This window comes from Phocoena sinus, chromosome 9 (assembly GCF_008692025.1).
Source record: "Phocoena sinus isolate mPhoSin1 chromosome 9, mPhoSin1.pri, whole genome shotgun sequence".
In the NCBI taxonomy this organism is placed as follows: domain Eukaryota; kingdom Metazoa; phylum Chordata; class Mammalia; order Artiodactyla; family Phocoenidae; genus Phocoena; species Phocoena sinus.
In genome coordinates this window covers 30,563,171-30,635,259 of record NC_045771.1, presented here as the reverse complement: position 1 = coordinate 30,635,259, position 72,089 = coordinate 30,563,171, and positions in this window count along the sequence as shown.

Below are 72,089 nucleotides of genomic sequence, written 5' to 3'. Positions count from 1 at the left end.
AATATATTTTTACGAATAAAGTTATACTGGAACACAGTCATCTCCACTTGTTTACATATTTTCTATACCTGCTTTCACACTAAAATGGAAAACTTGTGGCGCTGCAACAAAGAGCATATGACTGACAAAGTGAAAGTTATTTCTTTTTTGGTCATTAACAAAAAAGTTTGCTGACCTCTGATCTAGTATATCTCTCAGAGAGGCTAATAGGTTCAGAAATTTCTCAGTTTGTGTGTTTTGAAAGAAAGCTGATTTAATAGAGCCTTGAGAGAATTCTCTGGCTGTCCAGTGGCTAAGACTCTGCGCTTTCTCCGGCAAAGGGCCCAGTATGATCCCTGGTTGGGGAACTTCTGTCATTTAATTCTCTGGTTGTTTTCATATTTATATGCCATCCCCTTATCTTAAAAGTTTTTATTTGAGTTAATTCTCTCTGGGATGTCATGTAATTTATTCTTCATATGTGAGGTAATTTTTTCTTTTTCTATCACTTCTTAGAATTCTGAGTTCAATCAACTTTTATTTTGACTTCTCCCTATTTTTTGTTCGTTCTACTTTTTAGGTTTTGAAAATGTAATTCGAAGTGACTTACATATCCTTGTGTGAATGATTTTATTCTACTGCATAGCTGTTTTTCTTGTGGACAAGGGGAATATTTGAGGTGTGAAATTGTGTTTCCATGTTTTCTGAAATAGTTCCTTTGGACTTAATTTTCCCTTTATTAATTTTGTGATACTGATTTGTTTTATAAGATTCCTAGTTTACCAGCACCCTTTTCTGTCAGTTTAGCACAATCTAAGCACTTTAGTGATAATTTTTTTGTCTGTTTGACAAAAAAAGGGGGAGGATCGCCCACAACCACAGAAGGGTTGCATCTGATTTTGTGATTTACCTCTGTCCTGAAAGACCATAAAGTTTCCATTTTTTCTTCTTTTCCCTTGTCAAAAAGTGGTTATTCCTTTCATTTTTGTCTTTTTTTTTTTTTAATCTCTCAGACCTATGTGTTTGGAAGACAGTCCTTTTAAAAACATTCCTGTCCTCTAATATCACCTTTCGCTAGCAAACCTCTTCTGTTTTCACAGCAGTTCTCTAGGAATATGTGCCTATTCATATAAGTTAGTTTACAAAAAAGTTTCTGTTAATATGGACAAAATCGTTAGGATGCAATATAGTACAGGAAAGATAGTTTCTGAATCCATTTTTACCTCTTCAATGGTATTAGTCACGTATCACCTGTCTTTCTGTGTGCTTGCTTTAATAATCTGACATGCTACTGATTTTGTCAAGCAGGTCCTTTTTTTGAATATGTTCCTGCCATATTGTTTTCCCTCTTTTTACAGCAGTCCCACTACATTGTGTCTTTGGTAGCTAAGATGTTCTTTAAAAATGTATGTTTTTTTCTATAATTAAAGTGATAACACTGTCTAAAGCTATTTGTTTCTTTGAAGACAGTTCATCTTAATTAAAAAACAATCCTTGATGTGATGCTGAAGTATACTATCAACAAATGGAATCCTACCAAAATAAATACAATTAGAATAAATATTTGCAAAATACAATTTTCAGATAAGCCACATTTAGAAGAGAACAATGCATGACAATTACATATAATTAAAGACTTCAGACATTTTCTCTGTTTCAAATGACTCTATCTTTACACATATTATACACTTGTAAAATTTAAAACACTGAAAATGTATATTCATAATATTTCAAAAGGTGGCCACTTTTAATTAAATATGTCTGACTTAAATACAAAATATACCACTTTAATATAATCAAAATACATTGATATGTTTGTTTTATAATAAAACAAATCAAGTTAAATTAAAGTAGACCTAGGTAATAGATCTCCTAGTACATAGGCAATAAATGATACACTATTATATAATGAAGGAACAAACAAGAATTTACAATGGAAATTATAAAAAAATTTTGAATTAATTACTTTATACATATTCAAATACAACTTTTATAATTATAATAGTGTTCTGTTCCTTGATTTGGGCTCTTGTTATACGGGCATATTAAATTTGTGCAAACTCATTATGCATTATATTTATAATCTGTGTAGTGTTCTGTATATATATATGCAGATATATTTATATTTGAAAAAGAAGTTTCAAAACTAATAAATGTAGCCAAATATCAATTGCCTTCTCCAAGTTTTGAACATAATTTAACATTAAATCTTACAAATTATTGAGGAAAAGAATGCTCTAAAGCTAACCTGATCTTATTTTATTTAGTCCATTTTCATTTAATGTAATGATATTTGAGTTTACACATACTCTCCTACTCTGTTTTCTGTTAGTTTGTTTTTCTCACCTGTTTATGATTATCTCTTTTCTATTGCCTTCTTCTGGAATATTGAATTTACTATTATTATATTTTACTATTCAATTAGTGGCTATACTAAAGAATAAAATATGTATCCCTCACTACAATCCAATGTAACAATACTTTTACTGTTTGGTAGATAATACTTGGGACGTCACATAATCTATCTCCATTTATTAACTGACTGTTGTGTTGTTGTTGCACATATTTGTTCTACATTTACTTTATGCTCTAGATGACATTATTTTTACTGTTTTTAAATTCAATATTGATTTTATATACTTACATTTCTACTCGTTTATAGCTTTCTATTTCTTGCATTTCTCTGTTTCCACCTGTAATCATTTTCTTATGCTCCCAAAAAATCACTATAATACTTTTTAGTGCAGCAGAAAGTTGGTGGCCTGGTCTCTAGCACAGTCTTTCAGGACTTTCGTTGAGAAGGCATGCTAGAGAAGCAAGTTGATAAACTGCTTTGAATGTAGTTGATGTGATAAATTCAAGAGGAGATGTCCAATGACAGTCAGATATATGAGAGTCATGTCTAGTTGGTAGAAATAAATTTGGAAGTCATCAGACGTAAATAGTAAGTGAAGACAGTAAGTGAAGTGGTCAAGATGATTAGAGAGCATTGAGAGTAAGAATACTCAAAGACACAAAGTAGAACTCCGAGGAACTCCAAAATCTATTGTATATGCCAAGGGCATTAAGCATGCAAGTCTCTTGCAGAAGTAGAAGCCAGTGAAGAATAAAGAAAACCCATAGAATGTACTAGTATGGGAGACAGGAGAAGGCAGTGCTTTCAGAATGTGGGAGAAGTCAAAAGTGTAGAGTCAAGTGGTCCTGTAATCATATAATTTCAAAATATTTATGCATACCTTTCAAAAAAATAAAACTTCCTTCAAGCATTGACTTAAGATACTTTCATTTTCTCTGTATTTTCAAAACTGCCCCCAAGACAATTTTGGGGAATGAAATCAATTCTTACATACACATATTTTTTTTATCAAGAAGACAGTCTAGGTTGCAAACAAATAAACAAGCAAAAGCACAAAATGATTTTTGAACTTCCCCACAAGCGCTTAACTACAAGAAAAAATGTAAGCTGATTTCTGACATTTTGTAGCAGAATGAGAGGAGGCAGATTTACATTTATGTTCTCTAGACTTTTTATTGCCTTTACTAATTCTTTTTTTTTCTTTTCCCATTTTTTGTCCTCTCTGTGAGTTGAAATTCAATCTAAAGCAAAGTAAGAATGAATGAAGAATTGGACCCAGCTGAGTGCACCACCAACATACTCAGGGTTTTCAATGATCAATTTCTCACACTGTTTGAAGGAAGTGAAATAGTATTCATCTCACATAGGAAGTAAGCTGAAAAGGCACAGTTACACTTTTCAGTCTGCTTGTTTTTTAGTTGAAGTGTAAACTCACAAACTATAGTTACAGAGAGGAATACAAAATGCACAGAACAGAAACTGGATTGTTTTTTCTGTTAAATGCAGGATCTATCCACTAGGCATCTACCTAAAGTGTTTGACTTGCAGTTCAGAATGCCATCCATTTTACTTGATTGATATTCATAAAAGGTATTAGTGTCCTCAACAGATATTATATGGAGGAAAAGGGGATGGGAGGAGAGTGTGTCTGCCTCTTTGTTCATACATCAATTCTTTCTATAAAAACAAGCTAAACATAACATTAGCCTGAGTTCTGAGCTCTGGAAGACTTTAGCTAAAATAAAATAAGAAAGAAAATTTCATAGAAAAATTTTTGACTGAGTTCTGCAACCTCAAATATATTCTACCCAATTCTCCTATAAATATCTGGGGGGAAATGTAATAGTCCAATTATTATGAGCCTATCAACTTACGGAGATAACAAATACAAATAAAAAAAATACTCTCTCCTCAGTTCCATCTACATATACCAACTGATACTAGCAAAATAAAATGGTGTTTCTCTTTACTCATCAGAATATGACCTTTTCAACTAAAAAAAATAAACTTTGAATATGATCATTTTTTTTTAAAGAATTTTAATACTTTTAAAGAAAAACATAAATATTTCATGACTAAAAAGGAAACTTTTACTAAAGCACTTAGTTTGAAATACACTGAATTTAAACAACTACCTAAAATAAACAGATTGCAAGACAGTATGGTACTGGCACAAAAACAGAAATAATAGATCAGTGGAACAGGATACAAAGCCCAGAAATAAACCCATTACATATGGTTGCCTTATTTTTGACAAAGGAAGCAAGAATATACAATGGAGAAAAGAGAGCCCCTTCAATAAGTGGTGCTGGGAAAACTGGACAGCTACATTGAAAAGAATGAAATTAGAACACTTCCTAACACCAAACACAAAAAAACCCTCAAAATGGATTAAAGACCTAAATGTAAGGCCAGGCACTATCAAACTCTTAGAGGAAAACATAGGCAGAACACTCTATGACATAAATCACAGCAAGATCCTTTTTGACCCACCTCCTAGAGAAATGGAAATAAAAACAAAAATAAACAAGTGGGACCTAATGAAACTTCAAAGCTTTTGCACAGCAAAGGAAACCATAAACAAGACCAAAAGACAACCCTCAGAATGGGAGAAAATATTTGGAAATGAAGCAACTGACAAAGGATTAATCTCCAAAATTTACAAGCAGCTCATGCAGCTCCATATCCAAAAAACAAACAACCCAATCCAAAAATGGGCAGAAGACCTAAATAGACATTTCTCCAAAGAAGATATACAGATGGCCAACAAACACATGAAAGGGTGCTCAACATCATTAATCATTAGAGAAATGCAAATCAAAACTACAATCAGGAATCACATCAAAAAATCTAGAAACAATAAATGCTGGAGAGGGTGTGGAGAAAAGGGAACCCTCTTGCACTGTTGGTGGGAATGTAAATTGATACAGCCACTATGGAGAACAGTATGGAGGTTCCTTAAAAAACTAAAATCCCACTACTAGGCATATACCCTGAGAAAACCATAATTCAAAAAGAGTCATGTACCACAATGTTCATTGCAGCACTATTTACAATAGCCAGAACATGGAAGCAACCTAAGTGTCCATCGACAGATGAATGGATAAAGAAGATGTGGCACATATATACAATGGAATATTACTCAGCCATAAAAAGAAATGAAATTGAGTTATCTGTAGTGAGGTGGATGCACATAGAGTCTGTTATACAGAGTGAAATAAGTCAGAAAGAGAAAAACAAATACCATATGCTAACACACATATATGGAATCTAAAAAAAAAAAAGGTTCTGAAGAACCTAGGGGCAGGACAGGGATAAAGACAAAGATGTAGAGAATGAACTTGAGGACATGGGGAGGGGGAAGGGTAAGCTGGGACGAAGTGAAAGAGTGGCATTGACATATATGCACTACCAAATGTAAAATAGCTAGTGGGAAACAGCCGCATAGCACAGAGAGATCAGCTCCGTGCTTTGTGACCACCGAGAGGGGTGGGATAGGCAGGGTGGGAGGGAAATGTAAGTGGGAGGGGAAATGGGGATATATGTATACATAGAGCTGATTCACTTTGTTATACAGCAGAAGCTAACACAACATTGTAAAGCAATTGTACTCCAATAAAGATGTTAAAAAAATAAAATAAAATAGTAAAATAAACAGATCGTTTCTCTGACTATTCAAGTTGAGCAATTCAATTCATTTCAATTCAAATTATATACAAGTAATTGAACAAATATTCATTGATTTTCTTCAGTACATATATGGCATTGTGCCAGGTGGTAGGGAGATGTTAAATAAGACAAAGACTTAGTCTTGCCCTCAAGAAGTTTACAGTCTAATAGGAGAGGAATTTTAAAACACAGGTGACAGGAAAAGAGCAGAAAATGAAATAGGTCCAATAACAGTGTTGCACTGATAAACAGAGTCTATACATTCATTTAAGATAGATACTCAGTGCTGACATTACTTATTTGTATGGTCTGAGAGGACTCATGAACAAAGTTCCTTTGCATATTTCCAATATAAGAACCAAAAGCAGGGCTTCCCTGGTGGCACAGTGGTTGAGAGTCCGCCTGCCGATGCAGGGGACACAGGTTCGTGCCCCGGTCCGGGAAGATCCCACATGCCGCGGAGCAGCTGGGCCCGTGAGCCATGGCCGCTGAGCCTGCGCGTCCAGAGCCTGTGCTCCGCAAGGGGAGAGGCCACAACAGTGAGAGGCCCGAGTACCGCAAAAATAATAATAATAATAAATAAATAAAATAACCAAAAGCAAAGGATGTAAAATGTTCGGTGTTATTTCTTATGATGCTGACGTTGGAAAATTTAATTTAACGTAAATGCCAAATGGATCTGATAACACCCCATCCTTAAATCTCATCAAGATTCTAGGAATATCTCACCTGAGGGATAGTTTGATTCTCCAAAGTAAGCACTCTTACCTGGATCATTGCCTCACTCCAGGCCAAGATGGAGAAGGAATGATAGCCAATTATTTATCTTTATTATACCCAACTGGGAAATGTCCTCCCTCGACTAGGTGAATCATTTTATCTCCAGTATATGCAGAAGAAGGAGAGGGCAGGATATCAAGAGAATTCATGTAAAAATTCCTCCACAAGAAAAGAGGGGCAATGCCAATCTGAGCCCTGAATATCTCCCAGGTCTTTGATCTCTTAAACATTGAAATTTAGCCTAAAGTCTATGTTCTTCCTTCATGAAACTACTCACATAAAACCAGCTGCTATTCCTTTATGCTCCACGGGCTACTTGTTGTCAAAATTAACTTTATTCCCCAGAAGACGACAATCTACCCTATATCAAATACTGCATGTTGTCCTCATTAGAGACTGTCCAATGAAAATTAGGATACTTCAAAAATGTTTCTATGGAAATTTGAATATAAGTTCTACCCCATTGTGGTATGCCCAGGAAAATGAAAAATCTATGTTTAAAATTACTAAGAAACTAAAGTCCAGAATTCTTAAAGTTCAAGAATTCTCCATTTGTTAACATATAAAGAAATTCACTCTACCATTTTTCTTACAGCAAATACCTTCTTGTCAATGTGAACTCAAGTTCAGTTTATCATTTGCATACAACAGCACCAACAAAACAACAAATAATGCTTCCAGAGGCAGCCTACCTACAGATGGAGGACAAAATAATAAGTGTCTTGGACTACTTACTCTTAGTCAATTCTTTCCTTTCATTCTGAAAAATGAATCATCTAAGTAGAGCAATGCCCTTCCTGAGGAATTCTCCCCTTTGAACTCCTTTTGGAGTTTCCTAATCATGGTTGTGGTGAGGAATCAGTGACTAATCTCCAAATGGAATTTCCACCACCCTAGGGCAGTCTGTGACAAGTATGTCAATGACTCTTTGTAAGATCACAGCACTGTTGATATTCCAGGTCCAAGCTGAGAAGATAAATGTTATGGATAGAATTTTGTCCCCCTTATAATTCATATGTTGAGACACTAACATTCAGTGTGACTGTACTTGAGGGCAGGGTTTTTAAAGAGGTAATTAAGTTTATATGAGGTCATAAATGTGGAGCCCTAATCCAATATGACTGGTTCCCTTATGACAAGAGGGACAGACATCAAAGATGTATGCAAAGAGAAAATGTCCTGTGAGGACACAGTAAGAAGGTGGCCATCTGCAAGACAATGAGAGAGGCCTCAGGATAAACCAAACCTACCGACACCTTGATCTTTGACTTCCAGCATCCAGACTGTGAGAAAATAAATTTCTGTTTTTTAAGCCATCCAGTCTCTGGTACTTTGTTATGGCAGCACTAGCAAATTAATACAATAAATACTTGGCTGTCCTTGGAAAATCATTATGTTGCACGAAACATCAGAATCAGTAAACTCTTTCAAACACCAGCTATGTGAAGGGCAGGTTTTCAAGGACCTAGATCAAATCCAAAGTCTTGTGATTTTTAATTATTACTCTTTCATTGATAAAAAATTTATACATGTGAAATGTATAGATCTAAAATATTTAAATTAATAAGTTTTGCAAATATGTACAACGTGTAACCAGTACCTTTATCAGGCTATAGAATATTTTCATGAATAGAAACAGCTCTTTCTTGCCCCCTTGAAATCATTTTCTGCACCTTGTAGACTACCACCATACTGATTTTTTTAACCACGCAAGATTCATTTTGCCTGTTCTTTTTCCCATTTTATTTATTTATTTATTTATTGAGTATAGTTGATTTACAATGTTGTGTTTGTTTCATGTATACAGCAAAGTAATTTAGTTATACATATACATATATCTATTCTTTTTTAGATTCTTTTCCCACATAGGTTATTAAAGGATATTGAGTAGCGTTCCCTGTGCTATACAGTAGGTCCTGGCTGATTATCTATTTTATATATAGTAGTGTTAATCTCAGCTTCCTAATTTCTCCCTCTCCCCGCCCCCCACCTTTCGCCTTTGGTAACCATAAGTTTGATTTCTAAGTCTGTGAGTCTGCTTCTGTTTTGTAAATAAGGTGGCACAATTTTGGAGCACATTACTCATAGAAACATTACAAATTTTACATATTGATTTGAACTCATGTAACTTTTTTCAGGAGAGGGACACATATAACTTGGTGACTTACTTAACAGTCACAATATTTTAATATTTAGTTCTTTATTTGTTTCCTATGAGAGAGAAAATATCATTGATTATATAGTCAATATTAGGAGACTTTAGGCTTTAAGAAATTGACTAAGAGTCCCCTGGAGCAAATACATACAGCAAAAATACATGACCCCAAAATGCTCGATCTCTTATTTTGAGCATTGCATACAACAGAAACATGTTGTTACAAAGTACCTATATTAATTTTTTGTGTGTAATATAAAACTAGTCGATCATTTTTGGTGGATGTGAGTAATCTCTAATTGTTGGCAAGGATGAGCCACTACCCAAAGGTCTAACTACCAATTTAAAATAAAAATATGTCTAATCAGATCTAATTTAACTTATATCTAAACACTGATTATCACCAAGCATAAACAGTTATTTAAATTGTTCTGTAAACTGGATCAAGTTCTAGCCACCTGTTGTTTAACGGTTCAGACCACATTTTCACAAATAATTTATTTGATGTAAACAAGTCCATATGCCAGAGGCAGTTAGAGTTAACCTTATTGACTCCATCAACCATAATCATAATCCTCCAATTAAAGATAACCCAGGAACTTTAAGAAACAAGCCTGGTGTCTTATCTCTAAGATTACAAGCTACACAATTTCTAAAGTTTTTATACCCTGTTCTTGCAAAGATAAAGACTGTTTCAATGACATGTGGACAATTCACATGCTTTAATTATGCTTATTTAAAACATATACACACAAACAATAACAAAAGTATTTCTAACAAATATTATTCTAATCACAAACCAGTGCTGTTGATCAGATATAAAGATAAATGAAGCACTTTTGGAAGCCACTTACGCAGTGATCTTTCTAATTAGAATGCTAACTAAATACCTCTCAGATATAAATTTCTAATTAAGAAATCTGAGTATTCCTGGAATGCAACTTAAACTAATGAGTACGTAATACCACATTGCCTATGCTGAAATATTTTAAAGTACACTTCATACTGCAAAGCATTTAACATTCAGGAATCTAATTTTTGAGTCCGTATAGACTTGTTGGAAAAATACCTTCTGTCACATAAGCTATAAAACGAAGATACTGGAAGGGCAATCATTTAAAGGACTATGTTTGGAATATTTCATGAATGAAAGGCATGGGCCTTTACACCTGATTCCTGATGTTACAAAGAGATCACAGAACCTAAACCGTAGTTTAAGCAATATGTTAATGCTTAAAATTTGTGTAGCTTCCACCTATTTTGTTCAGAGATTATACCATGTAATTAGAAATATATTGAAGGCAATAGCTCATGAATGGAGGAAACACGGCAAAAATGACTAAATTATCCTCACTGATCAATTTGAGGGCAGAAGAAGGCAGTGGGAAATTTTGTACCTATTCAGTTCTTCATATGAGGAAACAACCACAAGCCGTGCTTAGACTGAGACTGGTCTGGAGTAGGTGACTAGAATCAATCTTTATCAAATGTCTATTACTCAGCCTAAAGAATGTGAAAATGTACCACAATCTAGGAGATGTTGCACAAATTTTCATTCATATTCAGAATTTCATGTTAGTTTTCTTAAATCCCCCCAAATCTTGCTAAACAGGGAAAATAGAACAATACAAAAGCTTCTCAGTAGAGTTCATTTAATTTGATACAAGTTTGTTTGAAGAAGTAGGAAGAAAAAGTCGTCATAGCAAATGCTATTGATTTAGCTTCTTACCCACTTAATTTATCTTACTGAGGTGTAACAAATTATTTATAGATTATTTAAACATTAATGAGGGTTTTCTTTTTTTTTCCTTTCTCCCAGAAAGAAAAGTAATGGTATTGGTTGCAGATAATAGTCTATTAATGAATTCTCAGGGTGACAAATTAAATGCTAACTAAATGCACAGGTTAATATAAGCATCCATACATTTCATAGGTTATAAAAGCAGCTTACTCTGTATGTATAAATGAATCACTTTGCTGTGCAGCAGAAATTAACATAACATTGTATACCTCAATAAAATATATTTAAAAAGCAGCTTACTATAGCTTAAATAGTGAACAAATTATCACATGATTGGGAGTGCCTCACTAATTTATTAAAATAAGATTCAATCATTACTTCCAAACTATACAAGTCTTGTTTTTTCAATTATTAGAATGATTCCTCATTATTTGAACAATCTATTCAGAAGGACACAGAGCTATTGGAGATCTTCAGATGCATTTTTGATATATATACTCTGTGATTTTTACCCTCAAAGTGGGCTTTGAGTTTATAATAGTTCCCATTTTTCTTTATATTCTCCTATTTGAGTAGTCCTATATCTGCCTTATTTTCTTTAAGGATCTATAACTGAAAGTCAGTTTCTTAGGAATCATGTAGGAGGTGGCCCATAAATACCTCGGAAGACAGCCAATGTATAGCCTACAATATATTGTTTGAATTGACTAAATCCACCAACTTCAACCCTGCTTCTTATATGAGAACATAAAATGCTAAGAAGCGTCTTTATTTCCAGTAGTAAGCAATTAACCAATTACTTAGAAATGGATCCAACACAAAAGTGTCATTTTGTTCTATTTATCATAAAACATAAATATAAAATTCAGATGTGGTCTAGCTCTTCAGTGAACATAAACCAACTCGCAACCTAGCGCACTCATCAATCACAAGACATTCAAACTAGTAATGCTAAATTCATAGTTCCTGTGTGAAGGCTAAGATATAATAAAGAACCTAGTCAGAAAACTTCTTAGATAAAAATAAATATCAACTTTGGGAAAGCCATATTCAAGAGGTGTGGAGAATAGACAACTTGGTTCTGTTCCTCTGGCATTCTTCAGATATTCAGAAAGATCTGCTACCTTCAAACAGCTGAAAATCTGCAGTGTACTTTCATAATTTTGAAGAATTCCCCATTTTTATTTTTTTACTTGTCTTTTTCTACTTTTAGCCCATCTTCAAATTAGCCTTGAAACTTTTGAACATGAATAGTGAGAGCACGGGGAAATCAAGCCATAGAGGAATTTTTCTTTCATTTTTTATTTAACCAAAGAAAACTTTATCTAGCCTTGGAGCATATGGAAACTTAATTAAGTCTCAGTCTCCATGTCTCTGAAGCTCAAAGAAAAATTTTTTTAAAAAATCACTTACATGATCTGCTTCAGAGCTTTGAGAGTCAGCTGTTACCTCCCAAAGTTTCAAGTCTCAGGTAAATGAATGTCACAGAGGAAAAAATAAAATATCTCACAAGAATGGATTCTCCATCATACGTAAACCATATGGAGTTTCTGAGATTATTTTCTGGGACATCAGCAAGATGGCAGAATGGGAAGCCTCAGGCCCTCCTTCCCCCCATGGAAACATTGATTCAATAACAATAAACAAAACAATTCCCTTTGTGAAAAATCCATATAATGGTTAAGAGGCTTCTGTACCCTGGGTGAGCATGAAATCAGGCATTTTGTAGCTGAGAGGAAGATCTGTGCCATTTACTTGCCATAGTCCCTCCCCTTGGCTAAGTGCTCCATAATACCCTGGAAGAAAACCCTCAGCTCCTGGCTTCTTGGAGCGGGAAAGGGAAAACTAGAGTATAAGTCCAATGTGAAGATTTTTGGGAGAGCTGCATGAGGGACTGGTTTCTGTCTTGCCTGAATTAACTCACTGACAGGAAAAGGTGTCAGAGTGAGGGCTGCTGAGAACAAAGGTGAAGGCTTAGGTTAGCATGCACTCACCTGCCTTAGTCTCTCCCTCCAATTCAGTGTGGAATGAGTGGGAGAAAACCCCCAACTCCTGGCTTCTCCCTGAGGAGCATGCTTCCAACAATCTGGCTTTGCTGAGAATTGCCTGGAGGACTAGTTTCTGTCTTGCCTGTCTTGGAGTGCTGACAGGACCCAGCATACACTAGGTGCCTGGAGACTGCTGAGGACAAGAGTGCTGGGCAGCTTGCTGCTGCACCAGAAGACCTGTGGTACAGATGATAGAAGCCAATACAGCTCTGCATGTCCATGTGCTGATAGAAATTGAAATAATGGAGCTGCAAGCCAAAGAGCACCAAGAATTTCTGAGAGCCAATAGATGCTGTGAGAGACAAGGGAGGACTCTTCTTTGGAGACTTCAGAGGGAATATGGCCCTGCTGACAACTTGATTTGGACTTTTAGCCTTCATAACTGTGATAGAATAAATTTCTCTTTTTTCAAGCCACTTAGTTTGTGGTCATCTGTGAAAGCAGCCGTAGGAAATTATACCCTGCCTAATGGATTAATTATAAAACAGTGTTGATGATATTTTGGAGGAAATTTTTTATACTGTTGAAATAACATTAGTATTTATCCTAACTAGATTGTTTTAAATTAAGATGCTAATTGAAATCACAATGAAACCACTGAGAGTTTAACTCAAAAATATATAGTAAAAAAAAAAAAGGGAGAATTAAAATGATACCATGAAAAATACCTTTTTAACACAAAAGCTGACAGTATTGGAAGAACAGAGGTAAAAAGGGATGTAGAAAAATAAGTAAAATGGCACATGGCAGAGACAGTTTCTATCTTATCAGGAATTACATTAAATGTAAATGGATTAAACACATCAATCAAGAGACAGAGATTAGCAGAATGGATAAATAAAATCTATATACAAATGGTCCCTGACTTACTATGGTTCAATTTATAATTTTTCAACATTACCGTGGTGTGAAAGTGATATGTATTCAGTAGAAACCTTACTTCAAATTTCAAATTTTGGTTTGTTCCCAGGTTAGTGACATGCAGTAAGATAACTCTCTTGCAATGCTGGGCAGTGATGGAGAGCCACAGCTTTCAGTGAGCCACATGATCACAAGGGCAAAAAACCAGTACACTTACAACAATTCTGTACCTGTACAACCATTCCATTTTTCATCTTAAATACAGTGTTTAATAAATTACATGAGCTATTCAATACTTTATTATAAAATAGGCTTTGTATTGGATGATTTTGCCCAATTGTAGGCTAATGTAAGTGTTCTGAGCACATTCAATGTAGGCTAGGCTAGGCTAGGCTATGATGTTCCATAGATTAGGTGCATTAAATGCATTTTCAACTTACAGCATTTTTGATTTGTGATGGGTTTATCAGAATGGAATGCCATCATGAATCAAGGAAGATCTGTATCTAGATATGTGTACATATGATGGAGGGAGAGAAAAAGAGACAGAGAAAATGTGAACACTAAGGTATCTGTAACTGATGAACCAAAAAACCTATAAGTGCTTTTCCTGTTTTTTTTAGTGTCTTTTATTTACCCCCTCATATTATTCATCAACCATTTTTGTAAAAGCTTATTTTCTTAGCTACATAATTTGTTTATTAAAGATTCTGTCTCAGTAAAATGTGTGTGCAAACACACTATATGTATGTTTACTTCAAAACTGCTCAACTGCTATCTCTGCTTATTATTCTGCTCCTGAATCTAATCTCAGGGAGGTGGTATAGGGTTTCTAATAATTTTGATGTATTAAAAAATCTTTTTTTAATTTTTATTAAGACTTTGTATTTTATGAATAAAAATGTTAATGGTGGGCTTCCCTGGTGGCGCAGTGGTTGAGAGTCCGCCTGCCGATGCAGGGGGCGCGGGTTCGTGCCCCGGTCCGGGAAGATCCCACATGCCGCGGCAGCAGCTGGGCCCGTGAGCCATGGCCGCTGAGCCTGCGCGTCCGGAGCCTGTGCTCCGCAACGGGAGAGGCCACAACAGTGAGAGGCCCGCATACCGCAAAAAAAAAAAAAAAAAAAAAATGTTAATGGTTCCAAAAATAGTAGACTTCCAGTATGCCTATGATTCTGCATTCCCAAATGTTAATATCATACATTAGCATGGTATAGTCATAAAAATCAGGAAATTAATATTAATAAATACTATTAATATATATGTGAGCTTTAAAAATTGTTTGCCAATTATTTGTACAGGCATACCTCATTTTATTTTGCTTTGCTTTATTGTGCTTCACAGATATTATGCTTTTTACAGATTGAAGGTGTGTGGCAATCCTGCATAGAGTAAGCTATCAGGGCCATTTTACAAACAGCATTTGCTCACTTCATGTCTCTGTGTCACATTTTGTTAATTCTCACAGTGTTTCAAATTTTTCATTATTATTATATTTGTTATGGTGCTCTGTGATCAGTGATCTTTGATGTTACTATGGTAATTATTTTGGGGTGCCACAAAGCACACCCATAGAAGAGATAGAATTATTGGGGGTCATCCTAGGATCTGTCTGTGATAACAAGTGAAATATTGAATTACCAGTCATTTTTAAAAACTTGATGTTCACAGGGTAGATTCAAGCTGTTGACATACATTTTCTAATCATCAGTATTTGAGAAAATGGTATTTGAAGAAGAGGTCACCAAAGTAATTAATACACATTGTAAAGAAGCCCAAAGAGTGACACTCCATTCACTCCAACATGGGGAAATGGAAAAATTGATGAAGGAACAATGTATGAAGCAAAAAGATGAAAGATATTCCCAGGGAAAGGGAGAGATCTACTGTGCCAGTGGTGCTTAAATTTAAATAGTTCACTCAAGATAGAGATATGAATCCTGGAGTTGATTGATTCCTTTGAAAGGGACTGGTGCAGATGAGTACTGCTAATAAATGCTCAATTGGAATGGATTTCTAAGAAACCATTAAGAGAGGAATTAGAGCAAATAAAAATAGATAACATTTTCAGAAAAGTTGGTTCTAATGGAGGAAATATACGGAGTGTAGTTGGAAAGGAAGTGGGATCAAGAGAAGGATTTTGTTTGTTTGTTTTTAAGATAGGAGGAGTTACAAGGTGTTTGTATACCATTACATATGATCCAGCAGAGAGGGAGATTTTTTTTTTTTTTTTTTTTCAGTACTCGGGCCTCTCACTGTTGTGGCCTCTCCTGTTGCGGAGCCCAGGCTCCGGACGCACAGGCCCAGAGGCCATGGCTCACGGGCCCAGCCACTTTGCAGCATGTGGGATCTTCCCAGACTGCGGCATGAGCCAGTGTCCCCTGCATCAGCAGGCAGACTCTCAACCACTGCACCACCAGGGAAGCCTAGGGAGATTTTGATGATTACTATGGTCTGAGTGTGTCTCCCCTCCAACCAAGTTCATATGTTGAAATCCTAACCCCCAAAGAGGATGGTATCAGGAGGTGGGGCCTTTGGGAGGTGCTGAGATCATGAGGATGGAGGCTTCCTGAACAGAATCAGTTTTTTTTATAAGAGAGGCTTCAGAGAGATTCCACCTCCCTTTCTAACATTTGAGGACACGGTGGAGAGTGAGCAGGCTTTAACCAGGAAGAGGGCCTTCACCAGAACATGACCGTGATGGTGCCTTGGTCTCAGACTTCTAGCCTCCAGAACTGTGAGCAATAAATTTCTGCTCTTTAAAATCTACCCACCCAGTCTGAGGTATTTTGCTATTGCAACCTGAGTAGGCAATGATGTAGGGAAAAAAGTGAAGAGTGAGAATGGAGTCATATCCTGAATAATGAAAAGAAGAAATGTAGTATCCAAGTAAGGTGGTGCCCTTAATTAGAAGGACAAAACAGTTACATGAGGGTTTTTTATTCATGTATTTTCTAAGCCTGACCACTAGTGGAGGTCAAATTGAAACAGAGGCAAAAAAAAAAAAAAATGTTTTTTGATATTCTAGCCATCCTACTGGGTATGAAGTGGTATTTCATTGTAATTTTTTTTGATGTACGCGGGCCTCTCACTGCTGTGGCCTCTCCCGTTGCGGAGCACAGGCTCCGGACGTGCAGGCTCAGCGGCCATGGCTCACGGGCCCAGCTGCTCCGCGGCATGTGGGATCTTCCTGGAACGGGGCTCGAACCTGTGTCCCCTGCATCGGCAGGCGGACTCTCAACCACTGCGCCACCAGGGCAGCCCTTCATTGTAATTTTGATTTGCATTTCCCTATTGACTAATGATGTTGAACATCCTTTCTTGTGCTTATTGGCCATTTGTATAACTTCTTTGGAGAAATCTGTACTTTAATTGCTTTTTAAATAAACAAACCAAAAATTATTATTTTATGTTTTTACACCGAGGGATAATTTATCATATAAGTTGACTAGATCATCTTTATTAATATTTCCTCTTATAATCATTTAAAGTTTCCTCTTTTATTATTCTGCTTTTTCTATACAGTAGATTTCTTTAAACAAAACACTGTGCCATGTTTGCTTAAACATTTATTTTAGACTGTTTTTAACCCACAGTTATATATTGCAATTATTTGCCTGTTTCCATGGCTAGACTTTGATCTTCCTGACACTGGGAAATGTAAGCAATTGATTGTTATATCAACCAATTTTAAATTAACATTTGTTGAACTTAACTTGTATTAGGATATGTTTCATATCATCTGAAATAATAGAATTGTCTTCCCCCATCTTAGGCAGAAAACTTGCTGGCCATTAGTCTCTCTCAAAGGCTAAGAACAGTGTCACACTATCTAAAAACTTTGAGCGATAACAATTAAATAAAACTCTTAATATTTACTGAGTTTAGTAAAAAAAAAAAAAAAAAAACAGAAAGGAGTAATGACCTTTGATAGGACCAGAAGGTGACTTTGATCGTCTCTTTAACTAGAATCCTCTTTCTCACATTCATTTTGTGAAGATCTCTGCTGGTGAACGTACAGGAAGGCTTCATGTACTGCTGAGAGATATATTTTATTAATGTTCACCTAATTCTGTGTCTATAAAAAAGTGTAAAATGAAAATGATAAGCAATGTGAAAATATAAAAAGGAGAGCCAAAATCAGGAAGAAAAATGAAGAAATAAAAGGATAGTAAAAATGAATGATCAAAAGAAAAATGTTTAACTAAGGTAGAGTAGAAATGAGCATAAGAAGAGAGAAAAATGAATCAATCTTAGGAAATCTGAATAAAGGTGAAAGAAAGTGAGTGGATGTAATAATTAGAATGATTAATAAAATTACACAGAAGACAGAAGTGAGAATTATAAGGATTGGAAGAGTTTTAAGTAAACAAGCAAACAAAAACTCCTCTAGTCAAACAATCTCCATTTTGTCCTCTTACCTAAAATTAATCCCAGTAGCAAATATTATTGAAAGTATGCAATGCATTCACTATCATTTTGAAGTATCTTCTTGGTAAAGATAGTACTTTGAGGTAAGGCAAATAAAACTATGTTTTTAGTGCTGGTTCTGCCATTGGTTAGTTGGATGACATTGACTAAGGCACAAAGTTGTATTCTTGTTTTTTTCAGGGACGAACTTTTTATTGCTGTAAATTTTTACTTATTTGTATATATTTATTTCTCATTCATTCACCCAATCCATCAGTTATTTTCTTATTTAAACAATTAAAGAATATACCACCAAAAACAAAAATTGAAAACATTACTGATAATTCACATCTACCTCTGTGCTCTCTCCCATCTCTCCCAGTGTCTCCTCCCTCCCTCTTAAAGATATCACTATCCTGGACTTTACATTGATCATGCCCTTGCTTTTTATTTGATATATAGTTTAATGAGATGAATAAGTAAATCTAAAAATGTATTGCTAAGCTTTGAATTCTTCCTTGTTCACAGGTGCAACAGTTCCCCAGGAGTCACTATCTTAATATTTTTTGCAAATATTTTCTTCATAATTAAGGTTTGTCTTTTCACTTTATTTGAGGTGAGTTTTATTTTTGTTTGTTTTTTTTGAAGTGACTTTTGCTGAACAGAAGTTCCTATTTTAATGTAGCTGATCTTGTTAATTTGATTAGAAATGGGGATAATGATACTAATAGTGCAACTGTGAAGTTTTCAAAAATTGAAATTACTAATGTGCCTACCATAGGGTCTGACACATAGCACTTATTCAATACATGATAGCTACCCATCCCCTTTCATAGTTTAAAATATTAATACTATTTTTGCTTATTACTCTGTACAGTAATTACAAATTACTTCAGTTTATTGTGAATATAAGTGGATTTCATAGCACAGCATTTCAATACATAGCACAAACTGCAAATACACATCCAATCATTAAATTATATTGTCATTAATCTGCTCCATGTTTTCAAATTATCAAGATGTGAAAATGAACCACACACACACGCGCGCGCACACACACACACACACACACACACATTAGCAAAGTGTGTTTTGTCAAAGATTGGTTTTTTTTGCAAGTTATAGTAAGCAACTCACATTAACTTAAAGAGAGAAGGAAGGGAGAGAACGAAGGAAGGGAGGAAGGGTGGAAGAGATGGCAGGTAGGAAAGGAAGAAGAAAGAAAAGTGGAGTGATGGAAAAAGAAGGAGGAGGAGTAGGGAGAGAAAGGAACAGAAAATTAGGCAATAGTTACCTGTATATATCTATATATCTATATAGATATCTATATAGGGATATAGATACAGATATTCGTTCTTCTCCAAGAACCAACCCCTTATAATTAATTGTCTCTAGCCTTCTTTCCAAATTTTCAGATAATCTTTTCATAATAGAGCTACCCATTACCAAATCAATTGATTACTCATTATAAGCATTGTTCTTCTGGGAGTCTACTGCTGTGAATAATGAGGAAACTCACTGATAAAGTGGGTCTTTTGTCTACTAAAGTACTTGTCTACTATACAGTTGCAAATGTTCATTTTTTACCTTTGTAGCACTCTTTAATTTCATAGATGATATCTGTTTTAGTTCCATAAATTTATTTAGGTTTGAAATATTTTATAATATAAACTAAAGTTAATTAAAACTCCTAAAGGTAACATTTAATCTGCATTGAAAAGATTCTCAAACTCTGAAGAGAAAGGAAATCTATTTTCAAGTTATAAATCTTTTCTCTATTAGAACCTTTTGCTTAATATTTGATGATTTATCCTTTTTGTATAATCTCATAATTCTCAGATGTTTCAAAGTGAGAAAATAACCTGCTTCTCATGGAAGAAACATGCAGTAAGGCCAAGAACTCTGGAGGAATGTGTGTTTGAGGCACTATCAAATATCGCAAGAATAATATCAGATAGGGAGAACTTTGTAAAACACAAAGCTTTCTGGATGATAAAATGAATCAAACTATATGGTGCTTTTTGAACTTTACCATAATTTGGAGAACATTAATGCTTGTGGCTTATAAAAAGTCAATCATTTATATAATGATATCCATTAGACCTCATGGATATCAAAGGCATTATTCATGTCTATTAATCAGCTGCTTTGGCTAAGCCTAGCTAATTTCTTTCCCCTGGGCCACCAGCATCATTAGTAACATATTACTCCCATCACTCAAAAAGCTTATGATGAACCTCTGCCATTGTTTGATATGTGTTACCTCCTTGGCATTATTAAAAGGTGCTGTTATATTATTTATATATGCAACCTAATTGTTTGTCAACTGAGAACATTAAGAAAATAAATCTGTCATATAAATGTATGAAGTGACAAATAACTCAGAACTGTTTTACAGGAATCAATTAGCCTGATTACTGCGAGGAAAGTATGTGACTTGGTAAAGGGTTTAACAAGGCCTATAATTCTTCTAGCTGCTGGACTAAGGAGTGTTTCACACTGATCCACATTAGAATTAAATTTGATCTTCTATGACTATTGATAGAAAGTGACTCAATGCTACTGCTTTAAATATTCAGTGTATTTACTATACTTCTTTACAATTGATGAATGCAGGCTTAATTAGAGGAATAAAAAGAAAGTTGAATAATGGTGACCTCCAGAAACATAAAGAAGAACTGATGGAGGCTCCATCTTTAATAAAATTAAAGATATGTGAAAGTTGAAGTCTTTAAAATTAAATGGCAGCATTCTGGGAATATAGCTTATGGGCCTATGTGGAAGTAACTAAGATTCTGTAAATAAATTTTTCAAATGAACACCTTAAAAATCATTACTATAAAAGTCATATTATAACCTTATCACTGCCACGCATGCATCAACTCATCAAAGAACAGATTGCAGTAATGATAATGACATGTATTACATTCTCACCCTGCTAAACATTTACTTGCATTATTTCATGTAATCTCAACAATTCTATTGCATAGGTTCCGTTATTATCCATGTTTTATAGATTAACAAGCTAAAGGTTAGAAAAGTCTAAGTTCACACAACTGTTGACAAAATAGGGATTCAAATCCAGGTCAGTCAGACTTCAGAGCCAAAGAATACTACGTTATTGTCGTCGCACACTTTGACCCAGTGATTACAATTCTGATAATATTATCAAAAGAAGTAATGAAAAATATTGAAACATCTTAATTTAACAATTTTAGAAACAATGCCACAATGTTAAGTTTTTAAGGACTAAGACTTGTTTAAAAATCTGACAGTGCAAAGAAAAGCGATAGGTAATTTTTAAAAAACAATATTACCTTCAAAAAACCTTTAAAAATTTAGTGCATACATTGTCTTTATTGAAGGATACACATTCATTAAATCAGTATTGCTCATGTTAATGTATATTTACAGGTAAAAATGCATTGTTACCTATCTCTTGAGCACCACAGCAGCTAAATATCATTTTCTCACATATATCTTAAAAATTGTTACTCTCTGTTAAAGATTTTTAAAGTTGGTTTTGCAATGTCTCAGAACAGGTATGCTCAAAACCTTGTGTAGCCAACACTAGAAAATGTTAGATACCACTCAGCAAATATTCATTTTTCATGCTCACCTGTGGTTGAAAGAAAATAAGTAAACATGTAGGGCGGGGTAGGTAGAAAGACAATGACCAGATTGCCACTGAATTCTGAAGCCACTGCTTTGCCTGAGATAACAGGAAGTAGGCACATCAAAGCCTTTTTTAAGCAATGAAGACTGTTCTGTAAAAGCAAAATTTGGGGTGCTGTGATTGAGGTTATAGTATAAAACCAGCACTCTAGAAGGGCTAAACTCAAATTGGGATGGTTAGGAGGAACAAAAATGTCTTTCTGACAGGACTTGCTTGGGGTTAAAAAGAAAAAGAGAAAGTCTAAATCTTCACAGTCTGGCCTTCCCCTATATCTTGGTTTAATTAAGAATGCTTCCGAGGCTTCCCTGGTGGCGCAGTGGTTGGGAGTCCGCCTGCCAATGAGGGGGACGTGGAGCGGCTGGGCCCGTGAGCCATGGCCGCTGAGCCTGCGCGTCTGGAGCCTGTGCTCCGCAACGGGAGCGGCTGCAGCAGTGAGAGGCCCGCGTACCGCAAAAAAAAAAAAAAAAAGAATGCATCCAGGTCCCAGAAGTCCTAAATGTTGTCAAATACAAAGCCTAAAAAAAAAAAAGTGATGACAAAAGTGATAAGGTAGATTAGAAATTTCTGTTAGAAATTAAAATTATTATCATTAAACTTTAAAGCACATTAGACACAACTTAAGAAATAATGAATGAGAGCATTTTCTTAAGTTGGTCCTGGAAGACATAGGGTAAGATGGAAACTTGCCTACAAGAAGTTTATGGGGGAGTAATTTGGGTACCAACACCTTTCAGAGGCAAGGGGACCATGGTGGAAGAGAGGAAGAGGTTTATCTGTGATACTGTTGTAACAGCAGCCTCACAGGATCCCGTACATTCTGACACTGGGATGGCCCTTGATGGAGCATCTGAGTCAGGGTGTCCAAGGTTGTGACATTAACAGGTCATTTTATGTAGGCTACTCCAGTTGGTATAACCCAGGGGAAGGCTGAGAATAATTCTTGGAGAAGGACTCAACTGTAAGCCATTTGTAGACAACACTTTCGTCAGCTGCAGGAATGAGTGTCTTATTACAGCAGCCACTATTGCCACCATGGTCCACTTCTCAGTGACTTCTGAAAAGGGAGGTGGGATACTCATTGTTTACTCTAGTAAATATGTGCACATTCATGTGTATATAGGTATACAGGTATAAAAATAAAATATACATACACACATATACACATACTACCTGCATTATTTGTTAATTTTTAAATTGAGGTATAGTTGATTTATAATGTTATATAAGTTTAAGGTATACAACATAGTGATTCACAATTTTTAAAGATTATACTCCATTTATAGTTATTATAATATATTGGCTATATTCCCTGTGCTGTATTCGTTGTAGCTTATTTATTTTATACATAATAGTTTGCACCTCTTAATCCCCTACCCCTATCTTGACCCTGCTCCCTTCCCTCTCCCCACTGGTAACCCTTAGCTTGTTCTTTATATATGTGAGTCTGTTTCTGTTTTATTATATTCATTCATTTGTTTTATTTTTTAGATTCCACATATAAGTGATATCATACAGTATTTTTCTTTCTCTGCCTGACATTTCACTAAGGGTAATACCCTCCAAGTCCATCCATGTTGTTGCAAATGACAAATTTTCATTCTTTTTTATGGCTGAGTAGTATTCCATTGTGTGTATGTATGTAGGTATGTGTGTTTACCTCTTTTTTTATCCATTTGTCTGTTGATGGACACTTAAGTTGCTTCCATATCTTGACTATTATAAATAATGCTGCTGTGAACACTGGGGGGCATGTACATTTTTGAATTAGTGTTTTTGTTTTCTTCAGATATATATCCAGGAATGGAATTCCTGGATTGTATGATAGTTCTATTGTTAGTTTTTTGAGTAAACTCCATAATGTTTTCAACAGTAGCTGTACCAATTTACATTTCTACTGACAGTGTACAGGGGTTCCCTTTTCTCCATATGCTCACCAACGTTTGTTATTTGTGGTCTTTTTGATGTTAGCCATTCTGACATGTCTGAGGTGATATCTCATTGTGGTTTTGATTTCCATTTCTCTGATTAACGATGTTGAACATCTTTTCATGGCCTGTTGGCCATCTGTATGTCTTCTTTGGAAAAATGTCTATTCAGGTCTACTACCCACTTTTTTTAATTAATTTTTATTGGAGTATAGTTGCTTTACAATATTGTGTTAGTTTCTGCTGTACAGCAAAGTGAATCAGTTATACGTATACATATATCCACTCTCTTTTAGATTTCCTTCCCATTTAGGACACCACAGATCATTGAGTAGAGTTCCCTGTGTTATATACTGATAGTAATTGGTTTGTTTGTTTGTTGTGGTGTTGAGTTGTATGAGCTGTTTTATATATATTGAATATTAACCCCTTATCAGTCATATCATTTGCAAATTTCTTCTCCCATTTACTGGGTTGTCTTTTCATTTTTTTGATGGTTTCCTTTACTGTGCAAAAGCTTTTAAGCTTAATTAGGTTCCATTTGTTTTGCTTTTGTTTCCTTTGCCTTAAGAGACAGGTCCAAAAATTATTGCTACAATTTGTGTTAAAAAGAGTATTCTGCTTACATTTTCTTCTAGAAGTTTTATGTTTTCTGGTCTTATATTTACATCTTTAATTCATTTTGCGTTTATTTTGTATATGGTGTTAGAGAATGTTCTAAGAGAGGGGTGTCTAGTGATACAAGCTTACCTCAGGAAACAAGGAAAATCTCAAATAAACAACCTAACCTTGCACCTAAAGTAACTACAAAAGGAAAAATAAGTAAAGCCCAAAGCTACATGCATTATTATATGCAAGTATATATGTACATATTTATGTATATTGATTAGGTGATAGTAACTAATTGACATAAGTTTCTCTTTGAAAAATTAACTAAGGTTAAATAATTCTCCTCAGCAAGTGTAGTCTCACTTGCTAAAGGAGATTGTACAGTACAAACTTCTAAATTTACACTATGTTACATAGAAAGAAAAGTTGACCTTTTGTGTTCCATTTTCTCTTAGTATAATGCCTGAGAGTTTGTAAATTCCGAATTCACCCTCAACATGAGAGTCACCTTCTTTTTAAAAGCTTTTGCGAGTAAGTACAGGAATTTCTCTTATTGGAAGTAAAAATAAGAATCTAGTCAGTTGGCATGTCTTTTGGTCTAGCAATTCATTCAGAGCCCAAACTGTAGGAGAAAGATCTCTGGTTAAAATTTATAACAAAAGGTGTTCATAAAAAGTTTTATTATGCTGATAGTAGGTTTCTATGAGGTGGACACACACACAAAACATACAATATGTGTGGAAACATACAATACTACACATAATTAAACAATTTGATACATTTTGACATATTTATACACACCTTTGATGCCATCATAATAATCAGAAAAAGTAACTCCAGACATTTCTTCCTGCCACTTTGTTGCTTAAGGGTTTATAGTATTTAATGTATTACTATCTACCTTCAAATGAAATTATACCACTCTATGCATGAGGGTCGCAACGGTATACTTTCTCCCCTCCAGACATGTGTATTACCATTGTCATGTGATTTTTTCTGATAAATATGGTTAAGGGTTTATAAATTTTGTTGAAAAAAATGTGTATTCTGTTATTGTTGTACTAAGTGTTCCATCATTGTCAGTTAGGACAAGTTGGTTGATTTCAGGATTTCTTTCCTGATTTTCCCTGCATGTCATTTATTTAAAAAAATTGAAATATCCTGCTATAATTTTGGATTTATCCACTTCTTCTTGCAGTCCTATCAGTGTTTGCTTCATGAGAAATAATATTATTGCTTCTCCACATAGTTTTCATACATTTATGTGCTAATGAGTACTCAGCTGACTACTAGGGGTTGGCGCTGCAGATATCCCTAGAGACTCTGCATGCAACTCTCCTGTACGTGTTCTTTCCTGCACATCCTAGCCACCTTTGTCACCCTGGACCCTCACTCCTGCCTCTTAAAGTCAGATTGTCTACTGGGCTCTGCCTGGGCTAACCCTGTTTGTGATGGAACCTGAAAAATCTCAGAAGGCAATTAGCTATGGCAATTATAGGACTTCTGCCATTTATTTCCATCTCTCAGGGATCACTGTCTTTCACTGCCTGATGTCCAGTGCCTTGCAAACCATTGTTTCATTTATTTTGTTTGTTTTATCGTGTTTCAGGAAGAAGGGCAAATCCAATACCTGTTAATAAATCTTGTTCGGAAGTGAAGGCAGGGTTCACTGTTCATACATCTCTGAGTCTCTGTCTTTCCTATGCTCTCTACCTATAAATTTGTGATAGAGTATCTAAAGCACTCTATCAAATTTACATATTTTTTCTATTTGAATCAAATGAGTTATTATTCTTTAGAATATCTTCTGAATTGCCAGTTTTCTTCATGGCTCAATATATGAAGAACTTTTTATTATTCACTCATTCAATACAAATTTATTTATTTATTTTTAAATTTATTTATTTATTTTTATTTTTGGCTGCTTTGATTCTTCATTGCTGCATGCAGGCTTTCTCTAGTTGCAGCGAGTGAAGGCTACTCTTCATTGAGGGGCGCAGGCTTCTCACTGTGGTGGCTTCTCTTGTTGCAGAGCACGGGCTCTAAGCATGCAGGCTTTAGTAGTTGTGGCACGTGGGCTCCGTCATTGTGGCTTGCAGGCTCTAGAGCACAGGCTCAGTAGTTGTAGCGCAGGGCTTAGTTGCTCTGCGGCATGTGGGATCTTCCCAGACCAGGGCTCGAACCCACGTCCCCTGCATTGGCAGGCAGGCGGATTCTTAACCACTGTGCCACCAGGGAAGCCCAGTACATATTTATTTAACACCTATCCTTCCTGGACAATGTTGTTATAAGGTGCTGGAAAAAGCAAGAAAAAAAATTTAATGAAAATCCCTGCTAAACTGAAGCTGATATTTAGGAATAGGAAAAGGGACAGAAAATAAACATAAAACTGAGTAAAATAATATGTCAGATGGTGACATGCAGTGGTAAAAGGGAAAAAACTGCTAGAGGGTATAAACATTTTTTATGACTTTAGATAGAAGGATCTGTAGAGGCCTTGCAGAGAAGTTGAAATTTGAAGAAAGACCTAAAGGATGTAAGGAAGTAAACACGAGGAAACCAGGGAGCATTCTCATGGGGAAGGCTTTGTGCTCCTGGGGAAGGCGTGTGCCTGGGATAACTGAAGCTGAACTATTAGGGATTGTCTCTAATCCTAATACTCACAGCAAAATTAAAACTGACCATTTTGTTGTTAAATTTAAAATTAATGTGTTGCCTTTTTAGAGGCATGTGTGTGTGTATGTGCGTGTGTGTGTGTGTGAATGGGGGAAAACATGTTTAAACTACTAACACAAACTTCCTGTCTATATTGTTTTATATTAATGTGCTCTTTACATACAAATATTTCATTTTATTTTAATAATCACTGTTTGAGGCAGGATTATTATTATTCCCATTTCTACATGGCAAAACTAGCACTCTGAAAGGTTAGGGGATTTAGGAGTCTCACACAGTTAACCAGTATCAGCTACAAGATTTCGACTCTAGTCTTCTGCCCTCAGAACCAGCGTTAGTTTCATCCTATGTGTTGTTTCACATTGTTTTGTAATCTTCCTGCGAAAGTGTATGTCAGAGGTACATTTCTGTATATAAAATATTTCTACAGCGAATGTGCCTACAGTATTACAAAGAAACGCTGATACAATGAAAAGTATATTGAAAGGTGAACGTAGCCCTGTAATTACTCCCACAATTAAGGCTTTGAATTGACAGCCTTTTTCTAAGAATTGAATTCCTCCAGTGTATGGAAATACTCGTCCTGATTACAAAAGAGTATTATTCCTTTTCTCTTAAAAATATGAAAGACTCATTATTACTTTTCTTCATTTTCTTCTGCCTTTTATATCATTCTGCTATTGATTAGCTAAGTACCATTTGTTGTCCTCCTTTTTCAATGTTTACGTTTGAATGGGCGAATGTATTTGTGTTCCACTTAACTTCAGTAGCTCATTAAAATTCATATATATGTGCGTGTACGATTTCTTTATACATATGTTGCTTAATGTATATTAAAATGTTCTAGGTAAAAATAGACCTCTTTCCCCTCTATTCCTCTTCCCGGGGTGTTAGACGTTTCAAAGACTCAGTAGATTATTTATTGCTAGTCATTACCTTGAATTATTGTTTACCTTAAAGCATTGATGATTACAAATTCTAAAGAAATTTTGGTAACCCTAATGTAATAATACAGCAACCCTTTTCCAGTTTCTTAGTTAGATTTCTTCTTTCTTTGCTAATGTCCAATTAAATTATTTTTACTCTCTCACTATTTTATTGTACTCATATTTTGACCTTTGATGGAGCTCACCTCTTATAAAGATGCCCTAGACGAAGAGACGCCAATTTCTTGATTCTTTTTTATCCTTTTGCCTACTTAACCTTCGTTTTAATTTAAAAAATCATTTATACCAAAAGTATAATGGATATATTGTTAGATATATGTCTTTATTTTTAAATAGCCTTTTCTAATGCTTTCACTGCTTTTAAGGCCTTCGTTTTCTTCTTCTTTCACTCCCCAGTTTATAGCATCAGAAATTTGAATGTAAATTTAAGGTACTTCAGATGGAATTTTATAAAGTAAGTTAGTAAGCCTGAATTGTCCTAGAATGAGGCATTTGCCTTATGACATCAACCATACTTGAAAGTTAAAAAGTTATTTTTGTTAATATCCTGAGGTTGATGGTGATGAGGCTAAAAAACTTCATTAAAGAAATATACAAAGCCAGAAAGATGTATTAATTTATAATGAGAAACACAGTCAAGCAGCTTAGTTGACTGGTCCAGCACATTCTTTCCTCATAGGCAGGCTACATGGAAAACTAAATGATGAGAGTTTTGCTTGATTTATATCGACTCATAACATTGTAATTATATGTAGGACATATATTAAATGTGCCATTATAAACTCCTTGTTATACACATTGTTAAGCACTCTTTTTCCTCCTGCAAACATATACACATACAATTTGATGTACACATATCCATACATATACACATACACATACAATTTGAAATAAATAAATAAATTTCTTTTGTTTAAAAGTCAGTGGCATTTTGTGATAGCAGCTCACACTGACTAAGACATTTCCCAATTTTTAAATTCAATGCACAATTATTTTTCCTTCGTCCCAAGATCATGGGGAGTAGCCACCTTATGGTCAAGTCCTCATGACTGCAACAATTTTGTTTTTGTTTTTAGATTTCCATTATATCTCAAATATTATTTTTTATCTACCTTTTTCTTTGTTTATTTAATTTATTTAAATTGAGTTTGTTAATATAGATATTGTTAATATAAAGGTATTGTAATATCAGCAGTTAAACTGATTTCATAACATTAACTTAATACAAACCATGTACATCTAAACTCTAACTCAATGACATTTCACCTTCTTAATTGTGATTATTAATTTATCCTAATATTTAGTATTTTAATATAAGAGAATTTCATAGTGTCCTTTCTCCTTCTACATTTTAAAATCTATTTAAGGGAAATTTATTTTTCAACCTATTATTCTGGGGATTAATGACTATAATTTGGCACAAGGGAGGATTCTCTGGCAGTGGTCATGTTCTCTTTCTTTATCGGGTGGATTGCTATGTAGGGGGTATTCTTTCAATCTTTGTAAATATTCACCAAGCTTTACAATTAAGATTTGTACATTTTATGCATATAAGTGATTCTTTAATACAAATTTATTTAAATACATTTTAAGGGTTATCTGTAATTTATAAAATGAAATATTTGCTTGCTTGAATTTTGAAGTTTATAAACAGCATTGTTAATTGTGTTTAAAGCATAATTTTTTTCTGGACAGTAATAGAGGCAATTATATTTAGACTCATATATTTGCAGAATTTTTAAAGATGAAAGCACTAGAATCATCTATTTCAACCCTCAAATTATATGAGAGAACAAAGGAGACTTATAAAAAATTATAGAGTTAATTAGTGGAAGAGCTAGAATTAGAAACTAGCTCACTGGATAATATTCTCTTTTGATGTATTTAAAAATAACATCTGGGTCATTCTGCAATTTAACTTGCTTGGGAAAACAGTCACAGAGCCATTCCAAAGAGGATAAATGAAAGCTTAAGTGTGAAACAAAGTCTGAAATAATTGGTTATCTGTAGTTATTTAAATCTCATTTTAATTTATATTTCATAATTACTATATTCTCTATGATCTGAAATTTTTATAACTTGGGCTGCCATGAAGTATTGTAAACAATTTTGAATGGGTACAATATCATGTTGTCATCAATGTCGTGATTATAAATGATATTCTGAAGTTTGGGTGACTACCAATTTATTAAGCTTGCTGAAAGGAAATATACCTTGTGTTGAAAGTACATTTTTATATGCATATTGGTTACATGTAATCTAATTTTATGTTTATTCCATTGATAAATTTACAAATTTAATTTCCATTCTACTGTCTTATCTTCTATTATAAACCATGATCTCTATAATAGGATTAGGAAAACTCAGGCTGACATATAAGCTAGCACTCTTTCTTCTGGGACACTCAGAGGTCACTATACCATGTGATCTTTTATAGAGCAATATATAATTAAACTAGAACTTTTTCCAACAGGATATTATAAGAGATAAAATACTTAGTTTCCAAAAATGATTAAACATTTATACAAGAATAGCATATGCTAGGCTAAAACTAAAGGCTATTAATAAAAGCTTTTATGCAGTATTGCTGTCATCAAATCCATCTGTCCCTGTGAGGACTCAGCATGTTCATTCTAGTGCCAAGAGAGCTGTCCTGTGTTGCAAGGACTTTGAATGACCTACCACCCATGAATACAGTCCTATCTCTATATTCTTTCAGTTGGATGACTGAGGACTAACAAAAAGGACACTGTTCTTTGAATCCTGTGAGCTTCATTTCAGTACCATTTTGCCCCAATTTTTTTTTTAACTTCAATGTCATCTGAACATCTAATGCTACCACTTATATTTATTCATACATGGGATATCTATGGTAATTCGGAACTCATCTTCCAAAGTGGTTTATTCTATTATTAGCTACAATTGTTAGAAGTGTTGTCTTATATTAAATCAAAATGTGTTTTCTTATTATTTCTATTCAGTGTTATTAGTTTAACCACCTTAGTTTACACAGAACAAATTGTAACTTTTTTCTACTTAATTTCATACACAAGCATTTATTACGTGCTAATTAGATTATATAAATGTACATGATGTAATCCATAACCTAAATGCTCTAATGTGGGAGACAGATATGAGCATCAGTCAGTAAAATATAATAGACTAAGTACTGTGTAGAGGTATGGATAGAGTGGGAGGATAGGAAAACAAGTGACACCTAACTGAACCTGAAAGGGTTAGTGACAGGTGGAGAATGACATTCTAACAGAGGAAAAAAGTATGCCTAGAGACATGGGGTCTGGCCTTATTAAAACACTTTAAAACATTTATGTATTATTAATCATTTCTTTCTGACATCTAACAAACACAATTTTATAAGTCTGTTTTGGGGGTTTTTGGTATGTTTTTAAGTTTATCAATAAATCCAAGAGCTTTTCCTTTTATCATACTTTAGTTAGCTAATACCCTCTTAATTTGGGAGCCAAATGGAACCAAATATAATAGGTCTTGCCTGGCATTGATTGATGTAAAGGTAAATACAATATCAAAGAACATATTATCACTTGTTGGCATTTGAAACAAATATTAAAATATTTGATAGCATTCATAACATTAAATATATTATGTATGTATGTATATATTATGTGAAAAATACAAATCTAAAAAAGATATTTTACTTTCATACATATTTAAATCTAGTTTGTGGATTATGAATTCAAATCAAGGCATGAATGACTGATGAGAAGAAGGAGTTGAAATCTCTTTAGGGTGATATTAGGAAAAGAGTCAAGGAATTTTAAAAATATCTGTACCTATTTTACGATAACTTTGTATGGTGTATAATCTATAAAAATATTGAATCTCTGTGTTGCACACCTGAAACTAATATAATATTGTAAGTCAACTATACCTCAATAAATAAAATAAAATAAAACAAACAAAAGAACATCTGTACACATAAACTCTAGGCCACTAGGAGGTACATGTGAGATGACTTTGGTACAGGTGAAAAGCAATGTATTTAAAGTTCCTAGCTTATTATCATTTTGATTCAAGAAATTATATTTCTTGCCAATCCCTCTCCATAAAAATTAAAGTCTTTTTTAATATGAAATAAATTACATAGTAAATATTGTAATTAATTTTAGAAGAAGATTGGCTTTATTGGAAATGTGATTTGTAAGTATTTCTTGAATGTAAGCCAGTCAAGAATCTGGCACCCAAGTTTTATGAGGAAGTGGTGAGTGACTGAATGTTCTAACTATCCATCAGATAGAAACTAATTTTAAGAATAGCTTTACAGGGCTTCTCTGGTGGCGCAGTGGTTGAGAGTCCACCTGCTGATGCAGGGGACACGGGTTCGTGGCCCGGTCCGGGAAGATCCCACATGCCGCGGAGCGGCTGGGCCCGTGAGCCATGACCGCTGAGCCTGTGTGTCTGGAGCCTGTGCTCCGCAACGGGAGAGGCCACAACAGTGAGAGGCCCGTGTACCGAAAAAAAAAAAAATTTTTTTAAAAATTAAAAAATATAGCTTTACAGACAAACAATGGAACACCAAGAAACTATTAAAATGAATAAGGCAATTATTTAAACTGATATAGGAAGAATTCCTGAGTGTGTGTCTAGATTTAGAATTAGAAGAGTGCAGAGCTATGTGTAGCCTAAGCTCCTGTTTATGTATGTTTAATGTTTTATGTGTTCATGTATATGGTTGTTTATATTTGGCCAATTTAGAAATAATGTGCAATGTGTTCATGATGGATTGCTTCTCCAGGTATTTTAGATAAATTGTGAATTACTTTTCATTGGCGATTACAGTGTCATCAATGAGATGGCATCTTTTCTACTGTTTGCATTTTTACTACATTAATGTAGCCTTTCTATTTTGTTTTGTTTATTAATAACATTCTTGGGAAATACTAACAAAAAAGAGGGAGAGAAGAGAAGAAGGAACTGAACTTTTCCATAGGGAGGGGTATTAGAGAGAACAAATCCTGTGGCTGGAGGAACTTGAGGTGATAACAGGAAGAAAGATATTTAATGAGGATTTCAAAGTTGTTTCCTGTTCAATGCTATTTCTCCATGTGGACCTTAGACATTGGGAAAATTACCAAAAAAGTGGATAGCTTTGGTATGATTTTATTTCTTTGAAAGTTGGAAAAAGAGCTAATGTTTAGCCAAGGATGCTGAGTGAGTGGTAATGGAAAGAAGTCAGGCCATGTGGACCAAGGCTACAACAGCCATCTCTATCACTGTGGTTTTTGACTATTAGAGCCTCGACATCCCAATGACACCTCATGCTCTGTCATCATTAGAGGTGATGGTCACTGAGGAAAAGGTGATACCAAAACAAAGTACATGTATACTAATAAAAGATGGCTTCTCTTTGATGTCTCTAGCATACATTCTATAACATTTTAGCTTTAAAGAGCTATTGGCTTTAATTGACCTTTTCCAGTATGTTTTTATTCCATTTTTATTATGTAGAGATGATGTTCTCACAGTTTTTACACTGCAACACTTCCCATAGCTATATTACTGGAAAAACAAAAGGTAAGCAATAATATGAATATAGAGGACGTGACAGAAAGAAGGCTACAAGGTAGAGATAAAGTAACAGAACATAAATCATAAAATAATATGATTGAACAGGTTCTTTATGGATTCAATTCATTGTTTTGTAATAATATATTTATATGCCCAACTTCTATAACAGATTATAACATCCTCCTAGATGACAGCACCCTTATCTTAATAGTGTTTGTATCTTCAGTGTCTGGTAACATTGCTACATAGAATTTGTTGAATAAATATTTGTTGAATGGATTCACATTACTTAATACAGACCTTTAAGAAGACATTTTTCAAGACTATGATAGGTGATTACAACAGAACACACTATTTAAGGCAAACAGATTTGACATATGTTCCACCAAAAAATAGAATAGAGTTAGATATTTGGAAATCTAGAACAAACCCAATTGTCCAATATATTCCAGATAAATAATATTAGAGTAAAACATGTCATGATAAAAATTCTGATTTCATCTTTAAATATAGTTTTACAACTGTTTTTATTGCATTTAAGTTGTTAGTTTACATAAATGTAAAATATGTAGATTTGATGAAATATGTTTTTTAAGAACAAAAGAGTAAGAATAGAGTGGCAGTTGCAATTAGTACATTTATTAAAGTCCCAAGATAAAACCAAAAATAAAATGAGAACCATTGGTAAAAATTAATTTTTTATCCCTCTCGTTTCATGTACTTCTTAATTCTATAGGACTCTAAAAGAAACTATGATATGAAACATCATATCTTTTGCAATTGGGTGAAGCTAAGATTTGGAGCCAGAGAATTCACAAGGACCATAAAGTTCTGGCTACTCACTTCCTCTCCAGCCTCATCACTCAGATTTTCCCTTGTGCTTCTTATTCTCCGCCCCCCCTCCCCCCAGGTCAAATTCTCTTCTGCTCCCTACAGAACAGTCATTCTTGCATGCTGTTCTAACTTCAATATTCTAGTATTTCTCAGTTCTGTTCCCTGAATTTGAACCCCTGTCATCCCCTAAACCCCACACATGGCTTCTCTCTCACATTCATACTCTTCTTTGTCAAGTGAAATCTCCATTCTCCTTTTAGGTTCAGTTTAAGTAAAACCTTTCATAAAAGCCTCAAGCAGGTGTTGTCTATCCACTCTCTGAGCCTATGCTTTCTATTTAGCACTGAAGGTAAATATCCTCATCATTAGTCTGCTTCTCCTCCTCATCCTTTAGGCCTGGACTTCTTAAGAACAGAGAGTGCTGTGTTATTCATCAATACTTTCCCAGACCCAGCACATCATCTAGAACATAGAGGACATTCAATCAATCATGAATGCCTGTATGAATGAATAAATGGCAAAGCTGCAAACAGGATAGATAAACCTGAAACCTAGATTTAACAGCGTGTAAGCAATTCGATAATATAGATATTATAGCATATGGAAAGAAAGGACTTTTAGAAAATAATTGAAAAGAAAAACATTGAGTCACCTGACAGATAGATATTATTAGATTTGCCAATTGTTAGTGCTTATGGGAGTTGGTTTGTGCAGTTGAGAGTCAAATATCTGTATTATTCAATTAGTATATATCTTCATGTACTATGTATTATCAAGTGATATTCTGAGGGCTTTTCTGAAAACATTTTGTCAACAGCTTGAAATTAGTGGATATTTCTCATGTCATACTGCATTTCTGTACTTCCTAGAATGTGGCTGAACATAAGAAAAGTCCACATTCATAATTTTAAGTTCAGAGGTGGGTCCATTTTTCTAAGAAGTTCACTTCAAAATTTGATGAGTCATAGTATGTATTATGGGTTGAACTGTGTCCCCTCCACTCCTAAATGTGTATGTTGAAGTCCTAACCCCAAGTATCTGAGAATGTGACCTTATTTAGACAAAGGGTCTTTACAGAGGAGATCAAGCTAAAATGAGATCATTAAGGTAGGCCCTAGTCCAATGTGACTGGTGTCCTTATAAAAAGGGGAAATCTGGACATAGAGATATGAATATAGGGAAGACAATGTGAAGAGACATAGAGAGAAGACAGCCATCTACAAGCCAAGGAGAGAAGCCTAGGACAGATCTTTCCCTCACACCCCTCAGAGAAACAAATCTTACCAGCACCTTGATCTCAGACTTCCAGCTTTCAGAACTGTGAGGCAAAACGTTTCTATTGTTTAAGCTGCCCAGTATGTGGTACATTGTTAAGGTGGACTTCACAAACTAATACAATGAGCAATCCCTTAAATATCAAAATGATATAATAAATTCCAATTTTTGTATCTTCCCTTGTTTTGGTAATGACCCCACCCCCCTTTTAGTCATCCAGAGTGTACTGTCTTCTGTCATAACTTAAATATCATATAAAGGTATTTTTCCTTTTTTTTTCTGATTTTTTTCCTTGTTTCTTTTTTTTGACACATTGTAAGATTTGATTTGTTGAAACTGTTTCTTATTTAGAAATATGAACTGAATGACCCTGAAACAGCAATGTTTGCAACAGACTTTGTTGAAGATTCTTAAGGAGAAAGGCACTTGAAGAAATCAAATAGAAGTCAGATATCTGGAGTCCTCAGGGATACTTTGGTGCCTTGTGAAAGTCCAATTATTTCTTCCTCTTTCTAGACTTTTTCCTCTTCTTAGAAAATGGTGAGTTTTATTTTTCCTTTAAATCAGGTAAATTATTAATTGCAATGGCATGATGAGTAACTCAAAATTATGACACTGCAAAAACTCATTAAAAGAAATTTCTCTGCTTAGTTAGTATAGAATTTGTATTCATAATGAAATCATTAAGTAAGTTATATAATGGGATTTGTTATCACTGGTCAATGTACAAACTGTTGATGCCTTTCACCATTTTCCCAAGATACTGAAAAGATATCATAGCAATGATTAATTTTTACATAAACAAAATACAGCAAGTTAAAAATGGCTTTGGATAAAGCAGCTATTTTTGGTAACATCATGAAGTGAGGTAATAAAGGAAGTGCTGTAAAACAATGCATTTTTCTTAAATCTCTTAAATTTTTATAATCAATTGATAATGCTCATAAGAATATGTATTTCTAAGCTAAAAGCTTATCTGCAAAAATACAAAAATATACCATCAAGAAGGTTTACTATCTTTTTAAATTTTTGAAAAATTTTATTGAATGTTTTATTGAAGAATACGAATCTCATGCCAAAGCACCTGTTTTGATTCCAGTTGTGTGTGATATAGCTCAGTTGAAATAAGCATTATTGGTCTTGAAAAAGTTGATAAATCTCATTAATTTGCTTTTCCACTTTAATGAAAATGCTGAGAATAGGCAGTGGGTAATTCTCAAAATTAGTCCGGGATATGGCAGTTGTATGAGTTTGTTAAGACTGCCATAACAAAACACTAACGACTGGGTGACTTAAACCACATAAATTTATTTTCTCACAGCTCTGGAGGCCAGACATCCAAGATCAAGGTGCCAGCAGGTTTGGTTTCTTGTGAGGTGTCTCTCCTTGGCTGGCAGATGTCCACATTCTCACTGTGTCCTCACATACCTTTTCTCTGGTGTCTATCTGTATGTTTAAGTGGTTTCCTCTTCTTATAAAGACGCCAGTCAAATGGATTAGGGCCCACACTAATGGCCTTGTTTTAACTTAATCATCTCTTTAAACGTTCTATCTCCAAAACAGCCACATTCTGAGGTCCTGGGAATTAGGGCTTCAACATATGAATTTGCAGGGTGGGGAGCAATTCAGCCCATAACAGTGGTGAAAAGGATTCTGTATCTTTACCAATCCTTCTTCTTTCAGACAAAAGGCTGAATTACAGCCCTAGAGCTTCAGATTCAATTTACCTGCACATTTAAGGAGAGGGTGCTTAGTAACTGAGAAACAAAGTTATTATTAGGCATAGTTTTTAGAAAATTCTTCTTACATTCTGTCTCACTGTAACTTCTTTTCCCATTAGTGAAATTAGGAAATATTTATCTTCTTTAACTCTATGCATCTAACATCTCTTCTCCAAAAATTTTCCTCAGTAGCTCCCTTATATTGAACCATTGTTTCTATAGAATTAAACAGCGTTCATTTATTTGTTTAAATTAATGAACATATCTGTGACTTATTATGATAGTTCTTATTAATGAGACTGTAACCAACATAGATACAATCCCTGACCTAATTGAATACACAGTCTTCTGCAACAGAAAGTCATTATTCAAATTACCAAACAAATATATCGTTAAAATATGTAATACACACTATGAAGTAAGCATGCAGGGTGTTATAAGAACTCTGTTAAGAGTCAAGTGTGCTGAAATTAAAGTATGCTCTTTACAAATAGTTATGTAAAAACTATCAAAAAGCATTCTAGACCCAAACAAATTCAGACACAAATGATCATGATGGATTAGATGTTGAGACATTCAAGGATGTATTAGGTCAGCATGGCTGGAATACAAGAGTAGTGGAAGAGAGGGTGGAATAGTAGGCAGATTGTATACACATGGCTGTATAAGTAATAATATGCACTTTGATATTTCATTAAAGACCATTTGGAAGATGATGGTCTATAGGGGTAAATTGCTTCTGTAAATGATCAGAGGTGAACAGACTCATGAAATATTTAGAAGGTAAACTTGATTTGACAATTGGGTTTATGGTATGAGCACAATGGAAGGGAGATTTCAAGGAGGACTCTTACATTTTTAATTTATGAAACTAATGGTATTTTATTCCATTCATTGAGAAAAAGAAGCCGTGAATAATATCTGTCTTAAGGGGGAAGATCACGCATGAATGCTGCTTTGGGCATGTTAAATTTTAGGTGTTTATTAGATATTTAAGTATGGAGCGCTCAAGTAGATAGATAAGTAATCCTTGAGCTCAGAAGAAATGTTTAGACTCTGAAAGTATAAATTTGGAAACCACTGGCTTATTTTTAAAATATATAGATTCTTACATTACGTATAGGTGAGAGGAAAAAAAATTTAAGAGTGGATTGAAAAATGCAACAAGAAGAGTGCGCTAGAATGAATTCCAACAGACCAATACTTGAATAAAGTACTATAAAATGATACTTGAGTTCAATATATCAACAATCATAACCAAAATATCATCTTGTTTCACCTGTAAGCTTTTAGGTGGGCAAAATATTTTTATTCATGTTTTATATATAAGGTAATAAAAATCTACATAGATGCTGTGACCTGCCCAGTGCCGGATACAGTAAGTTCAAAGGGCTTGAAGGAGCATGAGTGGTTCCAAACCTGGGAAATTCAGCTCCGCATTTTCCACAATGTAAGTAAATTGTAGATTAACATAAATAATGGGACATATCTACTTGTCTTATTTTTGCTCGTGGCTAATTCTTATTCATGTAAATAAAGTTGAATTAATAGATTTAAAACATTTTCAAAACATGGATTTAATTGCACAGGTGAAAAGGAAAGAGTAATAAGAGAAGTCCTTGTTGTTGAAAATGTTGGAAACATGATACTGAATTATTTTAGTTCTATTTCATAGCATATTATAATTTCCTTAAGCATTTAGAAATAATTTAATTTAGTCAGGGTTTCACCAAAAAGATATTTATAGTATAGTAAAGAAAACAATGAATTACAACAGGATGTACAGAAAAGGATAGATTTACATAATGTAATGGGAAGTGATATTTTGACGGTATTTTATAATTATAGGAGGATTTATAATTATATGGGTAAACATAAAAGGATTCACTTTAATTGGCCAATGTGTGTATATATATAGAGAGAGCGGTGACCTCCTTCCCACCCTTCTTTCCAATGCCAACTTCTTTACTCCCAGAACCATGGTATGTTTCAGATATCCTATGGAAAATGCTCGTGAAAGGTGAACACAGCCTTTGGGTAAATTGTGTTTACTATGAACTAATCATTGTAATAACACATGGTTATCAATGATTAAAGTGATCCAGATTTAAATGGGAAATGCAAAGGAAAACTGTATCATAAATTTTGGGGAGTAAGCTTTTTAAGATTTTGATAATAAGAGGGCCAGTTGCACAGTATGGTACTGCTCTTTCTTTTCTGCTTTTGGGTGTTACTGAGTAAGGACAGGATGTTGGAGCAGCTATAACACTCTTGTGATCATGACGAAAGAGTCACTGCCACAGTGAGAGTGGCAAGACAGAAAAAGGGATGGGATACTACTTGGGTCCTTGGTGACATCACCAAGCCTCTGAACAACCCTCAAACACATGCTTTAAAATATATGGCAAATGATATTAGAAAGGAACTATTATTTACTAATTAAGAGTATGGAATCTCTGAAGCCATGTTATTTGAATTTGGAACATGGCTCTGACATTTGCTAGCTGTGTAACCTTAGGTAAGTTACTCAACCACTCTGTGCTCTTAAGAGGAAATGGTTAACACAACAGATCTGTTTAACTCAGTTCTTGCTCATATGTTACCATCATGATGGCCCTTGGTGAAACACTAAAACTAAACTATTGGGATGTTCTTATAATTGCTTGGTAATGACTTACATTTTTACATGCCTAGAGCAGTGGGTCAAGATGAACCAGGTTGTTAGCATGTTTAAAGTGAGACATGATGATTCATTATATGTACCTACTACCTAGTTTGGGAGTTTGCATCATGGCTGGTTTTGGACTCCAAGTTTCAAGTGGACTTCCCTGGGCAAGGATATCTCACACATTTTGCTGCAGTTAGTAACTAGAGAGAAAGATGTGCCCATGCAGTCCCCCACAGAGGGAGACAGGAAGTCTCTCTTTTGCCCTTTCTAGCTTCAACCTGTGTATATGTTTGCGCTGCCTTTCCTGCACTGTATTCTTCACTGTAATAAATCTTAGCCAAGAGTATAATTTTTTTTTTTTTTTTTTTTTTTTTTTGCGGTTCGCGGGCTTCCCACTGTTGTGGCCTCTCCCGCTGTGGAGCACAGGCTCCGGACGCGCAGGCTCAGCGGCCATGGCTCACGGGCCCAACCGCTTTGCGGCATGTGGGATCCTCCCAGACAGGGGCACGAACCCACGTCCCCTGCAGCGGCAGGCAGACTCGCAACCACTGTGCCACCAGGGCAGCGCAGCCATGAGTATAATTTTATGCTGAGCCATGTGATTTCTTCCAGTGAATCACTGAGTGGACGGTTGTAGGCCCGTGGATATAGCCCTTGATTCCAACTCTACCTCACAGGTTTAATTTGAGAATTAAAATAATTAATATATATGAGATACTTATTAAATAACCGTCTGGCAGATATAAAAGAAACAAATGAGTTAGTTACCATTCCTTTTTCAAAAACTTTTAAAGTGAAGTTTACTGGCTCTTCACTTGCTCATATAGAAAGAATCCTACTATTTGAGGGCTCCTATTAAAAAAAAAAATCTGAGCTTTCTAGATTTTTGGCTTAAAAAGTATATGGGAAAGAGATTTATTGATAAGGTATGAACACAAGGGAAAGAGCTTCAAAGTGTGTTATAATTACTGAATTTATGCCAGAACTAATTATTTTTAGTTTAGGTTTATTATTGGTTGACAATATATAAGTGGTTTCACTATGTACTGCCTATCCGTGGAACTATATCGCTGCATTAACACTGATAAATTCTGGTCTTTCAGTTGTTAGACTATAACCGTGTATGTTTAATCATTTAATTAAAGAATAGAAAAAAAAACAATGTTAACCCTAATGAAATGAGCCAGTTTATCTTTACCGTAGCTAAAAATGCAACTGCTGGAGTGCTGGCAAGAGCTGACTCAATGAAATGAAAACACCATCTGTGCTGAGAAGACATATACCTGTTTGTATGATTTTCTTCTCAACAGCCCCTTGTTTACAGTGCAAGTGAATTTTATATCCATGTAAAGTGTGAGTTCACTGCTGCGGAAGTCCGTAACGTGGGAAATAGACACACTGAAAAACCTAAGACTGATTATCCTTGTAAAAAGCCTCAACACAGCATGCACCAGTGGATATGTTGAAAAAGACAGAAGGGGTACAGGCATATTTACACTCAGCAGAGGTTAAATCTTGCAGTGTATGTTCTGGGGGGACCATTTTAAGACATTCTCCATATTAGAAAAGTTAAAATGCCAAAATCTAACAACTAAAGATAAAAATGAGCATTTGATTTTAAACTCTCTAACAAGACATGAGCTTTATCTTACAGAAATAGTAAACAGTATCTGCATATTGTTTTACAGTGTATTTTTACTTTCCGTACTTCCTTCCAGGGAGGTTAAAAATACCATATTGAGTAGAGTTTTATTGTCTACCAGGCACTGCATATTGTACTGGGTGCTTTTCATGATGGTGATAGTAACGATGATATAATAACAAAAACAATAAACACATACTCAGACCTGGCACTGGGAAACATTTAAATGCATTTAGTTTATGAGTATATTATTTAATATTCACAATTTCATGAGGTTTAGGAAGAACCGGTATTACCAGGCTTTGCAGGGTCCTTCATCTAAGCTCTCTAGGTTCTTCTAACCACCACCTCTGCCCTGCTGCTCCCCAAGTCCTAGGAGGGCTAGCTGTCTCCTGGAGTTATTCTCTTTCTAGGTTCACCTTGGGATCTCATTTGCCCTTTCAGCTCTCCAGCACCTTGGTAACTAATTTCCTATATAAAATCCCCTCCATTGAATTCCTAGCGTGGTTTCTGTTTTCCTGCCTGGTCTCTGACAATTGCAATCACACATGATTGAAATCACATATTGCTTCTTCAAATTAAATTCAGTTCCATTCACAAAATATTTTATTGAGGGCATAAAGTGTCAGGCACGATTACAAAGGGAAAGAAACCTGAGTCTTCAGATTAGACAAGCTGAATGCAGGCTCTCCTCAGCAGCCCATGCAGTCTGCCTGTTCCTCTGCTTATACTTCAAGCCACACCCCTGAATTATCAATACCTGTAGTAATCCTTTTTGCAGTTCTGAAACATAACTGCTAATTATCGCCACCCAAAGAAAATATTTTAATACTGTTCCTTCTAACCTCAAAATTTAATTTCATTCTCTGCTTTTTGAAGATATACATGTGCTTTTCACCTCAACTCCTTTAAGAAAAATATTAAATCTATTTTAGCTGAGAGGCTACCCATCCAAAACAAAAGTAATAAAGGTAAGTATTAAGGGAAGATTTAATAGTCTCTAACCAGGCCTAATTAGGGTAAAAATATATGTAGATTTAAATAGTTTAGAACTATTGTCCCAACTTAGCAGTTGTTAAGATTTTATTATCATTATTAACACTGCATTAAAATAAATTTCTCTCCCCTGCCATCGTCTGTTCTAATACTTAGTGAAGCTATGTGCAGTAAAAGAATTCTTATTTTATCCTGTGTTCAAATCTGAAAGATGGCCAGCAAATAGCTTTTTTTTCTGATTCTCTTCAAGCACAGGTTACTTATACTTTTCAAGTTCAGTATGCACAGTGCTTGCTGGAAAATGAATTATCCTGCTTTCAAATGGCTAGAAAAGCTGTTTCCAGTGTTAGGTGGTAGTGGGAAAGCTATTTGATATTACTTCCTTTCCTGGTCGGTTAGAGTACCAACCACTTGTGTCATGTCATGGCTGGCCAACTAAAGCTTCCATGCAGCACCTTGGCATTGTCAAAGGGAAACATGGTAAATTATAGGTTAGATGTATAAGGAATAATTGTAGGAAATAAGTTGATAGTTGTCTGGATGTTCTTGGTACAATGATTTTGTACTTTTATGTAGAATAATTCTACTTTTTATTTATGTTATTATTTGAAAACACTTCAATTTTGCAAGAATACCTTTTTGTAGCAATTACCTCAAAAGCAGGAAAGTCATGTTTAATGTAAATATAAATACCAAATTCAAATACTCAAGGAGTTTGATGAAGGACGCATAACTTGCATTTATTGATATTTACTGTTCTACATGGTCACAGATGATATCACTTATTCGTGAAAACCAGATGTCACAAATCCTCCTAAAAACACCACCTTTTGTTTTATAAGCGTTGTAGTCATTTTAAGAAGGTAATTTAACACATGCAGTTGCAGAAGTTCCAGTTACATATCACTCTGCGAAGCATTACTTTTCATTTAGATCAAATGACTGTTCTAAATCAATTTCCCTTCTTTCTGATTCCACATAGGTATAGGTATAGGTAGAAAAACTGTAAATGTTTTGGCTGCATTAGCTGAGAACCTCATATACAGTTGAATGATGCATTGGATATTTTGAAAAAGAAATAGTTTCTTTGAATAATATTTTTTCCCTCTGTAGTATAGGCTATAGGATAGAAAAATCCCTGAAGTATAAGTTGGAGGAAAAAAGGGCAGGAACATACAAAGATAAACTAGATTATTACTCCAAAATATGCTGCTCCACATTGAGAAGAAACATTGGTTTCTCCATTTCACTACTTGTATCCCATTTTCCTGTGATTTTATTAACTGCTAAATCCTCTCTGTATCATTTCTATTTCAATAATCATCACTTACGACTTTTACTACTTTAGGCATGTGCTATTACAATATAATTCAGTTATTCATTGACTATAAATAAAATAGACACATTGGCAAATAAACATGAAGTTAATGCTTAGAACTGTGCCTGACTCATAATAGATGTTGAATAAATATTTGGTGAACGAATAAAATGGAAGGACAGAATGTTGGGGGAAATTAGACTTAAGAAGGACATACAATAAAAATAAAGCTCTTGAGAAAGCACAGTAAGAATCATTGACTTTAGGGCTTAAAGAGATTGTAAATCAATGGAGAAAGAAACTGATTTATACAAATTTCATGTATATGCATCATTTTAGAATAATTATAAACAACTGTTTTCATGAAACAGTTTGAAAACAAGGGCCTATTTCCATATTACAAAACCTAAAATATCGTTCATTTAAATAGTTTTTTGCTTCCTAGCACATCCATTTTTACATAGCTATAGTTCGCGTAGATATAGTTCAACTGCTGATTCTGCCTCAGTCTGTTGAGAGAGCTCCTGCTAGAGCTGGGGAAGATGGTCTCCTGACAGCTCCTAAAGTTTTGATAATCCTATACCAAGTACTAAATCTCACCTCTCACCCTACATGTTCTAATTAACAATCTATTATTACTACATATGGCTTTTAATCTTTATGGCCATGCCCTAGGTTTATTTTCATTGTTAAATCAGATAGCAATGTAAGCTCTTTTGATAGAGGCAATTCATTTAAGAGAACATGCACATTCTTGCTCTCTACAATCTCATGCAATAAATTCTGATTCCCTTTGCTTCCCTTCATGTCTTTGGATTTTACAGCAATATATAATCACAAAGCACAGTATCTACTAGCAAGAATAGAGACTTGCCAATTTTTCATGATCACAAAGGGAGGGTTATATACTTCTATTAACTGCTCTGAAATGATCTGGGGGTCACCATTTCCATAAAGTTTTTACTGACCCCCTAAATCATGAGTAGTGTACCTCTTAAAACTCACATGTCTTCATTTTTCTTTCTGTCTTGAATAAACCTTATTAGTACATCTCTTTTTTAAAAAATTATATGTGCTTATTCAACAATTTTAACTCAGTATAGAACATATATGAAATCTCTTTATTTTTTTTAAGACGTTGGGGGTAAGAGTTTATTAATTAATTTATTTATTTTTGCTGTGTTGGGTCTTCGTTTTTGTGCGAGGTCTTTCTCTAGTTGTGGCAAGCGGGGGCCACTCTTCATCGCGGTGCACGGGCCTCTCACTATCACGGCCTCTCGTTGCGGAGCACAGGCTCCAGATGCGCAGGCTCAGTAGTTGTGGCTCACGGGCCTAGTTGCTCTGCGGGATGTGGGATCCTCCAAGACCAGGGCTCGAACCCGTATCCCCCGCATTAGCAGGCAGATTCTCAACCACTGCACCACTAGGGAAGCCCCGAAATCCCTTTATTTTTAATTCAGTTGAAAAATGCATGCCTTTAGGGCTGAAAGTAGATGCATATATTTATGTTCCTCTCTCACAACATCTATCAAAATAACTATTACATATTAGCTACTGAAAATCTTTCTTAAAGTAATAAAGAAATGGGTGAATCTACATTTAAGAAAAGCATCTCAGTTTAACAACATCTATAATACTTAATAGTTACCACCTGCTATATATTTTGTGGTGGTATTTATTCTTTCATTCAGATATGTACTTAGTGCCTAGTATGTGCTGTTCTGTGGCATTGGTAGTTAAAGTACTGAAGAATAATACAAATATTCACTTCATGCAGACACTGTGAATTCTTCCTGGCTCAATAACAGCAGTTCTGTGCTGCATTTTAAAGAGTTGTGTTGAGGTAAGACATACTTTGTTCAAATTCTTGGGGCAAATTATTTTTTCTCTTTTCTGTGTTGTGGTCACGTCAAGCCCTTGTGCAGCTTTCATGGTGTACCCTGCAACCTGCGTCACCCAACGCTAATTCCAAACTCCTTCTTTTCTTATTTTTTTTTCACCTTGGAAGCTGAAAGTTAAGTGTACAATTTCTCAGCTTCCTAGACATCTAAGGGTAGATGTATGACACAATTTTGAGCCATGGGATATAAACAAATGACTTCCGTAATCACTTCTGGGTGAAGTTTTCTTTCCCAACAGAAAGGTAGAGATGCAGCTGAGGTTATCGTTTTGACTGTTCATTTTTATACCCTTAAAATGGGATTTCATGATTGGAACTACAGGAGCATCTTGTGACGATGCAGTCACAGACAGTCATCAGATGGCACGAAAAACCATAAAAAGCTTCTAACAGCATCATTGAACAGCTGATCCGACATCAACAGCTGGCTCTTTCAGACTTCTTGTGAATGAGGAAAATAAAATCCAATTTAGTTAAGTCACAAAAGTTAGGTTTTCTTTTACTTGCAGCTGAGTACATTCCTGATTGACTCACAGTACAGTTGTAGATAACTCTTGTTATTCTTTTTAATCGTTTCACACAGCGTGGCACAGTTGAGGAGAAATCACTAATTCACCTTGTTAGAAACAATAATTTTGTTCTCTAAGATGTTTTACAATTTATAGAGGAAAATCACGTTTGGCATTTTAGATTTATTAGAAATAATTTGGGTCAGAAATATGTCAGTTATGGGCAGTATTCCATCAATAAATTAAAGGTACTCTAACTTGGTATATTTAATGGGGTAGGGGGCAGAAATTTTTTCTCCTTTAGAAGTACAACACTTATTGAAAAATGACAGGAGGTGCAAATACAATGTGACTGGTGATATTTTTCTCTTCCCCTGTAAGTGAAGATGTATGAAACTAGAAGCCAATTTTTCTTCTGTGCTGAGAAATTGAGACTGGATAGCTAGAGAGAGCTGAGCACGTTCAAGCAGAATAAAAATGCTCCGCCATCAAAAGACTCCCAAATAAAACCTTAGCAAAAGAAAGTGTGCTACAGGCTCAGGGATTTTCAGTTCTTATAGAATTATAAGGAAGCAGAGTGTTAAAATTTATTTTTCGTAGAAAAAGACAGAAAAGAGGAAAAAGGAGAAAGAATACATTGTTATCAAAGAATGGTAACTGAAATAGCAAAAAAGGACCAGGTTATACCTTGCTATTTGTATTAATTTAAAGCAGAATTATATTTAATAATTTGAATAATATGCTATTTGCAATTCTGAATAGAGTCGGCCTCTGATTATGCAGTAACTAGAAACTGATCATGCAATTATGACCAATTTAAAAATTATGTTCCAGTAGTGATTAATAAATACCCATACCTTAAATGTTTTCAAATATAAAAATACAGGTATCCCCATCTAATGTAGGCATAGATATCAATTTTCAGAATTAAAAATGTGGTTTAACAGTTTTTGCCCATACTTAATTGGGGTAGCAATGAGAGAAAATTATTATTTTGGAGTTTTACAAATTATTCAACTCAGTTTTCATTAATACAAAAACTCTTTTTAGGCTTCCCTGGTGGCGCAGTGGTTGAGAGTCCGCCTGCCGATGCAGGGGACACGGGTTCGTGTACTGGTCTGGGAAGATCCCACATGCCACGGAGCGGCTGGGCCCATGAGCCATGGCCACTGAGCCTGCGCGTCCGGAGCCTGTGCTCCGCAACCAGAGAGGCCACAGCAGTGAGAGGCCCGCGTACCAAGCAAAAAAAAAAAAAAAAAAAAAAAAAAAAAAACTCTTTTTACTTTATTCATATTTATCAGTTTGTATGTTCTTTCATTAAAATACACGACTGCAATAATAACTAGCATAAACAGTGTGGCATAAAAAATATAACATTTAAGTATGTAACTCAACTGGTGCGAGCAATGAGTACATAGACATGTTAGTAAAGTTATCATATAAATCATTGTCCCAGTTGAATGATTATGAAAGAGAAAGGGGCTATTAGTTGAATGGGGCACTGGGAAGCAGGTATAAACTATGACAGTCCCAGGCAAGCCTGGAGGTATATTCACCCTATTAACTCTGAATATTTAGTATGGTGAGCATCCATTAACCTGTTATAGATAAATGAGGTTGTAGGGTCTGTTATAGGAATTAGGAGATGCAGATAAAATGCAATTTATTGTGAGGTGTTGTTATTTACTTTCATGTTCATAGAAAAAGTTAAATTGATGGAATTATATACTACATTTATATTTAATGTGTATTCTGTTCACTCAAATAAAGAATTTATGGTGGAATATAAGAAACATAATCATTTGAATTAGACCACCCTTTTCATTTAGTGGCATTGACCTGAAATAAAAACATTTAATTCACACTCCTAAAATGCTACCAAAGACCTTTCTAATCATGAGGCTCATTCTATCCAAGAGAAGGATCTTGCACCAGACGTCTCTGCCCGTCTCTATAAAATATCAGAACAACTGTGGTGCTGAAGACTATGCATTGTATTTTAGGTAGACTAGATGTATATACCAGATTTGCTGGAGTCCATCCACAAGCTATGAAAGAATTTTAGCTGCAGCTGGCCAAAATCACTTCTCTTAGGACTGACTCAAATCAATTTCCCTTATTTGCCATTTCCATCTACTTTCAAACTTTCTTGTATCAACGTTTTCACTGTTATAAATGTTAAGGTTGTTGTGTTATAAAATGTGAATTGCACTGTATCAGATAGTGCTTTTATGTTTCTTTTGGTTCTTGCTTGAATAATGAAGGATTATGAAATGCATGGAAAAGAAATTAAAGATTCATAGAAATAAGAGAAAGGAAAAGCAAACATTTAATCATTTAACTCTGTCTCCCAAAAAGGATGGGGTTCCTTCCTCAAGGTATACTTTAATCTTTTGTGAAAATTTAGAGATAAAAATAGTAATAATTTTAGAAATGCACGTTTCCAGATTCTTCTTATGTTCCCCCCCTTCATATTAAAAACAAGATCACATGTCGTTTTCTGGAGAATTCAAGATATTTAACTTCTCTTAATCAATTTCTCAGATGATGTTTCAATTGTTGGCTTAATCTGTGACAGATAAGTCAGAGGAATCATATTCTTTACAGTTAAATTCCAGTTCTAAAAGAAAAGAGGCTTTTGTGTTTTATTTCAATTTTTTTCTATATTTTTTTCCTACATTTACATTAGAATGTCCAAAATACATTTCACATTTCTTCATGTAAACTTGTCTAGTAATGATTACCCAGACTCCATCTTGTAGAAATATTCATCTAGAACTAATGAAGCTAGAATAAAACATATTCTGAAGAATAATTTATCCCAATTTTTATTTTAAAAAATAAAATATATAACCTTCACCTAGATCCACGTAAATATGTCTCCCTCTCCCTCACTCTCTCCCTTCCACCTTCTTTCCACCTTTTCTTTCTCTTCCCCCCTCCCACACTCACTCACTCCCCCCCACACGAACACACACTGAAACACACAGTTGTAGGTATCATGACACATCAGCTCTGAATATTTAGTATATATCTCCTCCCCCAAAATACAGTCTCCTTCTTAAACACAATATAATTATCGTCTCTGGAAAATTTAACCATATTACTAATAGTACTTAATACATAGCACAGATTCAAATTTCTAGAAATTAACCCAGAATACAAACAAGGATTTGCCATGACTCTTTAGTCTCCTTTATTCCAGACAGGTCCCTCATTTCTTTGGTATTTCATGGTATTGAAATTTTTGAAGAATCAAGGCTAGTTGTTTTGCTGAGTGAATCTAAATTAGGGTATATATCATTGTTTCTTCATTATTATATTCAGGTTAAACAATTTTGGCAGGGATTCTACATAAATGGTACTATGTCCTCAATATACCATATCTGAAAAATCTATGTATTTTTTATAGTAAGAACCCTGTTTCCAAAAAATACTAACATATTAAACTATTTGCTTATTCAAATACTTTTGTTAAAAAATAGTTTTATTATTATCACTCCAATTCTACAAACAACAGCAAAGGTAGTAACTAACTTCAAGATTTAGAATATATCTGGCTGAGAATCTCGAAAGTACTATGTTCAAAGATACTTGGATTAATTCTTTTTTTCCTTCTTCCATGTGGTTATCAATTTTATATAAGGTTATAATTATTGTTTTGCATTTCTACTCAATTTTAGGCATTTTTCCATCCTACACATTTAATTTTCCTTTTTAAATATGGAAAAATGTTGATATAATTTGGAGGGTAAAATGATATAAAAATGTATCCTCAAAGGAATTCCACTCCCTTTATTGTCCATAACCTATTCCTAACTACCAATTTGGTAATCAGATTTATTCTTTTCTTTTTTGTAAAATATCCTTTTTGTTATACAAAATTTTATTATATATACATTTTCATAAAAATAATATTAATTTGTATTTAGTATCAGGCACTGTAAGGATGATTGAAACAAATTGAAACAGGTTGTTGTAAGAATTTTTGATATTGATCTTTTTCATCTCTCATAAATTACTCAACCAGGCCTGATGGTAAAAATGTTTGCTAAAGAAAATGTACCATTCTAGTTCTCATCTATCCACTAAATAGTTCAGCAGCAAAATATCTTTCAACTGACATTTGCAGATACCTTAATTGATGCAGCTGTTTTTCATTTACTGTTTTGGATTCAATCGTCCAAGCAATTGCACAATCCACCTTTATTTTGCACATTCATATTCAACACATGTTTACATACCTACCATGTGCCAAGTTGGGGCTAATGTTTCTACACTATTTTCCTCGTTTAATCTTTTAAGTCTCGATTTTTCCTATTTTGTAATTAAGGAAAGTAAGTTTCATCTTGGGACCTAGAGTTTTGTTTTTGTTTTTAATCAGTGAGTACTTCTCTATTTTGCCTCTTCTGTAAACTCTAAGAAATAATTAAAATCCAAGATTTGAGGTCAGCTTGTTTTTAAACAAACGACAATAAAGAACTTGAACTGTGGGTTTTGGGTTCACAGTAGCAAAGTAGTGGTTGCCAAATAACTGAGTACTGAGATATGTAACTCCATAAATTACATATCTCAGGAAAGAGGGGGTCTTGAAGTGCAGTGTTACACACTCAGTTTGTCTTTCTTTTATTTAACTCTGCCAATGGACTAGTCAAAAGAAATGCAAAGGGGGTAATCTCAGGAAGACAATACTCCCTTTGATAAGTGGTCCCATAAAAATATATCCTGTGGTCAATTACACTTAAAATTCATTAGAATATATTTTATTCAACTTCCTACACAAGGAAAAAGTTTTTTTGGTGGGACTAGAGAGTGAAAAAAATCTTTCTTTTTTCTTGTAAGGGGAAATTTTCATTTAAAATGGAGGGAAATATATATAATATTCTATACCTTTTATACAGCTATTCCACTTTTAGGAATCCATCCTATAGAATATACGTGAACAAAAGTTTTTACTATAAACTATTTTTCCATTAGGTTAATATAGCCATCATTATGTGAATATTCTTCCATGTTTTTTAAAACATTTTTCTCACTCTTATAAATGCATATCTTGGGGCATTTTTTCTTGTTTTCATTCTATTACCCCGCTTCCAAATTATTTCTCCTATAACTGTTCACCTTACATCTATGATTTAGTTGTTATAAAGTGACCGCTGTGGGTTGAATTATATTTTTCAGAATGATATGTTGACTTCCTAACCCTAGGTACCTGTGAATGTGACCTTATTTGGAAGTAGGGTCTTTGCAGATGTAATCAAGTAAAAATGAGATCATACTAGATTTGATTGGGCCATAAGTCCAATGACAGGTGCTTTATTAGGAGAGGGAAATTTGCAAACACACACTCACAGAGGAGAGATGGTCATATGAAGACAGAAGCAGAAATTGGACTGATGCAGCTATAAGCCAAGGAAAGCCAAGACTGGCCAGCAGCCACCAGAAGCCAGGAGATGCAAGGAAGGATTCTTCCCTGGAGACTTTGAAGGGAACATGGCCCTGACAACCCCTTTGATTTAGGACTTCTAGCCTTCAGGACTGTGAGAGAATAAATTTCTATTGTTTTCATCCACCCAGTATGGGGTATTTTATTATAACAACCTTAGGAAACTGATATAGTGACTAATAGCTTGCTGTCTCTTGCTCTCCCAGTTTCATATGCACATTCCAAACATGTTCCAGAATCTATCTGTTTCCTGCGCCCCAGGCAGGGTTCCCTGTCTGTCCAATCAGAGCAATCCTAGCCAAAAACATTCCTCCCAGAGTAACTGACTCGGTGAACGCAGATGAACCAAGAAAGCAAGAAGTTGAATTTTCTTACAGCTTTTCCTCCAAATTCATGGTTCTTACCTTTACTTCCTATATTCACTTTTTTTAACAGCTTTTTTGAAGTATAACTGATATACAAAGAACTGCATATATTAATGTGTACAATTTGAAGAGTTACACCCGTGATACCATTATTATGATCAAAGTAAAAGACATATCTAACACTTCCCAAAGTTTCCTTTCCTCCCTTTGTTTTGTTTTTATTTTTTTATCAGATAAAACTTTCATTTTGAATTCACCCTGAGACTGTCATTGCATTGAAGGCTCCCCAGAGTTCTCAGTTGCCATTATGGAACATAGGGCCTCTCAGATCCTGTGGGCCTCATTACAGAATGGCCTTGCCTTCCTGTTAGTGTCAGACTGTGGACTATTGACCCTAAAATCAAAGCGTCTGTCATACTTAGTGCTTTTTGACTATCCTAAATGCCCAGCGCTGATGAAAAGTGTTATATTTTCTATTCCTCCTTTCATAATGTGAAAATAGAATACAGAATGAATGATCCTTCATTAATAATTGCATTTTTAAAAAGCCAGTGTAAATATTGTCCTTACAAGTGCTATATGTTTAAGGAAAAGATATATAACTTCCTCTACTAGGCAAACACTAAAATTTATAGCACAGAGAAAGATAAAATTGAATTAAGTTGACACTATTACAAAGAGAGTATCTGGGCATTGTTTGTCAGTTTCTAAATTATTTTTGCCTTGTGTATTCTTTCAAACATTGGACAATAGCAAATAGGTATAATTCATGACACACCCTAAGGGGCTGGCTATTTTCTACTAAATTAACCACAACAAATTGAAACAACAACAGACATTCTTCCTACTTTGATTCTGATATAGAATCAATATCACTGACACTCACTAAACATATAAAGTAACATGAATAAGAATGAGAATCTTCTATGGAAAATTCATATTTGCTGAACCACTTACAATATTTTCCTGGTGTAATTAGAAACACATTAACATTTATGTCATTGAACTATGAATTCCACCAGCACTTTATATTTTTCCATTTGTTTATTTTTAGACTATTATTCTTTCACACCTATGTTAGTGAACTTAGATTTCAAGTTTATTACAAAAATAACAGAAACCACCATTTTAAATGAATCTATCAAATATCCTAATACTATGTAAAATAATCAAAACTGTGATCAGAATCAGGAGATATGCTAAAAGAAGCATTTTAAAAATGAGCGTTCTCGGGACAGTGCAATACTCACTCCTTTATTATTAGTAGATACCTTCATTCATGTCAGTCTGTCTCCCCTCGTTTGTTTCTTACAACAATTTCAGTACATTAGTACCCTACATCCTGTCATAAGGAACAGTGATAACATACTGAAATTTCTTCAGTCCCAACCAATATGGTGCCCAGAAGATTTGTATATATTCAGCAGCAAAACTAGCTCTGTGTTCCTGAAAATTAATGGATCAAATGCTGCTTTCTCCAGTGCCTTAGCATATCGTTGGGCTTTGAAAAAAAAAATCAGTATTTTTCTTCTATGTATAAGTGAGGTAAAAGGGAGGGGGGAAGTATTTGAATTAATGAAAGCTATGACTTATTAGTTATTTTGGGAAGATAAAATTATTTTTCATGTAATAACATTTAGTAATAGATTAATTATAACTCAATAAGGTTAAGTAGAGGTCCTGTTGTTTGTATGGTAATGGGAAAATTACTTTTATTTTATTACTTGTATTATTATGCAGAGTGATATAAAGGAAAGCTCAAGCATTTCAACTATAATATTATATTTTGTGCATATATTTTTCTTTTCATTTTAGGATTATATAAATAAGGTTTAGTTTGGCCTTAGTAGAATACACACTGATTCCTCATAACCATAGTTCAATTAATAATAAAGTCTGTGTTCAGTATAGTCATTGGAGACAATAGTTTCAACAAATGTCAATGAGAATATGTAGAACATCTAATAAATTAAGAATTAACTTCTTATAGCTTTAGTTAATTTGTCAAAGTTGTAGCAGAAATTAACCTGATTCAAATTTTGGTTAAATTTTTAATGAGTAATAGAATATGAACACTTTCATGCCAAAAAACCCTTTCAAATAAAGTATAATTATGTGATAACTCAAAGTGAATTATGGAGAATATTTACAGCCTTTTATTTTCTCAGCCAAGTTCATGAGTGCGTAGCATACTATATGTGTTTGAATTGTTGAACGTCACCAGTTTAAATTGGCTGGGAAGAGATTTTCAAAATGTGATGACAGTTTAGTCAAGGCAGAGAAATCAGCATGCAGAAAGACATAGGAAGAAAAAGAAAGGGAATCATTTACAATCTTTCTAGTCATTCAAGGTGGCTATATTATAGAATGCATGGACAATGCTTTTAAGAAATGAGCTCAGATCCTGAAAGATCTGAGATGCCAAAAAATTGTCACTTTATCAAAGTGCCCTTATCAAAAGGCTGTGAGGAGGCTACAGGAATTTAAGCAGAGAAGTAATAGAATCATATTTGCATTTTAGAAACATAAGTAAGATACCTCGTTAAGAATGGATGCAAGGATGTATTGCTGGTAGGAAGAGGTAGTTTGCAAGTTTGGGTAGGGTAAACCGCTTTTTCTTGAGTTATATATAGATATATGTAGAGTGAGGGCAAAGGAGCCGAGGATTAGGCTTCATAGCTCAAACCAGATTCTTTTTTTCTTAATTTCAAATGTCCCAGGGAAACAACTGATTATGAGTTTATTCATAAAGAAAAATAACTATATGTTTTTAGAATAATTGTAAGCTTTAAACTTGAAATAACAGAATTGTCCCTTAGAACAAGGAGAGCAGAAAGCTAACATATTAGCCAGCAGGTTGTGCATGATTATCTACATTTCATGAAATCTTTTGTGGTTTAAGTTGTTTATTGTAATTATTTTGAGTCTTTTCATTTCTTATTCATTGACACTTATTTTATGTCTTTTATATATTGTACTGAATTGGCTAAAATTATACTAAAATTGTGCAAATAACTTGTAATATATATCTGTGTTTTCCAAGTATGAGATTTTTATTCCAACCAATTCAACATGTATGTAGGCAGCTCACTATGTATCAGAAAATATTGTTGGAGATTGGAATACAGCAGGTGACAAAAAGGATGAAGACCTGTTTCCCAAAAAATAAAAATGAAAAGACTTATGCACTGCGTCAGAAACGGAATTGAAAAGAGAAACATGTATTTGCTCCTTTTCACTCCAGAGTTTTTAATATTAGTAGAAAATTTATGGATATTATGAATTCATAGAGTAAAATGCAAATCCAGATGGAGACTGTGACCTGCATGCTGAGATTGCAGACCAGGCTGTATTGGGAATTATGGCCTGGCAGATGATGGATGGTGACAGCGTCATTTCACTTAATGAAGTGGTTAGTGAAGCTTAAAAGGGGAAAGATGACAAGGGGAAACTGAGTGCTTTTGTCTTTGGACGAAGTAAAAGCTTTATAACATTATACCAAGAAGAACTGAACTCACTACTTTTTGAACTTCATTAATCTTTTCCATGAAAATCTATCTCACTGTCAAGCTGCTCAACAGCTCCTTTGGGAAAATGCTTTGCTTCTTCGTAATGGAACCAATGCCTTCATTGTCCTGAGGCCCCACTGATGTTCCACCTCCACAGAAATGCTAAAGAGATGTGCAATGCTCTGGAGAAGCCTTTGTGGAGCTGCCAAAATGGTATAGTCGGGATAGCCAAAAATTGTGCCCCGTGGGGCAGTTTTTCTTTATTAATTTGTTTCTAAGAACAACACATGGAAGAGGGAAATACTGTTACCAAGAATTCTCATGCAGAGATGTTTATTCTTGAGTGAAAGAAAGAGAAGCTTTTGAAATTGTTCTAGTGAATCTTTTCTGTAGTTTGATCTGTGTTTAATAGCACAAACTTTAAGTGTAGTCAAAAGGCTAAACTAAATGTCACAACAAAAAATACATCACGGAAACTCACACTCCTAAATGCAGTCAAATCATTTTTCAGCCCCAACCCCCAAAGCTTTGCACAGTGCCAATTAATATCTATTTTTATACAAAGGAAGCAGGAAAACAACACATGTGAATTACCCCAGACTCCTTCCTTTGGGAAATATTCAAAATTCAGCACTACTTCCTTCTTTTAATATTAACAGAAAGCATTTTTCAAATAAGAATATATAAGCAATAAAAATAATTTTAAACAAATACTTCATTATTAATCATCATTTTTCTTTTGAAAACCATAAAGCAGACAGTTTTCAGTTGTGACATGTAGCCAATTAAATCACTGTGGTGTTCTAGCATAGCTCACTTGTATCATACTTTGCCTTCACAATGACTTGATGTTTTGTATTTAAGGCAACTCTATTTCCTTTTTAACCACAGGTACCTATTTCAGCCTCATTTTCCCCCATTGGTTCCTCACAGATGTGGGTGGAACTGGCTCTGTATCAGATCCACCCCTTTAATGACAAGGATCACAGACTAAAAAAACATAGCCTCGAATGCCAAAGGCAGTGTGGGACAGGCAGAAAATTAGGACAAAGTCTCCTGCTGGCCTAATACTTCACCTTAAAAAATGTAGCATGGGCTTCCCTGGCGGCGCAGTGGTTGGGAGTCCGCCTGCCGATGCAGGGGGACACGGGTTCGTTCCCTGGTTCGGGAAGTTCCCACATGCCGTAGAGCAGCTAAGCACGTGAGCATGGCCACTGAGCCTGCGCGTCCGGAGCCTGTGCTCCGCAACGGGAGAGGCCACAACAGTGAGAGGCCCGCATACCACAAAAAAAAAAAAAAAAAAAAAAAGGAGCGTGGTGTTCCTGGGGGTTTTATTCTTCTAACGTTCAAAAGAGAATTTAGAAAACCTGAGTTACCGGTTACCTTTTATTATTTTGATTTAAGCTCATACAAATTGGTCAAAATAGAAACACTACTCACATCTGTTTGTAAATGTGAACATACCAAATAAACTAGTGAAATAGAATGTTACAAATGAGAAAATAAAAGAAAAAAATGTGTGTTTTTAAAATATTTTTATCTGTTAGCCATATTTGTTTCCAAATGTTCTTTGAAATGTAACTGACAGCAAGATTAATCCAGGATTTGGTTCTTTGGCTGTTCATACAAGGAGAACATAAATGCTTAATTACAGAATTTCAATTACAAAGTCATTTGAATCTAATCTTTATTCAACTTTTGTGGTCTTATTAAATCAGCGTGAAAATACAACTAACCATACTGTTGACCCAAAGATTCAGGGACTAAAAATTAAGCAGATCTAACATGGGAATTAAGCAAAAGTAATGCATAAAGATTTCCATCTTTTAATATCATTTTTCCTTAAAATTTTATTATTAAATTTTAAAATATATTTGGGTTTTCAGTTTTCAGCTTTGACATGTAAAAACCTTGGAAACTGTTACTCCTCTCCTTAGAACAAGAAAAATCTGGACAAAAGATCAGTGACTCTTCTTGGGCCAGAAAAGAAGTTTCCATAGGCAAATCCAGAAAATGACAGCTGAGACTTTTTACCTGGAGCAAAAGCTTCTAGAGCTGGAGTCATAAACTGGTAGGTACACTTAACTGGTGATTTTCATGAATTACTAGAGGCTGAATTGCTCGCATGCAAGTGCAAAAGCACCCCAACACTTTCCTCGGCTTTACCACCAGGAATCCTACCAGGTTCTCATGTTAAAAATTCAAGAAGTATCAGCTGGTGGCTCTAGGGGCCGGGGAAGAGTAGCTACTGTGAAATACTCCTAGAGTCTTCTCTATAACAATGGCTTATTTCCCAGGGGGAAATCATTATCAGAGCCTTGTCTTAGAGGAGTGGAGGAAGGCCATTCTTCTCACTCCTGCCCACTCTAGCCTTCCTGTTCTGCCTCAGAGAGGGGATAGCTATGTAAGAAGAAAACAAGTGAATGTCATAGGCCAGTGACAATAGTCAAAAGAGACAGATTTAATTGGAAAACTACAGAATTCTCCTCTCTCAGGCAACTTACCCCTGTACCAACAACGCTCCAGTATAATAGTGAATTATAGAGGAACAAGCTGTAAGACACAGACTCTTAGGAGGAGTACTTAGGTAAGCCCCCAAACAAAAAATTGTTCAGACAGGAACATTAGAGGTATCTAAGTCTCTGAAATATATATAGCTACTGCAAACATAAAACAATGACTAAATCCTAGACAGATTAACATAGGTCCTCACACTAATGGCTCATTTACCTCAATTACTACCACTCAAAACAACCTGTGTGGCTTTCAACAAAATATCACAAGGCACACCAAAAGGCAGGAAAAGACAAAAGTTTGTAAAGCCAAACAATCATCAAAACAAGACTTAGATATGACATAGATGTTGAAATTATCAGAGTGATAACTTAAAATGATGATCAGGGAAGAGGAAAAGATAACAATATACTACAAAAATATCAACAAACTACCAAAAAAAAAAAGGCAGTAATGGAGGATCTGATCTGAGGAACAAAAACATTTAAGATATACAAACAGCTAAATGGCAGAAGTCCTTCCTTATCGGTAATTACTTTAAATGTAAACGGATTAAATGTTCCAATTAATAGGCAGGAATTGACATAATGGATTAAAAACAAACAAAAGCAAATAAAAAAATAAAATGATGATCAATATGTTAAGGGTTCTAATGGAAAAAGTAGACAACATGCAAAAACAAATGGCCATAATTAGATTAATCTATAGCAGCAGTGGTAACCAAAAAAATGGTTGTACAGTAAAATGCATAAGAAAAAAAAAAGGGCAATGTAAGCATAGACATAGAAATTTGGAAAAGGAAAGAAATGATAGAAATAAAAGACATTGTTAACAGGGACTTCCCTGGTGGTCCAGTGGGTAAGACTCTGTGCTCCCAATGCAGGGTGCCTGGATTCAGTCCCTGCCTGGGGAACTAGATCCCGCATGCATGCCGCAACGAAGATCCCGCGTGCTGCAACTAAGACCCTGAGCAGCCAAAATAAATAAATACATAAATAAATAAATATTTTTTAAAAAATTGTTAACAAGGAAAGAATGCCTTTTATAAGCTCACTAATAGACTCGACATAGCTAAGGAAAACAAAGCTTGAAGATATTGCCAATAGAAATTTCACAGATAGAAATGCAAAGAAAAGAAGTAAACAGAACAGAATATCCAGTATCTTTTCAAAAGATAATTTCAAAAGATGTAACATATGTGTCATTGGAGTACCAACAGGAGAACAATAAGAGAATGGAGCCAATATTTAAAATAATAATGGCTGAAACATTTAAAAAAAGAAATAATACCAATTCTTTTCAATCTCCCTCAGAAAATAGTAGCAGAGAGATTGCTACCTAACTCATTCTATGAGGCCAGATTTACCCTAATGCCAAAATGAGACAAAAACACTACAAGAAACCTACAATATCTCTCATGAACATAGATATAAAAATTCCCAACAAAATGTTAGCAAATTGAATCCAAGAATGTGTAAAAAGAATTGTACACCATGACCAAGTGGGATTTATCCCAAGTATGCAAGTTTGTGTACAATATTAAAAAATCAGTTAGTATAATCCACCAATCACATCAATACATACAGAGAAGGCATTTGACAAAAATCCAACACCCATTCATGATTTTAAAAACTCTTAGTAGGGCTTCCCTGGTGGCGCAGTGGTTGAGAGTCCGCCTGCTGATGCAGGGGACGTGGGTTCGAGCCCCGGTCCGGGAAGATCCCACATGCCACAGAGTGGCTGGGCCCACGAGCCATGGCCACTGAGCCTGCGCGTCCGGAGCCTTGCTCCACAACGGGAGAGGCCACAACAGTGAGAGGCCCGCATACCGCAAAAAAAAAAAGAAAAAAAAGAAACTCTTAGTAAACTAAGAATAGAGAGAAACTTTCACAATTTGATAAAGACTATCTACGTAAAACATACAGCTAGCATCATACTTAATGGTGAGAAACTCAAAGCTCTCCCACTAAGATCAGGTACAAGACAAGGATGTCCCCTCTCACAACTCCTTTAAAACATCATACTGGAAGTACTACCTAGTCCAATAAGGCAAGAAAAGGAAATTAAAAGTATACAGATAGTGAAGGAAGAAATAAATTTCTTTGTTCACAGATGACATTATTGTCTATGTAGAAAATCTGAAAGAAATGCAAAATAATTAATTAAAAGGTAGAAAGATAGAAAAGGAAGAAATAGAAGTCTTTATTTAGAGATGATGTTTGTCTATGTATAAAATCCCAAAGAATCAATTGAAAAAGTCTTTCTGAAACTAATAAGCAATTATAACAACATTATGGGATACAAGGTTAATATAAAAATTCAACTGATATCTAATATACCAGCAATAAACACTGGGGATTTAAAATTAATAAAATAACACCATTTACAATAACAGTGAAAATGAAATACACAGTAATATATTGAACAAAATTTCTAAAGGATGTATACTACATCCTTTAGGTAGATACTGCAAAACACTGATAAAAATGATCAATTAAGAGATAAATAAGTGGAGAGATGTTCTGTGTTCCTAGATGATGAGACTCAAAATCGTTAAGATGTCAATCCTTCCCAATTTCATCTGTAAATTTAGTGCAATCTCAATCAAAATCCCCAAACCTATTTTGTAGATATCAACAAACTGATTCTAATGTTTACATGGAAAGGCAAAAACATAGGATATATAACACAATACTGAAGATGAATAACAGGTGGAAAAGTCACACTACCCAATTTTTAGATGTACTGTATGTCTATAATAATCAAGACAGCATGGTATTAGAGTAAGTATAGACATAAAGCATTCATAGGAGGCAATAGGATGTAACAGAGAGCTCAGAAATAGACCCACATAAATATAGCCAAATCCTATTTAAAGAAGAGGAAATAACAATTCAATGGAAAAAGGCAAGTGTTTTCAAGAAATGGTATGGAAACAATTGAACATTTATATGCAAAGTAATGGACCTAGAAACAGACCTTACCCCTAACAGAAATATTAACCAAAATGGATCTGAGACTGAAATATAAAAGGCAAGAAAACTATATAAACTTGGGTTTGGTGGTGAGTTTTAAAATACAATACCAATAGCACAATCCCTGGGAAAAAAAATATGTTTGCCATCATTAAAATGAAATTGTTCTGCTCTCAGGGAGAAACTATTAAGAGAAAGCAAAGACAAGTCACAGACTGGGAGAAAATATTTCTAACCATATATCTGAAGAACCACGTGTATACAAGATATACAAAATACTCTTTTTTTTTTAACATCTTTATTGGAGTATAATTGCATTACAATGGTGTGTTAGTTTCTGCTGTATAACAAAGTGAATCAGCTATACATATACATATATCCCCATATCCCCTCCCTTTTGTGTCTCCCACCCACCCTCCCTATCCCACCCCTGTAGGTGGTCATAGAGCACAGAGCTGATCTCCCTGTGTTATGTGGCTGCTTCCCACTACCTATCTATTTTACATTTGGTAGTGTATATATGTCAATGCCACTCTCTCACTTTGTCCCAGCTTACCCTTCCCCACCCCGTGTCCTCAAATCCATTCTCTACATCGGCATTTTTATTCCTGTCCTCCCCCTAGGTTCTTCAGAACCTTTTTTTTTTTTTTTAGATTCCATATATATGTATTAGCATATGGTATTTGTTTTTCTCTTTCTGCCTTACTTCACTCTGTACAACAAACTCTAGGTCCTTCCACCTCACTACAAATAACTCAATTTCATTTCTTTTTATGGCTGCAGAATATTCCATTGTATATATGTGCCGCATCTTCTTTATCCATTAATCTGTAAATGGGCACTTAGGTTGCTTCCACGTCCTGGCTAGTGTAACTAGTGCTGCAATGAATATTGTGGTACATGATTCTTTTTGAATTATGGTTTTCTCTGGGTATATGCCCAGTAGTGGGATTGCTGGGTCATATGGTAGTTCTATTTTTAGTTTTTTAGGACCCTCCATACTGTTCTCCATGGTGGCTGTATCAATTTACATTCTCACCAACAGTGCAAGAGAGTTCCCTTTTCTCCACACCCTGTCCAGCATTTATTGTTTGTAGATTTTTCGATGATGGCCATTCTGACTGCTGTGAGGTGATACCTCATGGTAGTTTTGATTTGCATCTCTCTAATGATTAGTGATGTTGAGCATCTTTTCATGTGTTTGTTGGTGATCTGTATATCTTTGGAGAAATGTCTATTTAGGTCTTCTGCCAATTTCTGGATTGGATTGTTTGTTTTTTTGATATTGAGCTGCATGAGCTGCCTGTAAATTTTGGAGATTAATCCTTTGTCAGTTGCTTTGTTTGAAAATATTCTCTCCCATTCTGAGGGTTGTCTTTTTGTATTCTTTATGTTTTCCTTTGCTGTGCAAAAGCTTCAAAGTCTCATTAGGCCCCATTTGTTTATTTTTGTTTTTATTTCCATTTCTCTAGGAGATGGGTGAAAAAGATCTTGCTGGGCTTCCCTGGTGGCGCAGTGGTTAAGAGTCCGCCTGCCGATGCAGGGGACACGGGTTCGTGCCCCGGTCCGGGAAGATCCCACATGCCGTGGAGTGGCAGGGCCTGTGAGCCATGGCTGCTGAGCCTGCACGTCCGGAGCCTGTGCTCTGCAACAGGAGAGGCCACAACAGTGAGAGGCCCGCGTACCACAAAAAAAAAAAAAAAAAAAGATCTTGCTGTGATTTATGTCATCAAGTGTTCTGCCTATGTTTTTCTTTAAGAGTTTTATAGTGTCTGGCCTGACATTTAGGTCTTTAACCATTTTGAGTTTATTTTTGTGTATGGTGTTAGGGAGTATCCTAATTTCATTCTTTTATGTGCAGCTGTCCAGTTTTCACAGCACCATTTATTGAAGAGGCTGTCTTTTCTCCATTGTATATTCTTGCCTCCTTTATCAAAGATAAGATGACCATATGTGTGTGGGTTTTTCTCTGGGCTTTCTCTCCTGTACCACTGATCTATATTTCTGTTTTTGTGCCAGTACCATACTGTCTTAATTACTGTAGCTTTTGTAGTATAGTCTGAAGTCTGGGAGCCTGATTCCTTCAGTTCCATTTTTCTTTCTCAGGATTGCATTGGCTATTTGCGGTCTTTTGTGTTTCCATACAAATTGTGAAATTTTTTGTTCTAGTTCTGTGAAAAATGCCATTGGTAGTTTGATAGGGATTGCATTGAATATGTAGCTTGCTTTGGGTAGTATGGTCATTCTCACAATGTTGATTCTTCCAATCCAAGAACATGGTATATCTCTCCCTCTGTTTGTATCATCTTTAATTTCTTTCATCAGTGTCTTATAGTTTTCTGCATACAGGTCTTTTCTCTCCTTAGGTAGGTTAAATCCTTGGTATTTTATACTTTTTGTTGCACTAGTAAATGAGAGTTTTTCCTTCATTTCTCTTTCAGATTTTTCATCATTAGTGCATAGGAATGCAAGAGATTTCTGTGCATTAATTTTGTAGCCTGCTACTTTACCGAATTCATTGATTAGCTCTACTAGTTTTCTGGTAGCATCTTTACGATTCTCTGTGTATAGTATCATGTCATCTGCAAAGAGTGACAGTTTTACTTTTTCTTTTCTGATTTGGATTCCTTTTATTTCTTCTTCTCTGATTGCTGTGCCTAAAACTTCCAAAATTATGTTGAATAATAGTGGTGAAAGTGGGCAACCTTGTCTTGTTCCTGATCATAGTGGAAATGGTTTCAGTTTTTCACCACTGAGAACGATGTTGGCTGTGGGTTTGTCATATATGGCCTTTATTATGTTGAGGTAAGTTCCCTCTATGCCTACTTTCTGGAGGTTTTTTTATCATAAATTTGTGTTGAATTTTGTCAAAAGCTTTTTCTGCATCTATTGAGATTGTCATATGTATTTTTTCCTTCAGTTTGTTAATATGGTGTATCACATTGATTGATTTGTGTATATTGAAGAATCCTTGCATTCCTGGGATAAACCCCACTTGATCATGGTGTATGATTCTTTTAATGTGCTGTTAGATTCTGTTTGCTAGTATTTTGCTGAGGATTTTTGCATCTATGTTCATCAGTGATATTGGCCTGTAGTTTTCTTTTTCTGTGACATCTTTGTCTGGTTTTGGTATCAGAGTGATGGTAGCCTCGTAGAATGAGTTTGGGAGTGTTCCTCCCTCTGCTGTATTTTGCAAGAGTTTGAGAAGGATAGGTGTTAGCTCTTCTCTAAATGTTTGATTGAATTAGCCTGTGAAGCCATCAGGTCCTGGGCTTTTGTTTGTTGGAAGATTTTTAGTCACAGTTTCAATTTCAGTGCTTATGATTGGTGTGTTCATATTTTCTATTTCTTCCTGGTTCAGTCTCAGAAGGTTGTGCTTTTCTAAGAATTTGTCCATTTCTTCCAGGTTTTCCATTTTATTGGCATATAGTTGTTTGCAGTAATCTCTCATGATCCTTTGTATTTCTGCAGTGTCAGTTGTTACTTCTCCTTTTTCATTCCTAATTCTACAGATTTGAGTCTTCTCCCTTTTTTTGTTTATAAGTCTGGCTAATGGTTTATCAGTTTTGTTTATCTTCTCAAAGAACCAGCTTTTAGTTTTATTTATCTTTGCTATCGTTTCCTTCATTTCTTTTTCATGTATTTCTGATCTGATCTTTATGATTTCTTTCCTTCTGCTAACTTTGGGGTTTTTTGGTTCTTCTTTCTCTAATTGCTTTAGATGTAAGGCTGGGTTGTTTATTTGAGATTTTTCTTGTTTCTTGATGTAGGATTGTATTGCTATAAACTTTCCTCTTAGAACTGCTTTTGCTACATCCCATAGGTTTTGGGTCATCATGTTTTCGTTGTCATTTTTTTCTAGGTATTTTTTGATTTCCTCTTTGATTTCTTCAGTGATCTCTTGGCTGTTTAGTAATGTACTGTTTAGCCTCCATGTGTTTGTACTTTTTAACAATTTTTTTCCTTTAACTGATATCTAATCTCATAGCATTGTAGTCAGAAAAGATACTAGATATGATTTCAATTTTCTTAAATTTACCAAGGCTTGATTTGTGACCCAAGGTATGATCTATCCTGGAGAATGTTTTATGAGCACTTGAGAAGAATGGGTATTCTGTTGTTTTTGGATGGAATGTCCTATAAATATCAATGAAGTCCATCTTGTTTAATGTGTCATTTAAAGCTTGTGTTTCCTTATTTATTTTCATTTTGGACGATCTGTCCATTAGTGAAAGTGGGGTTGTTAAAGTCCCCTCCTATTATTGTGTTACTGTCGATTTCCCCTTTCTCCTGTTAGCATTTACCTTATGTATTGAGGTACTCCTTTTTTTGGTGCATAAGTATTTACAATTGTTATATCTTCTTCTTGGATTGATCCCTTGATCATTATGTAGTGTCCTTCTTTGTCTCTTGTAATAATCTTTATTTTAAAGATTATTTTAAAGTCTATTTTGTCTGATAAGAGAATTGGTACTCCAGCTCTCTTTGGATTTCAATTTGCATGGAATATCTTTTTCCATTTCTTCACTTTCAGTCTGTCTGTGTCCCTAGGTCTGAATTGGGTCTCTTGTAGACAGCATATATACAGGTCTTGTTACTGTATCTATTCAGCCAGTCTATGTCTTTTGCTTGGAGCGTTTAATCCATTTAAATTTAATGTAATTATTGATATGTATGTTCCTATTACCATTTTCTTAATTGTTTTGGGTTTGTTATTGTAGGTCTTTTCCTTCTCTTGTGTTTCCTGCCTAGAGGAGTTCCTTTATCATTTGTGGTAAAGCTGGTTTGGTGGTGCTGAATTCTCTTAGTTTTGCTTATCTGTAAAGGGTTTAATTTCTCCGTCAAATCTGAATGAGATCCTTGCTGGGTAGAGTAATCTTTGTTGTAGGTTTTTCCCTTTCATCACTTCAAATATGTCCTGCCAGTCCCTTCTGGTTTGCAGAGTTTCTGCTGAAAGGTCAGCTTTTTAACCTTATGGGCATTCCCTTGTATGTTATTTCTTGTTTTTCCCTTGCTGCTTTTAATATTTTTTCTTTGTCGTTAATTTTGATAGTTTGATTAAATGTGTCTTGGCATGTTTCTCCTTGGATTTATCCTGTATGGGACTCTGTGCTTCCTGGACTTAACTATTTCCTTTCCCATATTTGGGAAATTTTCATCTATAATCTCTTCAAATATTTCCTCATTCCCTTTCTTTTTCTCTTCTTCTTCTGGGACCCCTATAATTCAAATGTTGGTGCATTCAATGTTGTCCCAGAGGTCTCTGAGACTCTCCTCAATTCTTTTCATTCTTTTTTCTTTATTGTGCTCTGCAGTAGTTATTTTCACTCTTTTATCTTCCAGGTCATTTATCCATTCTTCTGCCTCAGTTATTCTGCTATTCATTACTTCTAGAGAATTTTTAATTTCATTTATTGTGTTGTTCATCATTCTTGATTTGCTCTTTAGTTCGTCTAGGTCCTTGTTAAATGTTTCTTGTATTTTATCCATTCTATTTCCAAGATTTTGGATCATCTTTACTATCATTATTCTGATTTCTTTTTCAGATAGATTGCCTATTTCCTCTTCATTTGTTTGGTCTGGTGGGTTTTTACTTTGCTTCTTCATATGCTTCATATTTCTTTGTTTTCTCATTTTGTTTAACTTACTCTGTGGCTGTCTCCTTATGGTGGAGGGGACTGGTGCCTGTGTTCTGTTGGATGAGGCTGGATCTTGTCTTTCTGGTGGGCAGGACTGCATCCAGTGGTGTGTTTTGGGGTGTCTATGAACTTATGATGAATTTAAGCAGCATGTCTTCTAATGGGCGGGAGTGTGTTCCTATCTTGTTATTTGTTTGGCATGGGGTGTCCAGCACTGGAGCTTGCTGGTCATTGAGTAGGGCTGGGTCTTAGCGTTGAGACAGAGATCTCTGGGAGAGCTCTTGCTGATTGATATTAGGGCTGGGAGGTCTCTGGTGGTCCAATGTCCTGAACTCGGTTCTCCCACGTCAGAGGCTCAGGCCTGACACCCAGCCAGAGCACCATGACCCTGTCAGCACCATGGCTTATGGGAAGTCTGAGGTCTTCTGCCAGAGTTCAGTATGTGTTCTGTAGGAGTTGTTCCACGTGTAGATATATTTTTGATGTATTTGTGGGGAGGAAGGTGATCTCTGCGTCTTACTCCTCCACCGTCTTGAAGGCCATCCTCAAGATAGTTTAGACATGCCCATCTTTTGGGGCCTCCAATGTAGGTGAAAGTAAAGGTGGACTCTGAGTATCTGAAATTGGGCAGGGCACAGTCATGGTAGGGCCGGGGCACTCAAGGCACAGGGGAGCCCAATGAAGCAGTCTTTGCCTTTGCTGCGTGTTTAGTTTTCTAAATTACTCCTAAAACTCAACAATAAGGAAAAAAATGGCTCAATTTAAAAATGGACACAAGATCTGAACAAACACCTCACCAAAGACAGTATACAGTTAGCAAATGAGCATATGAAAAGATGCTCAACATTGTTTGGCATTTAATTAACTTTCTTGCAATTTAAAATGGCAAAGAGATATTCCTGCACACCTGTCCAAATGGTTAAAATCCAAAAAACAAACAAACCTGACAACACTAAGTGCTGCTGAGGATGCAGAGCAGCAAAAAATCTCCTGGATTGCTGGTGAGAATGCAAAGTAGTATGGCTTCTGTGGAAGACAATCTGGCGATCCTAGAAAACGAAACAGTCTTTGTATACAGTCCAGTCAACGTGTTCCTAGGTATTTAGCCAACTAATTTAAAAACTTATCATCCATACCTGCACATGGATATTAAGAGCAGCTCTATGCATAATTGCTGAAAACTTGAAGCAACCAAGATTTCCTTCAGTGAACTGGATAACATGGCACATATACTATAAAATACTATTCATCAATAAAAATGAAATATCAAGCCACAGAAAGACATTGATTAATCTTAAATGAATGTTGCTATGTGAAAAAAACCACTCTGGAAAAGCTAGCTACTTTACAATTCCAATTACATAATATTTTGGAAAAGGCAAATACTAAAGTCCAGTGGTTGCTGGTAGTTGTGTTGAGAACATTGCTAAGATTAAACACAGAAAATTTTAGTGCAGTGAAAGTATTCTGTAAAATACTGTAATGGCGAATACAAGGCATTTGTCAAAATGCTTAGACTGCGCAGAACTTTACAGCAAAAAGTAAACTTTAACATAGTCAATCTTTTTTTTTTTTTTTTAGCAGTACGCGGGCCTCTCACTGTTGCAGCCTCTCTCATTGCGGAGCACAGGCTCCGGACGCGCAGGCTCAGTGGCCATGGCTCAGGGGCCCAGCCGCTCCACGACATGTGGGACCCTCCCAGACCGGGGCATGAACCCGTGTCCCCTGCATCGGCAGGCGGACTCCCAACCACTGCACCACCAGGGAAGCCCTAACATATTCAGTTTTTTAAAATATTTACATGTAGGTAATTTCCAGATGCAAGGGAGGATGTGACAAATGAATCTAAATGTTTATAATATATGAATGGAATCTGTCAGTTTTTGTTCTATAACTATCAATTTGTACTTTTGATTAGTTTTGGAAAATTCTTAGCATTATGTTTTCAGTTATTTCCTTTTCTCCATAGTCTCCACTTTTTCTTTCAGGATCTCAAATAATTTGCATATTGATTTTTGTTCTTTCATCTCTTGGTCACTTATTCACTTAATTTCTCTTTCATATTTTCAATCTCTATCTTGCTGTGCTGCATTCTGAGTAGTTATTGCAGTTGTATCTAACTTGCTGTGCCAACTATTTAGTAAGTAGTTAAATTTGGAACTATAAACACACATGCATATGTGTGTCATTTATTTCAACATTATACATTCTTTTTGGTCATACTATATCTGAAGTCTGTGAGTGCTTACATTTCTTGTCTGTTGTTTCTGATCACTCTTATTCATAGAATTGAGTTTTTCTATTAACTCATGTTTTATTGAGTGTGCTATGTGAGGATGCTGAGGGCCTGTATTCTGGATGCTTTTATTCAGAGAGGAATTTTATCTGCTTGTATTATGATTCATTTTAGCTTCTTTCAAACATCCCTTCCCCAGTTCCCCTTGGGTAAAGGCTTAGTCTTCTTTGATACAGGCTTACATAACCTTGCCTTTCACTTGCAATCCTGCTTTCTTTGCCCTGCTTCCTGCTTCTTGCATAGATGTCACTTCTTTAATGTCCCCTCCCTCCCACCCTCCCTTCCTTCCTTTATACTTTTTTTGAGTCATAGAGAATTCCATTGCTTACTAGTGAGTACAGGAATGCACTAAAATATATTTTGTGTGTAATTTTATAGTAGGGCTCCCAGGATATCTAGTTCACCAATAGAGTGATCACTTTTTCTTGACTGAGTTTTGTGGAGATTTTTAGGGCTAATGAAATGAGTTTGTATGTACATGGTTTATTTTCTATATATAATCAATTTAGGCACAGAAAAAAGAGGGGAGGGGAACTTGGGAAGATATATGGAACAAAAATTTGTATTCTCTGTTAATCCCCCTCTACTCTAAACACTTAATGACAGGATAAAGTATAATATATAAATAATTATTATTCATAATGGTTAGAAAGTGGTTCAGTATTCTCAAAATTTATACATATTTTATTTAATTTCTGTGACATCTCTGTAAGGTAGGTATTAATGATATTTATTATTATTCTAATTATTATGATTTAAGGAACTGAGTCCAAGAGTAGTTATTTAACTTATTTATTTCATATCATACAGCTAATGGTGGTTTCTGATTTCAAATCTAAGACAGTCTCTATCTACATTTCATGCTCTATATATCTCACTATATTTAAAAACAAATTAAGCATTTAGGTGGAAGTGCAGGAAGGAAAAAAAGAACAAAGTGGTAAAGTAGGACTGTAGGCAAGGGCACTCTGGGTCAAACCTTGGAAGCAAAGTATGACAATCAAGACTTTGAATCCTGAAGGGCATTGGGAGCTTAAAGTGATTCAGACAGGATGATAGACTAGTCAAGGATGATAGACGGTGCTGAACTTGAAGTTCAGGACTGGGGTGGCCCCTGGCCATATATGAAGGTCACAAATAGTCTGCCCTATAAAATAGGCATGAACACACACAATAGTGGTATCATGTACGTATTTCAATATGAAATAGAGCTAATTGGATAAAACTTAGAAGTGGAAGTATTACATAGTGCACAAGATAAAGGAGAAACTCATTTATTTCACAGAGGTGTATGCTGCGACTGGGCATAGCTAGATAGTATGCAGTATGAATTATGCTCCACAGAAAAGTAATCCTATGCTTGTAATTCTCAGCAAACTTCAAGGGAAGGGAGATAAAGATTCCTTGTTACAATAATGACCTTGTTAGAAATTGGGGCTTCCAGAGCAAATGAATTCATATCAGTCTGTTTTGAAATGAGGATACTGAGACATGCTTCCTTGTTAAGCTGCTAAGAAGGAAGAAGACATTAGTCAAGGATATTCAGATTTGTCTTTCCTAAAAATAATGTCTTGAGTCAAATGCTTACAGCAAGCAGTAGGCCAGTGAAGCCAAAAAGCAACTACACTCACTCAATTAGGACGTGGACCAAGTAAATCACTAGTCTTACAGCTAGCATTCTAGGTAAACTTCTTTAAAACTAGATGTTAGGGACTTCATAAATTGATAGGATATAGAAGAATCCAGAAAACCCTTGCATCTATGGTAACCACAAAAAATTCCCAAGAGAAAACTTTAGTCAAAATGTTTTACGACCTAACAAAGATCAGGGTGCAAAAACACCTCGACTAAGTCAATTCCAGAGAGAAATAAACAATTTGTATCTGGTGGCAGCTTCCATTCCTGAATACGTTTACCTGGCTTTTTATACATCAGACAAAGGAGCAGTCTGACCAAGTTAGTGGGAATGTTCAAGGAAAAGAAGAAACCAGTGAAGACATTAATGGCAGCATGGTTTGGCAGAATATACAAGAGCATCAAATATAAAAACAAGAGACTAGGCCTGAACAATCCACCCGCACAGGGGAGAAGAAAACAGAGAGAAATTGCAAGATCCTGTACTTTATTTTCTGCCCTTGAATTCTAGGATGTTGCTGGAGTTGAATCCTTATATGCACTAAAAATATCTGAATATTGCAGCTCAGATTTCTCGGTTTGAATACTTACAAGGTCAAAAAGCTGTTGAGGGTGTAGGATATTAAGAGTTGGTCTAATCACAGATGAATTCAATCTAATTATAGCTCTGGGCCATCACATGCTGAACACAACTCTAGGAAGAATCTGTATAATTAGCCTTTCTCTTCAATCTTGAGGAAAGGGCTTCCAATCTTGAGAAAGTCAACAGAACAAAACCACAGTAATTATAATTCCTTGTTATTTTATAACCAATATCTGGAATAAATTCATGAAAATATATAAAATATGCAGAGACGCATGAAAAAGGAAATCTTAATAAAAAACACTGACAATAGAAATAGACTTATAGATGGATTTTATTTATCAACTTATTACGATTAGCAGACAAGGATTTTAATACACCTATTATAAACATGTAAAATAAAGGAAAGAAGGGGATAATAGATGAAGATATGGAGGTTTCAGGAGAGGAATAGAAATTCTAAATAAGAAAGAGATGGCAATTAAAAAATCAAAAATTAATTGAGTGGTTTAACAACATATTGAACACAACAAAAGAAAGATCAATTTAACAAAATGTATTAACTTATTTCCAAGGGGAGGAGGGAGATGATAGGGTAGAGAAATCATAGGAAATTAATGACCTGTATTTTATAAGTCTGATGTAAAACATCAGCCAAAAAATCTAAGAAGCTGTACTTATACAAAGTAGAATAAATGCAAAGCAAAAGACATCCAAGTATATCACACTCAAAGAGCTGAAAACCAAAGTTAAAAATAAACACAACTTGAGAAAAAAAATACGTAAAAGTAGCAATAATAAGGATGATGACTGAGTTTTCACAAGAAACAATAGAAGTCAACATAAAATGCAACGAAAGTTTTTAAATGCTAAAAGAATAGGGCT